Source organism: Argopecten irradians, chromosome 5 (genome assembly GCF_041381155.1).
Source record: "Argopecten irradians isolate NY chromosome 5, Ai_NY, whole genome shotgun sequence".
NCBI classification, from domain to species: Eukaryota; Metazoa; Mollusca; class Bivalvia; order Pectinida; family Pectinidae; genus Argopecten; species Argopecten irradians.
The window spans coordinates 43221891-43285211 of NC_091138.1; the positions used below are offsets into that span (position 1 = coordinate 43221891).

The following is a 63321-nucleotide window of genomic DNA, read 5'->3' on the forward strand; positions in this document are numbered from 1 at the left end:
GTTTACCCAGGCTCTACAACAAACATGTACATGTATCTAATAAGAATGGTACTTTTGTGTTTCAAACTCATAAACCTATATGATTTTTAAAAGCTGAAGTATATTTGTTTGTCTTAATAAACTTCCATAGAAACAATTCTAAAATCACATATTATATAAAGATACTGCCTCCATTCTCATAAAGCCGTGCAAACACAGAAGGCAACGATTCTGCCCTATGGCCATCTATCGATGGTCACCTTGAGGTATACTGTATAGCTGGACACTGTGGCTTACAGGTATGACAAGTTTTAATTATTGGACCATGACGCAATATACGGTCAAGATAACTTGCGGGGTTGGGATCATAAACATATTGTGTGTACCGGTAATTAAGAATCAAAACAAGCTGAATTGGATACTTGTAGGTAGACTATAGCTACGTCATAAAGTGTGAAGTGGATTTATTCTGCATTATCTTTTAAAGACGTTCAGTTTTTAATAAAGAATATGTAATTAAGCTATTTTTACGTACAATACTTTTAGAACTTAAAATAGCGAAGAAAAATATTATAAAAGTGTATATTTTATGAAGGACGATGTACAAGGGTGTCGCTAGAAAACCGATTGATAGGGACCAAATCTTTTTATTTAAAAGCTATATGTATTACCCGGTATATGATTGTATTACTAATAGCTTAAATTATAAAAGAAAAAGTGTCTCAAAAGCACAGTAGGACTGGTTTTTGCCGTAGCTGCAAGATTGTAGTAAGACTTTTAGACAGAAAATGGTGTCGTCTTAGTAGGCCGGGTACGTATATTCGTTCTAGTTTTTGCCGCAATTCAAAGTTGTTTTTGACTTGTATTTACTATTTCATGTAAATGATATATATATATATATATTTAATGCAATTTACCCATAAAACATTGACTTTTGAAAACGTAATATAGACAATTTAAGATATGAAATGGAAACTACTGATATAAAATTAAATAGACATATACTTAATGAATACAAATTAATCTTTATTACTTTTTTGCAGTGAAAAGGTTTTATTCATGTATACTAAAAAAATATCGTATTATATAGTTATATATACTGTACATTAAATTGTAATTTAAAAAAAAAAAAAAAAAAAAAAAACCACTAAAAAATTATAATTACGTATCATTTCAAATTGAAGAACGTATTCTTCCCCGATCCCTAACTATAACACATCACCTTGTCTGTATAGGTCTGAATGTACCTGGACACGATGTCCACCTGTAGTGGACACCGTGTTCACACGTAGTGCACTCCGTGTCTACCTGTAGTCTAAATCTTGTACACTCCGTGTCTACCTGTAGTCTAAATCTTGTGCACTCCGTGTCTACCTGTAGTCTAAACCTAGTGCACTCCGTGTCTACCTGTAGTCTAAACCTCGTGCACTCCGTGTGCACAAGGGTGTAACCTTTAGTCTACTACCAACTGTAGTTGTCAATTCGAACATGGCGACAATAAATATATTGGCTATAATGGTGACCTATCTATACATGCATACTTTTGTCTAGTTCAACCAAACGGGTGATACTGGCGTAGCATGCGAAGCCAACAAGAGTCTGGCTGAACGAGTTGTAGTATACATGTACTTTACCAATCTCTCCCAGGACTCATTGCGGTCCTTACATTCACCTCGTGATATTGTGGGGACCGCAATGCACCCTGGGAGAGATTGATACTTTACAGCTCTCTATGACTTCCGGGTAGGGAGCCTTCATTTCTGGGCCTTTGTTGAAATCCCGTTGCTTTACAAAATATCTTATAAGATATCTTATATGTTAAATAAGATATCTTTTTATATCATATGATATATCTCATATACTATATAAGATATCGTATATTTTAATCAAGATATCTTATATATATGCAGTAAATGACATGTTGGCTTGCCATAAACTACACATAATATACAATCTTTGTTTTACAACCTACATAGAACTTTCCTTTGTAACTTTCTATTGTAAATAAAATGTCAAAAAGTAATCAATTACATTTCGAAGACATTTTTGGACATTATAAAGCTTACAACTATCGGTGTTTTCACAATGTGTACATTTAAAGATACACTTTTATTTTTGTGTGTGCGTTTTCTAATGTTAGACGTATGCAATTACAGTAGATATAGTTTGTCTCCGTCGGCGATGTTGCAATTGTAATTATCATACAAGAATATCATTCATGTAGTCTTTTTTTTAATTTTTTTTTATTTATTTTTTTCCATGTTTTCCCAACTTTGATCGTATGATATACTAGTACCATGAAATTCAGTACTTTTTGCTCCATGTTTCTTGCTTTCGCATGACTTTCAATAGGTTCAATTATCTTAATATTGAGATATGTTCAAAGAATATTCTACCTTATTCTCAAGAAAGAATTTCTTACTATGCACCCACTTTATTATGTTCCAATGAAGCATGTAATGTAAGGAGATATACATGTATGAAGCATATATTGTTATAAGCTGAAGTATGCCTTAATCTTCATTTAATTAAAATATGTTATTTTAAGTGAAAAGAACTCCTTTTTTATGTGTTTATTTATCATTTTTACAACACAGCATCAAAATCAGGTCCAAATTGCTACGCTTATGACACATATAATGGTTAATTGTCACTTTTATGTAACGACCACAAGCAATGACCTTTGCATAGATTCTTTATAGAAAATGAAGATCGGATCTAATTTGGTTTCTCAGATTAATATATATTTGTGCAGCTTCATATCCAGTGACTGGGCAAGACCAGTCATTTACAGGATATTTCAAATATGTCTCTATCACAGGGATGGCTCTCCTTGTAACACATCCAGATTCACACTCACGCACGTCTTCTCGATTGATGGGTACAAGTTTGTCTTCTGCTTGGTACAACTCCGGTTGGGAATGCAAGAGTATAGGACGTCCTCCTTGGCTATTTTGTCTTTCTGTTTGGCCGCATTCTATGAGAGTTCCAGGAATATTGAATCTGATCGAGATCATCCTAAAATATGAATAGCATTCATAAAACAAAGTAATGAAAGTACTTATGTGAAGCGATTGTTACCGGTAAAGAAATGCAGCAAAATGATGTGAATCTATGTATTAATATATAATCAACTGAAGTGGGACTCAATATTCTTACCAAACGTACACAAGTTCTTTTAAATGCTTTTCACTGGGCGTATGAATATATCAGATATGGTAAAAATATAGTCCGTGGTCATTTTTCATTATATTAAAAAGCTGTTTCACAAGTCATGTCAGAAAATATAATCATTTTGGCCTATGCTCTGTGGAATATCAAATAACATTTTTCTCTTAGATATTGTTATAGATGTTACCGGAAAACGACTGCAATTACGACGATTCAGGTTCTATCACACAACGCTTGAATGACAGTTCCCCTAGTTTTCTGGGGATAGATACTTCCTTTTTTAATTACCTGAATGATTTCCATGAAGCAAAATCTAACCAATTCTGTGTCCAATTGATCTCCCGTAAACTCTCCGTCTTCTTTCAATAGGTGCAAAATATCAATGTAATACTGCATACAGTTTTTTCGAAGAAATCCCCACCATGCCTCTATCCTTTGGTTTGTGACGCTGGTACCAGAAATAAAGCTTCGTTCTCCGGCAAATCTGTCCGTGTCGTGTCTCCGTAAGAATGTTTGTGGTGTTTTAATATGGATGTTTTCAGTTCCCATGTCTGCCCTTATTTTCCTTGGACAGCCACCCATTTCCATAACAGCACGCATATAGTATCCCAGTATTACTTTTGGATTATTGTTTGTATGATATGCTTCTAACCATATAATATTTCTGGAGAAACCATCAATACACCCACTAATAGTGATGCCGAAAGGTTTAACCTTATCATACCCATCAACATGCCAAATTTCATTCGATCCATTGCTGCGATACTGACGACGAACTAGCCTGTGTTTTCTACGAGCTTCAACACCTTCGGGGTCTAAGAAATTGAGAAGTTCACGGACAGATTTTTGGGTTATAACTAGTCCGTGTTGTAAGCATTTGCTGTGCATCCACCGGTAGCCAACAAGCTGGCCAGAAGTTTCCAATTGTTCTTCGATAAATAAAGCAACCGTCCATATATCCGTTTGTCTGCTTCGTCTTCTCAGTTTTTGCTTCCTTAATAGTCTTCGTAAATGTCTCTGACTGATATATATTCCGTGATTCTGTTATTCCTTTTGGCTAAAGCCGAGATCGAAATATACACCAATATACTCATCCATCCTTTGCTGTTTTACTTACTGAGCTTATTACTAGCTTACCATTTGGCATATTGCCTGTACGTATGGTCATTATGCCAGATAGTTAATTTGCCCGGGTATATTATTATCTTTTTGCCCGAGCAGATTATTATTTTGCATGGGCAGATTATTATTTTGCCCGAGCAGATTATTATTTTTATTTTGCCCGAGCAGATTATTATTTTGCCCGAGCAGATTATTATTTTGCCGGGGCAGATTGCTATTTTTTTGTCTGATGTCCTAAATACGCTTCCGTAGCAACAAGAAGTCAAAGCGCTAGACGACGATATATCAGCTGATCTCAGTGACAATGATATGCTTCTGAAAAGGTTTTGTAAACAAATTGATAAGGCTGCGATGGAGTGTTTACCGCAAAAGACGCATAGACCTTATTTGAAACCATATTGGAAAGACGGTCATGTAAAATCAGCACACACGCTTATGCGAGAACAACGTATCATATGGATCGCACATGGTCAACCGCGCGGATTCTGCTATGCATCATACGCTAAATATAAAGAAGCAAAACGAAACTTTAGGAAAGAGATGAATAAGGCAAGAGAAGCTTACTTAAACAAGCAATATGAAGATCTTATGACGGCCGCAGAACTAGACGTCGGAACATTTTTCAAGGTAGTGGGCTCAAAGAATATCCGAAAAGAATCATGTAACGAGCTGCGTGTTAATGGCGAGATAGTACGAGATCCTGATACACTCAGAGATATCTGGTACCAACACTATAAGCATTTAAGTAGTCCTATAAGCAGGGCTCACTTTGATGAAGAGTTTAAAACCCATATTGAATCAGAAGTGGCAAATCTTCATGTGCAGTCATACAATCTTGGATACACCAATTACTAGTGAAGACATTTTGTTTGAACTGAAATCAATGAAAAGAGGAAAAGCGGCTGGACATGACAAGATATCTGTTGAATATCTTCAATGTTTGTCAGGCATTATTGTGGAATTATTGGCAAAAATATTTAACAACATTATACGAACCGAAGTCTGCCCGGATCATTTCAAGTTAGGAATAGTTATAACGTTATATAAAGGAAACAATAAAGACAGACTTGACGTCAACAGTTATAGGGATATAACCTTAATGTCGGTAATTCAAAAGCTTTTCGAGAAAATAATTTACAGACGTTTACTTATATTTTCGGAGATTAACAATTTTCCCTCTAAATTCCAACAAGGATTTCGCCGGGGATGTGGTAGTATTACGGCAGGATTCATTCTAAATGAAAGTATATCTAGCTATATGGAAACGTCATCTCCGGTATGTGTAGCATTTTTAGACAATCAAAAAGCCTTTAACAGTGTTTGGATAGCAGGCCTCTTCTACAAACTATACCAGCTCGGAGTCAACTCGAAAACATGGAGACTTTTGTATAACTCCTTTCAAAATATGAAAGCTATATGGTACTATATGGCGGGAAAATGTCGGAAACCTACTTCGTCAAACAAGGCGTCGGTCAAGGCCGCATCATATCTGCCTGGATGTTTCTCGTCATGATTGACAGCTTAGCGCATGAATTGGACGACTCTCGAAATGGAATAGTTGTGGAAAATATACATATTCCATGTATACTTCTTGCGGACGATACTTGTGTCATATCTGGAAGCAATACCACACTGCAACGACTCCTCGATATCGTATACAACTACTCACGGAAATGGAGGCTCAGCTACAATTCTACTAAAAGTGCAGCAGTAATATTTCGTACAGAGAGAAGAAGAGTCGATTTAGGAAAATATAAAGTATCACTTGGTGAAGAACAACTTCCTATGGAAAGATAAAAAATATACGCGGGCATTACTTTCAACGAAAACCTCAAAAGCGACCTCGCTATGCAGGAGTCGACTGCCAAGAATAGGAGGAAATTGAACAGCTTCATTTCGATAGGAATTCACAAAAATGGAATGAACCCTATCTCAAGTGTTTCAATATGGAAAAAGTGATTTTACCATCTCTCTTATTCGGATGTGAACTGTGGAGTAATTTTTCCAACACCACGTTAAACGATATGGAAATATTTCAGCGTCAAGCCGCGCGCAGAATACAAGAATTCGACACCCGCTCTCCGAAAGCTGTAACTATATCATCATTAGGCCTTAGCGAGATAAATGCAGAAATTCAGAAGTACAAGCTCTTCTTCTGGAATAAGCTTTATACAGGGGATGGCGTCTTTCTATGGAAGCAATTATTTGATGTCAGACTGAAAACATATACGACAAACAACATCAATTCCTTGGGATTTATACCGGATGTGCGCAATATAATGAAAAATTACAATATCGAGATTTTCTTTGGATTGAACAACCCTGACGACGATATTCCTTCAAAGGGACAATGGAAACAGTTCATAAAACGGATAGTACAAAATCGCGAGGAGGAGAAATGGAGAGAATCTTTGGCTGCTAAAGAAAGTCTACACATTTTTGCTAGCGTACATACTAAGCTGGATACACATCCACTGTGGAAGATCTCTAAATTAAGTGTGAAGGATACGTGGCAGATGAGTGACCTTATACACTTATCCTTTGTCTGGGAATGTGTTCCTGTTATTTGCAAATTATGTGGTAAAACGGTAACTGATATAGAAGTACATTTTCTGATAGAATGCCATAGTCTGTTTGCTAAGAGGGATCTAATCCTGGAAATCATTGTTAATTTTCTTCATGTTAATGACTATGTTACATTTACGAACATGAGTGAAACTGATCAAACAAAAATCATCCTTGGCAGGCGATCACAAGATATCGATTTGTCATACGAAAACTGGACAGAAATGATGAAATACATCTCAAAATTGATACCTAAAATGTATGCAAAAATTGTTGAATATTTATAAAAGACTGACGAATCTAAGAAACAACTAGAATATGAACAATAAGTAAACCAGACATAATGTAGCAACGTTGCTCGAACTTGTAAATATTAACGTTTAAGTATTTCACATGAACTGATTCTACACTGCATTTTTTTTCTTCTATGTTCCTTGCTGTTGTAATCTCATAAAAATGAGGAAATAAAGAATATCTATCTATCTATCTATCTATCTATCTATTATCTACATTTGTATATATACAACGAATACAAAATCAATTGGAAATAGGAACAAGTGTCAAAGACACTTATGTAAACCTATCACCATGTATTTTACAGCAATTTATAACTTTGGAACATGATAACACCATTCTTACATGATAACTCACTCACTCGCATTAAAAATTTGGTAATGAATAAAGAAAATATATAACAAATTTAAACTCGAATGAAATTTGTGGGGTGTATTAAATATCTTACATGTAACTATTCAACGGAAGCAAATCTGCCAGTTTTAATTATGTAGTGCTGTACGGCTAAAAATATCGATTTATTATCAGCTGTAGAAAAAGATGCATCTCCAAAAAGAAGAAGATCCAAAGTAACATTGAAATCTAATGAGTGAAGGTAGCGTCGTCTTATTTCATCAAACAGAACACATTCAATCTTTTAAAGGTATCTTAAAGAGGTTCTATGTTAGAGTAATATACATGTAGAATGAACATGTACTTGTGTCAAATTATTTCGCTGGCTATATTCGGTAATACTGTGAAATAACTTACTTTCGAGACTAATTATTTTGGCAATTTCTATTTTAGTCTGGTTCCCTGCTGCGAATGCACCGATAGCTCTGCGCTATTCTTAGACTAAGAATAGCGCAAAGCTATCGGAGCATTCGCAGCAGGGAACCAGACTATTTCTATTTCAAAACTTGTTCGCGGAGATTAAGCTTCGCGGATTTAAAATTGAATTGAAAACATTTTTTTGAATTTAATTGTGCAAGAATTGTGGAAGATATCAATTCGCGGGGATAAACTCACCTTGATCACGAAATTCGCGAAAATAAAATCGCACGAGAAAGAAAGTCTGTTTACAGTATCTGGATCGAATGGACAAGCTATGGCTGAAACGCAGATTAATCTGGTGGTCTTGGTTTCCTCAAGGTCTTTGATCGATTTCCCTACCGACGTCCTAATTGCTGAATTCGACAACTACGACATTGGATGAGCGCTCTCCAGTCATTCATTACTTGAATACAGTATACATTAAATAGTGGACAAGAAAATAGGGTTCGTATATCCAACGAGGTCCTACAGGGTTCAGTACTACAGCCTCTGTTATTTTCAATTCATGCACTTTAATTGTCTGGATTCAAATGTACGATTATACGGCGATTGAATGCTTTTCTTTATAGGGCTTTTCATACTGCAAACTATTGCAAAAATCGATATCCCTACATTTTTTATATAAGTATTGCATTTTCAAAGTTTTACTGGCTACATTATAATTAGCTTTGATTCCATCGATATGGTAAAAAAATATCAAGATATTGAAAATATATTAATTATGTATTTGCAAATGTTATCATTTATTTCAAATTATGCAAAATGCATTCACGAGTTCCACCGCCAAATTAAAATCCTACTCGAATGTGTTACTGTATTAAGAAACATATATACATAGAGATTGGAAACTCCTTCTTTGTCTTTGTTGACAGGCAGAGGGACCTTCGGTTTATAGGCATTTTGCCTTGGCTAACTACTTTTAAGTGTAGTCTTTTAAACATCATATTTTTGCAACAACACAAAGATTAAACATTATATCTTGTATCATGGTTTGACGAGATCAGTTTTCCGATAGATGCTATATAATATGATTTTTAAAATCACGAAAATAAACATTTTTACCTGTTTTTCGAAACTCAGGCATTCAAAACCATTCAAAAAGTGCGTTTTGTTTTATTAATAAATAAGTTAAATTATATCATTTTTTCTTTCCAAAATCGTATTCAAACCATCTGAAAATCACTGAACTTTTACAACGTATCAATGTTATTCTTTTATATTCAACTATTTAAGAATTTATCTTAAAAAAAACTAAACCTAAGAGGTACATGTACATCTACCGATCGTAAAATTGGAGGAGTTGCCAATCTCTATGTTTCTGCTATAATCAAGGACGTAAAAATTGTACATCTCACTTATAAATCCTTGCTGCAGTTAACTCGAAACTATAATAATAATTGCTAGCTTAAAGGATCACACTTAATATAATTAAAAATGAGTGTTATTAAAGACTAAAACAATCTAATACAAAAAAATATTTATTTATTTTAACAGGGGAGATTGGTTATTTTTACAGGGGAGATAACTCGCACTTCTCAAGCTGGTACGGAACTCTTCTAACATAGAAACAAGCAAAGATCATCTGCAAGAATGGCGGAAGTGAGTGTCTGCGAGTACTTTCTGAAACTAATTATTGTTTATATTATCTTTAATACACGTTTGTAATATATTTTCGTTGTTTAAACTCAACAATTTATAAGATATTAGATATTTCTTCATACGTATTGGTAATTTTGCACGCTATAAAAAGACTAAAAAGCATTTGTAAACACTTATGAGCATCGACAGGATCTGTTGATCACATGACAACAAAAGTCATGACCAGCTGACAGCTGAATGTCAATGGACCAGTCATAAGTCAGTAGATCATCGTCGACTGTACACAGTATCTCTATATCATTTTCTAACATTATTACGATATTGCATTGAGTAGGAAATTAAAATGACGTATTTGCATGTATTTTACAGGAAATAAAAGCGCATCTGAACAAGTTGATGAAAACGTGAGTTATAGTACAATAATCACATCAATCTGTTAAAAGTTATTATGTTTTAACACATCGTCGATGCTGCAGGGGTTACTTTCACTTATGTTGTGAATACAACGACAATGATAGTAACCCCTGGAGTATGGAGGGTGGTCCTAACCCTGCTTTGTACATTGTACAAACATGTATCCTTCTGATTAGCCCGAGATACTCTGGCCTTGACACCAGACATAGACATTATGACAGATATATGTCTGGTGTAGGGCCAGAGAGCAGCGCTATATCAAAAGGTGGAACTTGCCGACACCGTTAGGTATCGGGTCAGGTCATACCAAACGGTGTCCGCCAGTTCCACCTTTTGATATAGCACTGCGCTCTGGCCCTACACCAGACATCTTATGATCTATCTGTCATAATGTCTAAGTCTGGTGTGAGGGCCAGATCAGTATCTTGGGCTACTTCTGATAAACATACCTTTATTAAACATTGATTACAAAAAATTGTAATATAACTTTAAAATTGTATTTGCCGTTAGTGTAAAGGGATACAATGCTGACGTTAAAGGTTCATTGTATCACATGTTGAAAAACATTGTTTAATTCATTGAAAAGGGGACTTTTACAACAACACTTCTCCAGAATAGGGGAGGGACACTAATTGGGGGAGGGGCGCTAATTGGGGGGAAGGGGTGCTAATAACAGAGAATACAGTATATCATTGCTGTTTATAAATTGAAGTATTAACCAAAAATAGTAATGGAAATTTGATATTTTTGTTGCAGAGTTACAGGACTTTATGCTATATTAGTAACAGACAGAGATGGCGTTCCAGTTGTCAAGGGTAAGGGAGAAAGTATATATATAAAACAGTATGTATATAATTAAATAGAAGATTTAGACCATTTTGTGTCGCTGGCTAGATATAAGGATCAATTTAAACCACTGACTTATTTCTACTGTAGAAAAATGCATCGACTGCTCTTGTTGAAGCTTTAGTGATCGATGAATGTTACTCTAGCTGAATGGTGTGTAAAGAGTGGTTAGTTTTCACCAGTCTCATTTCAGCATCTAACTGCCTTTTTATAAAATCAATCAACTAGATAGCTTGATGCTGTAGCTTTGCACAAAATCTTCAAAATGCACTTGCTAGCGTATTATGAATTGATCGCTTGCAAAACTCTGGCATCTACAAATAAGGCTTACAGAGCAAATAGTGGAGAAATTAAACTATTCTGTTTTGTTTATAGTGTCGTCAGAGCAGGCACCAGAATTGGCCTTACGCCAAGACTTCCTGTGTACCTTCAGTGCAGGAACAGAGCAAGCCAACAAAATAGGGTTTAAGAAGAATAATGCTGTTGTCTGCATGTACCAAAACTATCAGGTATGAATTAGTCAAAGATGGATTACTTTAGCTAGCAAGTTTTAATTGGTTTTAGTAACTAAAGGATAGCTATGTATGTAGGGGAGGCAATCTCTAAAGATATATAATCAGCCAATTTTAAAAACATGTCAGTCTGTTTGTCACAACACAAATGTTTTGTAAAGTGCATGTTTTAAAAAAGAAATTACAATATATAAACAGATATGAATATATTCATGTACAATACATACTGGTAATTACGTATATAAGGTTTCAGACAAAGAGATTTACTTGTAAAATTTTGATATGTATGCCTTTCTCTTTATAGGTGGTACAAGTAGCTTGCCATCCATTGACTGTGACATATATTGCTGAGAGTGATACAAATACAGGTGAGAATAGTTAATTATCTTAAATTATTGCCAATATTTACTTATAAAAGTATTTGAAATCAATTTAGAAAATTAAAGTATTTGAAATTGATTTAGTAAGCTAAAGTATTTGAAATCAATATAGAAAATAAAAGTATTTGAAGTTAATTTAGAAAACTAAAGTATTTGAAATTGATTTAGAAAATTAAATGCTAGAATTTCAAAATTGCCAATTTGACTATGTGATATTACTGACTTTATGTTTACTAGTAATACACAAATGTATGTATATTCACAGGTTTGCTGTTGAGTTTAAAAGAAGATATGAAGGACATCTTAAATGACATTTCATCTGTAGTCATAACATCATAAACGGGAGTGTTACATATACCAACACAAAAAAGTAGATATATGTGTAAGTTATTATAAAGTAACTGTGAGGATCCGGTTTGGTCCAGTGTTTGAGTAACAACCAGAACATGTGCTTTGTTGTCAGTGATATTGATTGTGTAAGCAAAAATCATTAACATGCTGATCAACCGGAGTTTACTTCCCTTCCTTTCACGGTTAAATGAAAGAGGTTGTACAGAAAGTGGGATTCTGAATGTAAAATTTGTAGAATTTCCATGTGCAATCTTAATTAAGGTGAATATATTATGAAACAATGAAGAACATGTATCTGTTTAAATTGCATTGCAGTTAATGCATGTACATGTTCATATTTTAGCGAAAATTGAATTTTTAACAAGTTTCTGGGTTAATTGCATTTCTGTATGTAGTTAATACACATACTCGAAACTGTGTTTGTAATTTATAAAATGAGTGGTTACAGTATGCATGTTTATGCACTGCATTTATATTAATGAGAGAGAAGTAATACATGGCTTTATTTCATCCTCTTTGGACTTAATATATTTGTTGTCACACAGAGAGACTGTCTTGTTTTAGAACTTTTTATGTGTGATCTCATTTATGATTTTGAAATTGAGACATTTGATATAGACCAAAGTTATTTTCCTTTGTTTACAATGAAAGAGAAGTAACGCTGATAGATGAACCTTGCATGGATTTAAACATATGTGTATATTGGTAAAGAAAGGAAGAGAAGATTATTACTTTAAAAATATGCATATTAAAAACGTTGCAAAAATGAAGTGTGAGTGTGTTAGTATTATGGATGCTTTGTTACACTGTAGAATTCTAAAATACCTAAAAGTATGCATGTTTAAGGACCGTTTTCATTTATATACAGTTTGACTGGTTGGAACTACATTGGTAGTCATTCGTTTTTGAATTAATGACAGATCTGGTGATTTTATATTGTTATCAGGTGAGCCCAGACGTAGCATTCAAAGGCCCTATTAAAATCTGTAGGATTTATTCATGAAACGATTATTTTTACAAATGGTCCAAATAATCAAATTGCATAAACAAAAACGGCCTTGGTTTGAACAAACATTACTTTGCTCCATTAGCAGTAGTACTAGTAGGCACCATGCAAAAGTAGCTCTAAAGACGCCATGGTTTTTTATGGTAACAGCAAATGCTATACCTGTCTTACATGAATTGCCTCCCCTGCTTAAGTAAGTTGTGAGTGCTCCTGTGTAGCGGAAAAAAAATCATGGGAGAAAATTGAGAGCACATGGACCTGGCACAAATTTCTATCTATCATAATATATATAACTACAGTTGGTAGACATTCGTGCCAGGTCCCTGTGATAAAGAGGACTTGCATTATCAATTTAGTCAGTGTGATGTTCATGACAGGTATTTTTATTCAACTCTGAACAGGTTGAACCATAAAAACAGAATATTTGAATACTGTATATCTTCAGTTGTAAATGTGAATAATTTTTAGTACACACATAAATTTTTAAAGGAAACTTGTATGGAATAATGCTATTTCTGTTTGAATAATTGTTAATTCTAAAAGCTGGTACAGCAAGATAGAAATCAGAAAGTAGAATATTCATTCTTCATAGTTTGTGGTAGAAATGGTATACAAAAGTATCATATACTTTAAGGATGTGTGAAATATACTATACTCTGTATTTGAATTCATAGGGAACTTATTGTTGTATAAAATTTATGAAGTCAAAATAAATAAAGACATGTCAATAATAATGTATGCTTTGATCTCTTATTTATGAATCTCCATTGTTATAAACGTATATAAAATAGATAATTTTTCGACATGCTAATTGAATTTGATAATATTCTCTATTTATTGTATTTTAATAAATTCATAAATATTATAAATTTCATTTCAGTAACACATAATTTGTCATAACTAAGTATTCAAATACGCTATACATGTAAATGAAAATCGGTTTTAGTTGGAAACATAATTTAACGCGAATTTGTGCAAATTGTTTGAAATCATGGTACAGACGTGAATAGATACACAAATTATTTAATAAGTATATTCTGGTAAATGAAATTGTTCACGTTCTACTTTCCAAAGTATGATGATTAGGGTTTAGTTAATTTCTTTAATTTCTGATACGATTTTAATACATCAAGTGATTCAGAGAAAATAAATTTGAATTCCATACCAGAAAAAAACTAAGGTAGCCCATGGATCGAAAAAATGGTGAAAATATACAGCATCTTAATTTTCACTTCTCCATAACATCTCTCTATTCAGCTAGGAAAAGAAAGTGTGGCGTTTCTCTTTCTATTATCACAATAACTTAAGTGTTTCAAGGACGTGTACAATACTTATAAACAATTCGTAATTTATACTGTCAAAGTGAATCATATAGTGTAATGCAGGCGAAATTGAAATTAACTAAGCATTTCTCGACGACAGGGAAGTACATACATGTATATACATATGTATATACGTAATTAAGTAATAAAAAGTGGTCCGGATACTTTACTTTAAACGTGTTTCATATGAATTCTTCAAGATGAATTATTAATTTTCTGTAAGCTTTCCTTTCATGTTGATTGTTTCCAGAAATCAGCCTAGAATAATTCATAATATCCTGCACAATAGCCTATAATATGATTGAGTTCTGTATCAGAAACTCAAAAGTGACATTTTATTCGTGACTCGTTTTTGTAGCCAGCGTATTTCCACATTGGATCAATGAAATTTATTAATTTTTTCAAATTTTGTTTCCGAAAGCCAACATATCACGTTGACTCATTGTCAAAATAACACCGATCGTATTGAATCAATTATACGCAAAAGAATGTCCCAAGACAAGTTATATCTTAATGTATTAATACATGTTACTGGTTTGGTTGGTTTTACTCCCTGTCAACAGCAATGGTCATTTAAGGACATGCCAGGTGTGCTGGCGGAGGAAAACCGCAGTTCCCGGAGAAAAAGCACCGAGTCAGCGGCCAGTGCCTGCACCCTGCCAAATGCCCCACAAGGGATTCGAACACGCAACCAAATGGTGTAGAATTTATGGTAATGTGTATGGGGACATCTAAACCAGTCGGCTTATGTTAATGTCTGCATGTAATAGGTATCTTCAAATTCCCAAATGACGAACATTTTAAAACACCTGTGTACAATCATGGGTATGAAATTAAGACCATTTTTAAAATCCTTCTTATTGGATATTATTTTGATAACGCTATATGAAACTTAAGTTCCACGTTCGTCAAATAAATCATTAGTTCGATCAGTAAAAAGTATCTTTTTGTCAAGATACTACGGCAAAGTTTGCATTAAAAGAGAATATATAATCTATTAATCATTTACCGGAACATCTTATGAAAATCCCCGGTGTATTTTTTTAGATCATTAACGACAAATCTTGAGTCTCGAGCACCGGGCACTACAACCCACTTAACAAATACTTACAAAATTCATCTTTGTGTATTTAAAACACGATATAACATATATATGTATACATAGTTTCATAAGGGTATGGACCGTATAAAATGTGCAGCTGCAGTCAAATCGGTTAAATGAAGGAAGGTGGTACCAGGCATCTTAGAATACAAAACCGGATGTATAAGATAATACTAACTATTTTATTGTGATTCTGAATTAATACGAAAAAGTGAACATGCAGAGCATACAAAGGGTATTTTTGAAAGTGGTATTTCAGTGTTGGTTTTGCTCTCAAGACTTGGAACTGAACTAGAGGTTGAAGATTTCGGCAAACATGGACAGGTAAGAGTTGTAGAAAACAATCTCATGCATTCTGGTGGTTAGTACCTTCCTGGACACAGGGAGCTGATTATTTTAAAATTTGGACCAACCAGAGTGTCCTTAGAGATGGTTGTTAGATCGGTAGAGGCCTATTAATTTTGGGTCCAGACAACAACATAAGGATGCTACGATATTTATCTAAAACGGTCTATTGGCACTCTGATGGGTCATTGTATAAACTGTAACTAACTTATTTTCAGATCCCTGTGTTCTTGGACGGACGAGTCATGAGCCTGGTCAATATTTTACAGGGACTCGACACATTAACGCGACAAGAAATTGAAAAAAAATATATACCCCACTCCTTTATAGTTTGATATTTCAGAGACACTTTTTGGTCTGAATGCAAGGAATCTGAACAATAAGGTAACCGTCTTAGACAGGGTTTTGATCCTAGTTATACAGACACCCATAGTGACCAATTTTACACAGTCATATAGATGTGTATGTATTCTGTATAACTATAGAATCAGAACCCTGTGTACTGGTAGTAAAATAATATATTACAAAATAGGTTCTAGATCGTCATATACATATACGTACAAGGCACAGTTTTATTTGTCAGCCTTCAAATACCTCAATATGAACTGTAACGTCAATTTATACTTCAAAGGTGCTCCATCACCGACAGAGTGTTAAACGATACTCATCATTTGAACAATAATTGGTTGTTTACTCATGTAATTGTATTTCTGATTAACACGCAAAATCAAATAAAATAAATTGATTTGCTCCTGGTAGATTTTTAGGTCGGTGACCCGAGTTCAATTCCTAGACAGGGAACTAGACAGGGGTGTGAGTTTATCCCTGTTCTTTTACACGTCCATTATAATATTATCGAAACTGAAGACTAGTTTGAATAGCGATACATACACGCGAATAAAAAATAATGTTTTTCGATCATATTTACTTGAATATTTAGAATTTTGAATGCAGTCTTGTATATCTACAATATACATATTTACAGGCTCTTGGAGATGAACGGAAGACTCAATGATAACCAAGAAAATACCCGGATGTCCATACTTTTATCCAGATTCCTGGACCGAGAGTTCCACGTTGGGAAAGAGGTAGTCTCATTTAAAACGAGAAATCTGGTTGCTACGGAATGGTTGTCAAATGATGACGATGCTAATCTCCACGAGTTTCACACCGGCAGTCGCTCGGAGGGAGTTCATATCAAGAATTCCGATATTGACATAATGTACATCGACAGACTTGTGAAAGTGCTCTATCCTGATCAGTCTATCTCCCAAGCCGATCAGGATAAGACCATATTTCTGATCAGGGGGACGGAGAACTGCCGGCCTGGCTTTGTGGCTCTCGAGTTAGGTAATATAGGGAAAAAAGGTCGACCGGCGATACCGAACTCAATTGTCAAAGTTGATCGTAGATTATTCATATCAAGCGATAAGTTCAGATATGAATCCAGTAAGTTATTCACATCAAAAGGTATACATAGTATGCCTAACGGGCCAAGCAATACGGTGGAGATACTGACTGGGATCGACTCTGTCATCTGCTTCCCTTGTGATAGTTGGCCTCGAGAAGCCGAAGAGTGGCTGTCGCGCTCGCGTCTCCATGGATGGCCTAGTGAAAGACTGCTCAGGAAAATTAGACGAAAAGGCTGTCATCTTGTCCCAGTAGGGGATAAATGCTTCCAGAACACTCTGTTGCAGTGGCGGATCACCTTTGTGACAACAGAACGACGCCTGATCCATTCGCTAAGTCACATCCAATTCCAAATCTACGTACTGTTGAAGTATTTCCTGAAACAAATCCAAGGTACATTGAAGGATACAATCGGCGATGCAGACATCTTGTGTTCGTATTTCATGAAAAATCTCGTCTTTTTCGCAGTCGAAAATACCCACCCAATGTTCTGGCAGGAGAGAAATCTATTTTACTGTTTTTGGTTTTGTTTCAACATGCTTATCGATTGGGTACGGCTGGGCTTCTGTCCAAACTACTTCATCCCTACCAATAATATGTTTCAAAGGAAAGTCCATGGACAACACCAACGAATGTTATTGGATATTCTGAACAACTACCACGGAATGAAATGGCTGTGCCTTTCTGTGGGGCAATGCTTTCCTCCTATCGCAAATAGTCTTTTCAATGACAGAACACAAGCCGATCTTCTGGAGTCAAGTATTTCACAAGACATCGATTGCAATATGGATGTCACAGTCATGATGTGTTGCCGTAAATCTTCCCTTGCTCTTCGCAATCCTGTGAAAAGGATGACGAAAAATCTACATTTGCTTTCGAAATCGCAAAAGGAATGCGACGAAGTCAGTTCCTACTGTTACGCCATAGATACACTGTCTCAAATGGCGGGTCAGAGGGTTTTCACAGAAATCACCGACCTAGGACAAGGTAACAAGGCAAGGTACAGGAACATCAGAAAATGCAAAATATGGATGGCTCCATGGTCATCACTCGGAACAAACATGCTGTATCAAGCTACTTTTAAATTCTTGCTGGGAGACTTCAGGAAATCACTGGAGATGTGCACTGAAGTGATAAAGCTTACGTCTTGTTTCAAATGCAATGTAATACATAGGTCACCAGAGGAGAGAGCAAAGTATCTTAAGAAGTACTCGGGACAAGGGCACGATATGCTTTCGAGGTGTAAAAAGGAATTCATCGACATCTTAATGTTTTCGAAAAAAGAACCATGGCTTTGTCTTCCTCAGCTTCGTCCAGAATTATCGAAGTGTAGGCATCATTTACACGTCTCGCCCCTTCCTTACGCCCTTTTTCTCACATTTCTGTGCTTCCATGAACTCGGGGACACTAGTTCAAGAGATGCCGCACTAAACGACTTCATAGTGGTCAAGTATGACAAAGAACAAGGCGGACACCTGAAAAAGATGGTTCACACACTGCTAGGAATCTGTCACCAGATCGCGGGAAACGGTTACATGGCGGGCAAGGCATTTCATGATTCAAAATTTGCTCCAATCGCAAGCAACTATCCCTAGAGTACATGCTATTTTATATCTCATCATTCTGTTACAAAATCGTAGGAAGCACACACGTTGTCGTCAGGGTCACTAGATGCAGTTTAACCTGTCAAAACCGGCCCTTGTGAAATCCAGACACCTCTAGGTCCTATCTGCCATATTCCTTCTTAATTTAATAATAAACCTGCATAATCAATAACCTGTATTTACCGACAAAAGCAAGTTGGTTGTGTTGACATGTAGTTTAGTTTTACACTGTTATAAGTAATATAAAACGAATTTCTTGATATTCAGAGTATGAAATCTTATCTTAACAAAAAAAAAAAAAAAAAAAAAAACATTTCCAAACGGCGACCCTAAAATTGCATATACATGTACGTTCCAACCGAGAAATGGATAGACGCCAGCCTCTTTAAATAGCTAAAAGCTATATATACAGAAAATTCCTAACAGAATCGAAGAAAGAATTGAAATTGCTAGTAAACTCAGTAGTATTTTCTTGGATGAAACATTTACTCTGGCATGAAACTCGAATAGTCTATGACGTATACGTAGCGTATCCGTCATTAGACCTGGAGCCAACCGCAAAGGAGATGACGTGCATTATGAAATTAATACACGAAATTTTACTACCCAAATTCGTAATCGAAAATTTTTGTTGGCGCTTACAATAAAGTAGAACGTACATACATTGTATGCAAGACCATTTATTTTTATTTGAGTAATCAAATGTTAATTTTCACAAAAACTAACGAGAGTTTAGAAATACATTGATGAATAACAGTCTCGCGATGAGAAACTTGTTTTCCATAACTTTAAAATGCAACTTAAAAGAAAATGTACGATGAAAAGTAGTCCGAATTCGAAATCCGACGGAATAAAATAGAGCTCGGGGATATCGATGACTACCGAGAGACGCTGTACATGCATGTATGGGTGTGTAATGAAATTGTAAAACAAATAATATGTTCAAGATGCTCCACCGCTGACAAATGGTATTTTTTCTCGATAAAAAACATGAGCAGACGAATTAATATTCTTCTTCAATTAAAAAAGTTACTTACTTTAGACCATTACCACCATTGAAAAATGTAAGCTTCTAATTTTACTTCAAGATGAAAATATTAAAAATAATTAATTGCATCCCGGAAAAAATCCGTGGCACAATGAACTATATGAAATCAATTACCGATTGAGCATGGGCCAAAAGCAAAATAAATTATATTATTTTTTTGTGTTAGACATTTTTTATGTGCACGATTAAACACCAATTATTGTTGAAATGATGAGTACTGTATCCTCTATGATCTATCGGCGGTGGAACATCGATCAACTGCTATATACATGTAGTTTGATTTATAATGTAGTTTATTACATGATTTTTCTATTCTGAAACATATGTATGAACAGTAATAGGATAAATATTAACAATATACAATATGTGACAACTAGGCCAAAAATATCTTTTTAGGGTTCACTGACCGACCCTAATTTTTTCTGTACCTAAAAGAATACTCCTATTATAATAAATAGTTTTACTCACGGCCAATCTGAGCTGTTCATACCTTCTTTCTTAGTCAACTCTCCATTTATTCATTGTTAAAGATGCTCCACCGCTGACAAATGGTATTTTTTCACTATTAAAAACAGGATCAGACGATTTAGTATTCTTTACACCATTACCACCATTGAAAAGTTTGAGCTTTTAATTTTACTTCAAGTTAAAAATATGAAAAATTATTAATTGCATCCCGAAAAAATGCCGTGACACTATATCCTATATGGAATGAAGTACTGATTGCGCATGCACCACAGGCGAAATAAATTATTTTATATTATTATTTTTTGTGTCAATAAGGCATATATATACACGATTAAACACCAATTATTGTTCAAATGATTAACATCATTTATGCTCTGTCGGCGGTGGAGCATCTTTAAATAAAGAGTCAAGAGTGAAAGACACTAATGTTTAATCATTTTATTGATAAATAGCCATATTTTAGTAAACAGCTCACTATTGCATCTGAACTTGACAAAAAAAACCCTACCTACCGATCCTATTTTTTTTTTTGGCAAATGTAACCCTAAACAGACATTTTTTGGCCTAAGAAATATATATATACTATAAATACTTCATCTGTTAGCGAGTCTGAGGTTAAGTGGATTTATTAACCCTTAAGTGAATATCTCCTCAATTACCTATACAGACATTGTGAAGACTGCACTATTGTTTAAAACGGAAGTATCACATCCAAATGTCTGTACGAGCGTTTTCAACATTGACGCAATGGTGTTAGAATAAATGTGTCCAGGGCAAGAACATGTATGTCAACGTTATTCATTTAAACAATCTTTATACAAATGTAGCCCTTCATCTCTGCATGCTACAGGCCCAATGTCTTTAAGCTTTCTGTTTTTTGAGAAGAAGTTATTTAAAGAGAATGCTGATGATAGACAAATTAATGATGGACGCCGGGTGCCACACACCACATGTCATAAGCTCTTCCGTCCAGCAAAGAAATAAAACTAATTCAATATTATTGGCAAAATGTTTTATTTTGGAGATATTCAAGACTAACAAAATTCACACTAATTGATTGCATAGTAATTATCCCAATTAAGATGAAAATGACAACACAGATGTAAACAATGATACAAAATGATGTAAACATGATTTTAATGCCCCTTATTTAAACGAATCTTATCTTGAGGTACAGAAGTACAGGGATTGGACATTAATTAGTACATTAATTAGTATACTGTATTATTTAGCATAATCTTATTTATTAAACTATCGAAATCCAAATTTAAAAGTAAGAACTATGTATCTAATAATGCCTTTACCTAAATCTCTATTTAATGGAGAATTAACTTAACACTTTAAAAATGAATTTCATGTAATATCCCAATTTCAAGATTGTAAAATGCTGTCATTTGAACATGATGGTTAGTCCCATCTTTCCGTGTTTGTGTCATGTAATGTCAAATATTTTCATCAAAATATGACACCAAAGTCACCAGAAGGTGGGACTAATTCTGCTTAAACAACATTACTTTAATAATACATTTTTTTAGAAGAAAACACATGAATAATCTTCATTTCATATCTTGCACACACGTAGATTGATTTTAACATTTTGATCTGTTTTTAAAAAAGAGGTCTTTTAGTGAAATATTCAATTTTTTCACAAAGAGATAATTATATAAAAGCTTTCTTTACATACAAACTTAGTTTTTCTTACACAGTAAACAATTTTCATAATTTTTTCCATATATAACTAGACTAAGTTTATATAATTACCGGTATGTGTATGTAAACTACGTATGTATTACTCATCCTATTATGACAACAATTTGGTTTTGAACACAGGCTTTAAAAAATATCCAAAATTTGGTTCATACATTGAACTTCAAAAAACAATTAAGGTCAACATGGGAAATGGGCTGGTAAGAGAAAACTAATACAGGTGTGAATACTCTAAAAGTAACCACAAGTTGATAATAATTCAACGTCAAATTCGCCATGAAGCATATCTATCAAATTTGCCTTTGTCTAGTTATCATTTATAACTGCCAACTGAATGCAGTTCATTGCTTTATTGTAGCTGCAGAAGTGTTATATTAATTTTTGGTAATTTCTCCCATAATCTGAATTCAAATTATGCTAATAAAATGAGATAAATATAAAAACAGTTTTGATACAACAATACCCAAGTAATAAACTTTAAAGGCCCACTACCTTTCAAAAACAGCATTTATTATTTAATTTTTAAAATGGAAATGTAAAAAGAGATCGATAATTTTGTAGAGTTGCAAAAATTATAAGCTCACCCTTAATACTATACTCTAAATCACCTTATGAACAATTAAATTAAAATAGATTAAATGGTTTTTTTTCATGATGCGGGTCGTCTCATGTTTCCTGCCATCGCCTTAATTACCGCATGTCAGTTGAATATCATTGCACCAGACGGCAAAACAGCGAAATGACTCTTCACCGTTTAGTATAGATTACAGAGGAGATCTTGCATTTATTTGATTTTGTAACTTCCTCTTAGGCCATCAATACACATTTTCTGATGTCATTGTTTTTAAGAAAATTAAAATTTTGTTTCAGAAAGGAAGTAGACCTTAATTTTTTTTTTTTACAGTTTTATAAAACAGAATAAATCTACCAGCAGGAATAACAAATTTGGCCCCTGTGAAACATTACTTAACAATACATTTATGCTAACATAACTAAATCGTTCGGTGGATATAGAATTCAATATCATAATGTGAACTAGCTGCAATCTTGTAGCTCAAAAGACTTTTAGACAGATAATAGTGTCGTCTTTAGAGCTACAATATGGTGCCTATTACTGCTAATGGAGCGACGAAATGATCGTGCAAACTATTATTAAAACGTCTCTATGTATTTTATCTTACTTGTTTTACATTGCTTACCAATTAGGCACTAAAACTGAACCGTATAAAATATCAAATTCACAGCGAAACATTATTTTTTTCCAATTATAAATATGATGGACTTTTCGAAGGAAAATTATACGGTAAGTCTACAAATTATGAATTTGAAGTCTCATGAGTGGTCAAGTAGATATTAAGAATGGTCGTTATGTTTCTTTTGGACAAAAAAATAATACATTGTATATAAATGCATGTATACGCTTAAAATAATTGGAAACCTACAGCAAAGTACACTGTATAGAAAATTGTGCCCAAGTGATTTTCTGAGGCAGTGCTCCACTACGACACATAGGCACCATTTCATACCCGGCCGAAAGGTATAGTAGGCCGGGTATGTATATTCGTTCTATATGTGAACGACCTGACAAAAATATTTTAACACAGTTAAAGGACAGAAATTATATAAGGAAACACATACATGTATTTCCTTTTTTTTTTTCTTGTCACACTTTTTTTATGAAAACATTATCATCAAAGATAAAAGAATATTGATACTTCACATCAGTCTATGGAATAAAAAATACAGAGTGTATTCACTACAAAATTGTCATGACAATTTTTGTCTTTGTGACATGCCGGATTCTAGAGTTTCAAACTAAGGGGAGATCATCCAGTATTAGAACTCTACTAAGAAAATCTAATCAACAACTTTAGGTGGCCAGTCTAAATTAATATAGTAAATTATAGCCTGACTCTATATAAATGTAAAAGTATTTTCAACTGTTTTCACAAGAAACTGCTTGAAAATCATTTACAAATATACAAATCCTCAGAAACTATTAAACTTAATTTTTGCACAACATCATAAACACCAGTGCGCCAGACCCAAATATTCTTTCGACGCACATATTTGATTGTTATAAGGCATAAAACAACTACGTATATTATCAACAATTCTAACCGGAACAAAAAATTCTCTAACTCCATCAACTATACATGTACGACTGCTAACTAAAAAGCAACAAAATGATATAATCCTAATACAAGGACAGGTTGACTTTGGCAGTAAAGCTATTATTTTTTTAAAATTTATTTCATAAGAGATATGTATATATAACAAAGAACCACTAGCACATAAATACAGGCATTATTAAAAGAAAGTCTACAACAGTACTATGAGGAAATAGGAATATGATTGTGTTTTGATTTGGAATTCATCACATTGTATCACTGGAAATTTTCATTTATACAATAACTTTGGTAAATATACATGTCCCACAAAAACAAGTAAATTTTCACAATTATACAAAAGACCCACAGAGCCTGCATCACTCACATGAATAATCTAATAACCATGACAAAATTCTCTCATAACTTAAAGCCAAATCTGTCTATAAAGACCACCCCAGTAGCACAGAAAAAGAAAGTTTATGTTAGCAAAATGGTCTTGTATACAAAGAACAAAATATATTTAAATTGACCTTTTTGAAATCAAGTGGCTTTATAATTAAACATGTGATCTTTATGATAGAGGTGGTCACTAGTTTTACTGCACATGTATACTGTACTATAAAAACTCTCTGTATGTATTTAGAATCTGCTTCTAAACATTAAATAATGATGTCAACACACTGCAGTGCTGTAATACAGAGGACTCCACATAATCTAATAACGGTTATTTGAATATTTCGGTTATTTGCATAAAATTATGCGGTCCCGATTTTTTCCTTCTTTATCTGTATAAGCTTAATATCAAACTAAGTGTACATTTGGTTGGAATAATATATGTAAGAATTTAAGTAAAAATTTAAATGAAAAAAACCAAAAAAAAAACAACACAAAAATGCTATATAGTATAATATGAAGAATATTATGTATAAATCCATAATTGAAAGTCGGAGTGGAATTAGATAATGTAACTTCCTCCGCCACATGCGGTACCAATTATGAAGTGGTGCTCTACTTCCAGTTTAATCAAAGTTTCTTAACTTCACCATAATCCCCTTGACTTAAAATTCTCCACAGGAAAGTATTAATCCACTGATGGTCTTATCAGACTGATAGCACATTTTTTAAAACACTGCTTTTCTAGTTCAAATTCACACAAAGATGTTAGTCTGAGAGCAATCAAATTCTGAGTATTTTTCTAGAGGTGGGATACGTACAAGTTCATGTTTCCAAAATTCAGTTTTTACAATATAGATTACGTGTTAACCCTGTTTTGATTGAGATTCAACATTTTAAATCATTTCAAACAGAAATTGTTCATTAGGCAAAACTACAATAAAAAAGATTGACTCATAATGGAATGGCGCAGGTCAACATAATTAATTAATTTTCAAATAGAAGGTAAAATTAATAAAGATCTATCAGGTAAGTTCTTTTTTGCTTCTTTTGTAGACAAAATACACACTCAGCAGTAAACATATCAGATTCTGAAATAATGTCCAATGTTCAGTTGCCAGGAAAACATTAGATGTGATTTTATTGTGATTTATTAAAAATCTATCGCATTGACAGTACCAGAGTTATGAGAATAATAAAATAAATAACAAAATTATGCTGAATTTTTCTTATTTTGGCTTGATGATTATTAAATATTTTTTTAATGCATAAAGACAACTATGATAGATTTTCCCTGAATTTAGCAAATAACATACCAAATATTTTAGACTAGTTTTATTATTTAAATAACGTTCAATTTAATGTTTAAGTTATAAATGAAAAATAGTACTAATGTATTAAATTCTGAGTTAAACAACCATCCATCAATTATTAAAAAAATAGACAAATTGTTCGAAAATACCAAGAGATCAATCGGAAAAAAGTTATTACATTTTAAGCTATATAAATATTGAACCCCTTAATTAATTAAAGAAAAAAGATGAACAGTTCCAAAGTACCGCGTAAGAAAAAACTACGGTTGTGCAAATATATGCTTTGTGTTGATACCTAAATGAGCACACAATCTAATTGAAATTAGATTTTTAATTCCGCTCCACTATGATGCGCTATGATACGCTCCAATATAAAATCTAACAACACCACATCTGGAGTCACTTCAGCGTGACCCTTTGTCTAGAATCTGAATATTTCGGGATTTACTAGTAGAAGAGAGTCAACCACATCGAAGACTTCATAGGCGACACACTGATTGGCCAATGATAGGGGTCATGATGAGGTGACCCCGAACAAGGAGTTGTTAGATCTTGTATTGGAGCATATCGTAAAACATCATAGTAGTGGAATAACAAAGTCTAATTTTAATTAGATTTGATGTGCTCACAAAATAATTATGCTTGCAGTACACTGATACAAGGGACAGTACTCTTCTGAAGAATCTCAATTATTATTTAAAAATTCACACAATAAATGCAATAGTTTTGAACAATTTAAACATTATGTATCAAACTGCATGTAATTCATCAAAAACATACATTAACATTAAAAATACATAACATTACTTTGGAAGAATTATAAGTAAACATATACATAAATCGGATAGAAAACGTAATAATATTAATAACTCATATTTTCAATACATGTATGTCTGCATGCAGGCAGAAACTACCCAAATATCATTTTGATTAATTGCAACACTCTTATGAATTTTACATTCAAACATCTATATTATTTTTTCTTGGCAAAATAACATACAATTTTCATATTTCCAAAATCACTTTAACGATAAGTAATTATAAAAAATCCCTATAAAACCCCCAAAACAATTAATTAAATATGATAAAAAATTAACAGAACCTATTTATGAAACTTAACAGAATTGTATAATGAACTCACAAATTTTACATTTTAATAAATTTCCAAAATGAACACCAGGTAGATCTGAAAAGATGACATCAGTTTACCTCCATCAATCCTGAATACACATTTGAACTCTTTGTACATATTCCACATATACGTACAGATATGACAATTATGGAGTTTGTCGGGTAAATGACTTTGAATGATTTACACCCAGGTTAAAGCTAATCATAAAATATTGACAATCAAGTACATTGGGTACATACACATATAAAACAATGATGCCCAGCATCAGTTCAGTAAACAAAATTCACCACCAATAAGAGATTTTATATGTCTCCATAAAAAAAACATATTTCTAAAAGCACCAAGATAGAAGGTAGCAAAAATCCTTAGCTTAAACAGCAAAAGGCAGCAGGCTAGGGCATGCAAATAATCTTATATTTTTTTTTTGTGCAAGAATTATTAGAAACATTTTAATCAACTTAACAATATATTTTGTAACGCAAAAAATTGTTTCAAAAATGTTTTATGTACATATACACCATATTCTTGTCACTTAAAGTTATTTGAAGTCAGTCTGTTTATTAGGTCTTACTTGGCTTTGAAAACCTATTAAATTTGTGTACTGTTTTTATACTTAAATCATTGAAAGTCTTAATTCAATTCTGATCTGATTATTATTGCATCATAAATGATTGCACATTAAAAACTGAACAATATGAATAATGGCTGTATTTTTCATAACTTCTCAGATCTCAATTTATGAGGGCATAAATCTTCTTTTTATTAGCATAAATCAATGAAGAATACCTGCCTCGATTTCTCGAAACAAAAGTGCAGACTTAAGTCAAAACTTAAGTTTTTTCTCCTTATGTAACTTATATGAAAACTTATGACTTAAGTCAGTTTTGGACTTAAGTTTGTTTCGAGAAATCGGGGCCAGATCTATTACAATTTATTTAATACAATTGTATATCTAAGTTGTGAAAAGAAAATGGTCCCTCAATTGACAATGTTTCATTTGAAGCATTAGATTAAAACATTGTTTAATTTTTTTTTTATAGATTCCAACTCAAATACTTTTTGTCTTTAAGAAAATATGATTTTTCCATTATCTTAAATTATCTCCCTTGAATTGTAAGACTGGAAATGAAATATTTTCTTGGACTTTTGCAACACAAATAAATATTTGTATTAGTAACAAAACATATCACAGCAGTATGCTTGAAATCTAAATTTGTTTGTCACGTCAGCTAACCAAGAGACCAGTATTTTCATCAATGGCCCGGATTTCAGATTTAGGATCAGGTGACCTTGAACTCCAAGAGGTCGTGTCACAAAGGTCAAGTTGAGGGCAGTGATCATCAGCATTAACAGAGCAAGAAGATTGTATCGACCAGAATTTCTCCGTCAAATGATCAATCCACGACTCTAAAGCTGCCCCTGTCTTTTTGCTATTTAAAATAGCTTCATTTAAAAACGCATCCGATGCATTAATTTTCAGGACATTCCTGAATTCTGAGAAGTCCTTTGATGCGTAGAATTCTTTAGGACCGCCATGAGATAATTCAGCTTCTACTGGATTTATTGGTTGACCGTTCATCATAGTGAGCGGGACAACAAGAAATTTTGTCTCGGCCAGAACTGTCCAGCGGTGCATCAGTTTGACTGTCCACACCCCTGGCCGGAGAGGGACGGACAGTTGTGGTTTGTGGTTGCCTATATATTCCACACTTGTTGAGGGCACTGTCACTTCGTAGGAAGCAGCCACAACATTTGCAGAATCAATCCAAGCGATGGAGACAGTCACCTCTGAACCTTGACCCCAAACATGTCGCAGTGCAAGGTCACTATAGGGCCCTAATAACTGGGCATAATTTCTGAATATTAATTCTTTTAAGTCAAAGTCTGTTCCAACCTGTGAAAAGCAATAAAACAAATACATGTATCGAAAGAAGATAACATTTAAAATCATATCAAACTTATTTAAAAAAATAAATGTTATGATAACAAGGCCATTCCAGGCACAAGAACAAGGTGGTTTTAGTAATAATTTTCTTCCAGGACTACATACTAAAGTTATACACACTCAGGTATATATAGAAATAATTTTATCACATATTCTGCCTGATATTCAGGGATTTCGCCCGTGTAATATTTTTGCATATGTCATTAGTGTAATATGACCTGGAGCGATTTTCATTGGCTGGAAATTCATTGTGACGTCAGACAGAAACAATAAAATGACGTCAGGAAAAATGACGTGACGTCAGGATTACGAGGACAGTGGAACAAAATAGTGGCCTTTGGTGGATTTTCGGAATACATTTTGACGTGAAATTCTTTGTCATGTTGGTATTTGTAGATATGTGACAAGAAGTATCTTAAATATGTGTTCATTTAATATGAAATTTTATGAAACTTGTCTTGAAGTTTTAATTTTTGCTCGCCAAGGCTCGCAAAAATAACAACTTCCTAGATTCGTTTCATAAAATCTTATATGAAATTATCACTCATGTAAAATCCTATATGTATACTGTATAAAGTTCCATAAAATGTATATATGTAACATAAGTACATGTTTACCGTACACATATAGTTTCTATCACATGTGTATTGAACATTACTTAGGATTTTTTTTAACATTTTACCTTTTTTTTCGCTCTGCTACATGTACTGTATGTGGACTTCCATTTGATTTCAATATGAACTAGGGAAGCTGTCCTGGATATTTAACATGTGAGAATATAAGAGATTCCCTTTTGCTTGATAAATTCTCAAACCTTTGTGTCTATGGAGAATGTTGATCATTCCATGTTTTTGTCTATAACTTTATAAACCCAAAAGATATTGAGAAATTTTATTTCATTATCACACTAATTAAATGATTTAATAGAAAATCTCTAATTTAACCTTACCTCCAGACTAACGAGCCTTCCAATTGGTCCTATGGGTTTTATCACAGAGTAAGTTTTCTGCCAATGTACATGCGTTTCCAAGGTAACAACATTTTTAGTATTTTCATCCACAGCCTCATAGAGAACGAGAATGCCACTAAAATGTTCACGGATGTACAGGAGGTGAACTTCTAACAACTTTTGCGGGCGAATGTAACATTGAGCTTGGAGTTTCAGGTCCTTGGCTGCTCGTCTTAGAAATGACATGTAGAAAGAATGATGTTCGTCCTTCTTCTTGGTATCAACATCCAAGTAATGGTAATCATTCTGCCAGTAATGGTCGCTCATTTCTGTAACAGACAGCATCAGACAATAAACAACTTTCATTATGAAATGAACTACTAAAACATTAACCATTCACCCCTGAAAATGCATTTATTCACTTCCAGTTCAAAGGCTAGAATAGTCCATTTTAGAATTTCAGGGTAAAGAATTAAATAATCTTGCACATTATGTAAGAGCTTATCCATCTTTACAAACAACGATTACCTTAAACAACCCTTAATAAGGATATTTGGATAACTGGATCGTCCAGCCATGTCATACGGCTATGTCATAAATATCGTGTGGCACGTGTAATAACACTATTGTGACGTCACAGGTAGTTTTGACATCATAATCTTTATATGACGTCGCATGATTGTCTCAGTAGACGGAAACGTCACATCCGAGCCGGATTTCTACTGTTTTATATAGAGACGAAATCTAAAGTTTTACTTATATTTCTAGCAATAAAAGTTTTTTTTTTCATCTGATAAATAGAATCTTACACTCGTGACTATATGATATGCAATTTATCAAACTCTTTAAATAATCTGATATGCAACTCGCCCAAAGGCTCGTGACATATCAAATAATTGAACTCATTTGATAAATTTCATATCACATAGCCAATCATGTAAGATCCTCTATGAGTTAAACATTATACATGTAAATGTATACTGTGGTAGTCAAACCTAAACCTTTAAACACAATCGAAGGGACAAGACAAAATGCTCTCTATAGACAAGTAAAATTACGTTGAAATTGGCCATTTAGGAACCTAAGGAAATGGTTTATTGATACAAAAGTGATCACTAAGGCAAGTTTTAATGTACCTTGATAATTGTTTGTTCTACTTATTTAAGGTTTAACTTTCTGTCATGTTTTGGAGGTGAAAAAAAGTCAAGAGACAACTTAAATATGGAAAGACGGAATTAGACCATGTGGGTTTCAAACTTGTTTCAAACTTGTAGCCAATGGCCAGATGTAGATTTAATACTAGTGGTTTAAATGCTTGGTATTTATGTTTTAAGAAGTTTATTTCTACCTTCGTTTGTCCGCCCAAACAGATAGATATCTAAACTGTTGATGACATCTTGGTTGACTATGGCTTCAAACTTCCTTGAAAAGAAGGTAGGTCTGTGCTCATAGGCCTGAAATTAATTAGAAAATGTTGATTAAATGTGACAATTTATTGCTCCAAACAATCACTTTTATCTCGCTTCTAATAAAAACATACTGTTTGACATCTTCAAAATCGAAGGAATTTCAAAATATTGGTATTAATTAAGTTACAATTTAAAATTGACGCATTAACTCATTCATCCCTAAAGACGCATTTGGACTCTTCTAAATCAAGGACTAGAAGAGTTCATTATAAAATTTCAGGGGTGAATGAGTTCATGTTGTAATCAACAACAAAATCATTACACATAAAAAGTAACATCTCAATGAAAGTAAGATATTTTCTATGAAGTAATGGATTAAGGCGTTATGAGGCACATCAGTGGATTTAAAGTCTCATCCACATCTATTGCTATTGTATTAATAAATGCCCCCATCCCCACATCTCATGGTGACTTGAACAAATACAAATGTATCACATTGAACAAGTTAAAGATGCTCCACCACCGACAGAGCATAAATGACATTCATCATTTGAACAATAATTAATGTTAAATCGTGTATACATAAGTCTTATTAACACAAAAAATAATATTAAATAATTTATTTTGCCTTTGGGTCATGAGCAATCAGTACTTTATTCCATATAGGATATAATGCCACGGAATTTTTTCGGGATGCAATTAACTATGCTTTATATTTTTAACTTCAAGTACAATTAGAAGCTCAAACTTTTCAATGGCAGTAATGGTGTAAAGCAAGTAACTTTTGTAACTGAATAAAAATATTAAATCGTCTGCTGCTGTTTTTGATAATGAAAAAATACCATTTGTCAGCGGTGGAGCATCTTTAAATATTGAAGATTAAATTTTCTATCCACAATCTAAAACAACTTACTAGAAGTCTGTCAAAGTCGCTAGACTTGAGATCGTTTGGTGAACATCCACACCAGTCGACGATATGTTTGTACTGGCACTTACATCCCTGTCGCCGACGCCAGTTTGTCATGTGTAGATTGTTGTCGACACATTTATCACAGAATGGACTGTTGTGGATCAGTGTGTGAAAGAACGACTGTAACAACAAAAAGACAATTAAGTTGTGGATGTATGTGACTGTTAAAGTATATACGTCTGTAAATACAAAACAACACTATTATAATGAAATAATGATAAAAATAACGGACTCTATTTTCAAACTTAGCTGTTCTATGGCTTGGTAAAAGAATGTTCCCATTGTGGAATTTCTTATTTGAATGGGATGTAAACTACTGCCTAGGTAGGCAGAACACTGATAATTCATAATCTTATACATCATGACACATTCATTGTATTCAACCCTGTGGGTGAAAGGCAACCGTTTCAATTTGACAAATAATTTGTAGTGTCCTTTTCTAGGTTCTGAATTTTTAAAACAAATTTCTTTAGAACTAAGAAAACACAGTTCACTACTTATGAATATTCATCCCTAAAATGTAATGATTACCTGGTTCAACTTAAGAATTTGACTAATAACATGCCAGATTTGAGTGGTACAGGAAAGCCAGAACACCTGGAGAAAAATCTGCACCCAAGAGAAATAAAACAAACCTCTACAGGTAGTAGTGTATATTTGAAGACTTGTTTGAGACCAGCTACAAGTTCAGTTTTTGACTGTGAGGCATACGAAGCAAATTCTCGATGGAGGGCCACCCAGTCACTCCCACCATCCAGGCGAAAACCAGACGGAAATGTTCGTTTAGCAACCCTCCACAAGTGGTTTTCACACTCCAAAAAGGTGTTCTCCAAACCCTGCTTCTGTATAAACCTATAGACGGTGTATTTAAAAAAATAAGTTCCATGTATCTAATTTTAGCATCGGAATACTGTATAGCTGGTTTTTTATTTTTTTTTATTTGCATGTCATAATTTTCAAGATTTGAACTAACAAGGAAATTTAATATTAGCAGTTTTAACATTTCATGATCTGGCTATATGGGTACATGTATATATATATTCAAACATTTCTCAACACTAGCTTCGCAGATCAAATTTTCACAGTCATAGTATAAAGTAATGTCCTACGAAATCATGAAAATATCTTCCATGCCATAATAACCATCTATACAGCATATATATATCTATATATCTCATATATATCTATACATTATGTATGGTATCAATTTATTTACATTAAAATGGTAAAGAAATCCATGATGTTTCTTAACTTTTAAAAACAGACACCAAATCTATGATGTTTCTTAACTTTTAAAAACAGACACCAAAATGACAGAAACACATATATTCGTTTGAAAATGGAGGCCAATAATGTAGATTTGATTTTGAAATAATATGCTAATTGATGCCAACACTAATATTTCCCAGCTGATGGTCTTACCGCATTGTGTCCCTGCCGTGGGATTTTAGGAACGTATAACCCTTGTATTTAGTCAGGAACAGCTCCAATGTCCTCAATCGTCTGGAATATATTTGTAACAATTAATTACCCCTTGTAATTGCATATATATGCATCCTTGTATCTAGCAGAAAATGTTGTTATGTATCAGTTAAAAAAATTATTTATGAAAACCCGTTCACATAATTGACCCAATAAGCATACTTCATCCCTTTGAGCGCCCCTCCCCCTTTTTGAGCCTCAATTTCACTGACCTCTAAATGCAATCTGATTAAAATACAGATCCTTATAACCATTCCGTTCAATAGAGGATCTGAGAACATCCCATAAAGGGTCATGTTCCGATGACCTTTCTACCAGGTGCACTTCAGATCACATACATTTTCTACACATTGCTACGTCAATTGATAACACATTAGTCATTTAGCTTTGTTATGCTCTAAGGGCGAAATGACTATGTACTAGAGAATAATTCGGACAGTTTTTTTCAAACTTTTTCGTCCCCAGTCAAGATTCTTGCAGTGCTAATTTGATTGGCGATTTCCAAAGGTCATCTGGACGTGACCCCTACTGGGATGTTGTCAGATTCTCTTATATAAAACATAATGATAACAAGGATCTGTATTTTAATGGTTCTCTATCTGATATCTCTTGCAAATTGATTGATGGCTTACCTTGTGCAGTAATTTGATAAACGGCAAAACTTGGTCCAATTAAGCGCTCCCTTATATCTATTCCATTATTTAAGCACCCTGGACACTTATTGGGTCAAATATGGTAGCAATGGACAATTGGTGATCATAAGTTTGTGACATTGTGTACATTGGAAATTTACATATTAACTGTCATTACTAGCACAATCACCATATCTGACCAAATAAACTCCCTCCTCCCTTCTTGTGAAAACAGGGGAGATAACTCACTTTATCGGGTAGTCACTCTCGCTGAGATTAATGTAATAGTCCCAGTTCCACTCCTTCATGGACAGCAGTTCCTGTAGAAATTGGAGGTGGGCCTGAAGAAGACTGGCTCCTCCCCAAATCGTTGCGAACCGTGTCCTTGCAAGATGGATGTTTGGAAACTGCTTCTCAAGGGGAAGTAACTCACGGAATAAGAATTCTTGTCTCTGGAATAAATTCAGATTATGCGATATACAGTAAAACCTGTCTTAGTGACCACCTCTGTATAAAGACGACCTGTTAATAACTAAGACTGCTTTCTTTGGGTCCCAAATGGCTAAATTTTACTAATGTGTAAGAGGGTTGGCTATAAGGACCATTTTTTTGTGTGGTCTTTATACAGTAATACACAGTTATAATCAACCTATTGGGATGAAATTACTCTGTTATAATTAGCTTAGTTTATTATAAACAATGGAAGTAGGCCTGACGAAGACTGGCTCCTCCCCAACTTTTTGCGAACCGTGTCTGTGCAAGATTACAAACATCTGATTGGAACATTGACAGGGAAGATAGTCCTTAAGCCGGTATGCACAGGGCCTCGTTACTAGTGTAATGTATGTAAATAGACGTGACCTATCTTATATATATCATCAATAGTAACAAGGCCCTGTGCTGTATGCTATAAACATGTCTTATTGTTGATAGGTTTGATTTTTACATCATAAATTTTTGTACACAATCTATATATATTTTTCTAATAAGGATTTTATATGAGATATAGAAATTGTGTAATATATAATATATTAACTATATATATCTATATATATTTTTCTAATAATGATTTTATATGAGATATAGAAATTGTGTAATATATAATATATTACCTTGTCTACATGTATATAGTAGTAATGATCACGATGATATACAGCTTTAATGAGTCGCCGGACCTGACGAACTGCCCGGCCATTCACGGTTAAAACAAACACAATTTTCACCATCTCATCTTGTAGTTCTAGTTGTGCATCTTCAGATACTAGCGATGCTTCAGTAAGAATTTTTGCTATAATTGGAAAAGAAAAAGAAGAAAAATTCATTTCAATTTAAAGACATGATAAACATCATGTGACTTGAATTTTCATCACCAATATATTTTCTGTAAGAGCGTTTTTCTTTTTTGTATGTGACTTATCATCTTTATAACATAACTTTCACAATAGGATAGCTATTTTTTTAGATCTTAGATATTGAAAAGGATTTACAGGGGGTATATGATGAAATTAGATCAGAGTAATGGAAATGATTTATGTAACCACCACAATGTCCAATGAAAATGCAAAATTATCATCTCAGAGCACAGAGCTATTACAACTCTCTACAAGAAGGCCAACTTATACATCTTCACTTATAAATGTATAAGGATTATTAAATTGCCACAATGTTTCATTGAAATCCCTCCAATAGTTTAGGAAGAGTACCGTATTTCACCGCAAATAAGACCCCCCTCCCAGAGAAGAAATAAAGGTCAAAAGTGGTGGGGGGGTCTTATTTGCGGACAACCCGCCTGATAACATCGATCTATGAGGTCGCCATCTTGGATTTTTTAATGTCCTGTCACTGTTGTAACAGTCGTATGACAGATGGGTAATAGCAAGATGTTCAAGTATTTATAATAATTATAAGACATTCACTAATTAATCAAAACGAAGAAACAGCATCATAAGCAATGTCATTTTAATCCAGAAGTTTTAATAATCGTATAGTTATATTAAAATATTCAAAGTCGGTTATTGTTTACGATCACAACTACATCTCCGTCTAAGTAAACACGTGAATCAATCGGATGGACGATCGCCGTTCAGGCTCAGGTCTATTTGAAATTCGCTGCAAACGTTTACATACCAAATTAGTTCGTAAACAGAAGAATTTACGTTCATTTGTCTCAGCCAAATGAGCAAACGATCATGATTTAACTTCAACGTGCCGACATGCATTGATGCAGTTGTTTGTAGTGGTTTCAATGTTTTGTAACAAAGGAGCATAAGTCTAACAAAGGTAGAGGTATCTTGTTCCGACATAGATTACCTGTAGACTCATCTCCTGTACATCTTATAAGGTTTATTGCTACCAAGTTTTGTTAAAATCCCTAGAGTTCAGGAGGAGTAGTTGGTCAAAGTCGTTACATTTAACTTTTAGTATTTTAAAATTTGAAATTGTGGTGCAGTAACACTGCACCACAGTAACTGTTTTACAGTTTTACAGTAACTGGTCTAAATCAGCCAATACTTACTAGTAAGACCAGTACTGTAGATACTGTTGGTGAGATACCCGCCACATTTCTGTTCCCGGTCACCTGGACAATGACTACTACATCTTCCCTCGTCCTCCATTGGGTGTGTCCCGTAGTGGTTCCCACACCAACACTCCTTACTGTACTGTAAGCCAGCGTACGCATACCCTGGAATGGCAGAAAGAGCTTAACAGTGTATACAGTATTCGCCTTAATTATCGCCTCTCCCCCAATAAGTGCCCCTTCCCTTTTCTGAAGAAGAGCTGAAGTTGTATATACCCCCCTTCCCCTACACACATCTCAAGGATTTAACAATGTTTTACATGTGATGCCTCTAACATCAGTATTGTATCCCATATTACATAAACTTGTGAGTCTATTACAGGTAAATTACAACATAATAATGTGTCTCAATGGATAAAAGGCATATGCATGTTTACTGTAACAGATTAATGTACCATGAGTACAGAAAGATTTAAAATATGGCTGACTTTTCTCGTCCACAACTAACATTTTTGTTCATTAATAAGCCCCCCCCCCCTTTGTTACAATAATTAATGTGCCCTGGGCACTAATTACGGTGAACACAGTAAGTTGCACCCTATAGTACAAGTCACAAAGACAGCAGAATGAAAGGTCTTCCTGTGTATTAGTCAAGTACATGTACAAGTCACAGAGACCTTCTTCAATTTTTCAGATTTTTTACATGCATATAAATGGTAAATATAAGTCACATCTGAGTATAAACCACAGAAACCTTTTCCCATTTTTTACCCTTTTCTTGTACATGTATACATGTTTAAAGTTATACCTGAGTATATTCTCTTAAAAAAAACCCCAAAAAACAACATTTTCCTGGGTATCTTTTTTTGCTGCTTTTTCCAGCTTTTGTACATATAATATTTCTATGTATGAGTCGCATCTGAATATAAGCTGCAGAGACTCTCTCCCCCTCAACCCATTGTTTTAGTGTTTGTACCTGTATGTACTTTTAGTGTATTAAAACAATGGTAAGCAGGAAATAAGAGTTAATAATTTGACAAAAATAAAGAGGCCTGGGATCTGCTTTTATCTTTTCAAATTTAACAATGTTATTTTTTTTACAATGATTCAGGTAAAATCATCAGTCATGACTCAAAGTATCAAAACACTGTTTTGTATTACATAATTAACAATATATATTAGTAAGACTTAGCTAAAACATTTTTAGCATGACTTACCTAATAGTAGACAAAAATTTGTACATTTGGTTGGTGAATTATCCTCAGGAAACTCCTTGATGAAGCGTAAGTCTCGATTTTGCATGTTGTCACTGTAACAGCCAAGGTAATGACCTTTACTGTGTGTACCTACAAATTGATTTAAAATATGATAACAGGTAATCAAAATTTTAAAGAGATTTTCATTACAATGCATGACATTCGAAATGCATCCAAGTTCTCACCCATGGCTAATGAATAATTTAGAAATTGCCAGAAACATTTCAAATTATGAAATTTTCTTTAGCTATTCAGATTTGTTTACAAAAAGTTTGTAAAATATTGTCCTTTCTGAGGATCAGTGGTAGAAAACTAAAACAAATTGAAGACAAATTTCGCTTGTACATTTTTAGAGCCATAATATCATATGTATTACAGTAACACGTACAGGGACCTGGCACAATTTTTAACCAACAGTATATATATACATATATTATATGTGATATTTATATAAAGGGGCAGATCGCCTCAAAAATTTGACAATATTTTATCCACACTGTTAGAATTACTTCTTTGCCCTATACTAACTACTTTAAGTAATTCGCATCCTACAGACATATGTCTATACGAATCCAGTGTTATATGGAAAACAACTGTTGATATTACTTCCTTCACCCACATATTAAAATAAACGTATATATATATATACTGTTAAAAATTACGCGCCAGATCCCTGTGTTTTAACAAAAGACCTACCTTTGAATGGACAGCTATTAGGAAGACTGCTGGGGTAAAGTTTGCCTTCCTGTGCGAGGCAGAAGACATCAGCAATCTCCTGCTTACATCCGGGTGTTTTTGATCGGTTGATGGCAGACATTGCTTCCTTTCCAGAAATGACACATTTCGGTTTATATAATGGTGGTACATTGATAGAATTGTTGTTATTGTCTTTAAAACTATGATTTAATGGCTGTGTAAACAGGTGGTGTAGGTTTCTGGAATCAGGCGGGTCTTTTCCATTCTGTTGATAAAGAAAAAGAAGATTATGTAAAGAGATGAAAATAGACACGATCATAATTAATTAGAGAGTATTTATATAGATACATAGACACAGTAGTCTTCAACTAGTTTATTCTAACAAAGCACTAACTATCAGGTTTTGATTAATGTTTCATCTAGTGGTGTTCTAATTAACCAAGTTCATCAAGCATTATTGGTTTGGGGTGTTTGACCAATTAATTGAGTAAGAAATCTTTAATTGAGTTTCGTTGGAATTGTCCACCGTCATGATAAACGAAAGTTTAAAGGTTCACATGAGTATGATTTTATTTGTGAAAACATAAGCAATCTTAGAACAAGGCAACATGTGATCTTGTAGAAAGTTTTTACAATAACACTTGTTTCTACACCAAAAAAATATAATCGACACAAAACTGATGATTGATCATAAAACCGATTCCCAACACTTGTTTCATCACATGTACATTGTATTTGTTTCTTTACTTCTAGTAGTACTAGTGGACCAATTACATTTATGATTTTTATACTTTTAACTAAAAAAAAAGTCTTTAAAATTAGTTTAATCTTTAATCTATGTTTTCTGATCTTTTATAGTTCTATATATACATTGCTACTTAGTTCATCCTTTTAAATGTAACATGTCTATTGTTATAATTTGTTCTTTCACCCCTAAAATGTCATAATGAACTGTACCGGCCTTTGAATGAGAAGGGTTCAAGTGTGCTTCCAGGGGTGAATACCTACTGTAAGACCATCTTGTATTTCACTAACTATTTCACTTCAAATTTAACGAACAATAGCATTAGCCTTAAGATATATTAATATAGGAATAAATTTGCTGTCACACTAAAGTTTCCCCTGGTAGTGAAACAAATCAATGTTTAATGCGACTCAATTTTCTATTTCTGTTTATCAATTGGATCAGCTTTCCACAACAAAGGAATATGGTCATTATGTGTTCTTTTTACTAAAAGCTAATTAGGCAGTTAAACGAAAATACCATCAACGCTTGAGGATCGTAGACACAATCAGCCATTTAAAGATAAACAAAACGAAAAACAATGAAAGACTGAAGGCAAAATATACAAGGGCCCAATGGGCCTGACTTGCTCATCTGCTACTTGTTGATTTGACATAGTGAATATCAAAGGCCCAATAGCAAAATAGTGGGATTTTCCCATGTTTTATTGAAGTATGTGTAACTTTAAATGAAGGTCGAGGTCATCCGTTTTAACAAACTTGGAAGCCCTTCATACTAGCATGCCACACGCCAAATATTGGGCCTCTAGACTTATTTGTTAATGAAAATATTATATTTTTAGCCAATTTAGATTTGAATTAAAGTCAATACCATTCATTTTAACAAATTTGGAAGCCTTTTTCCCAAAATGATACAGGTGCAATACCATATCTCTAGGCTTCTTTGTTTTTGAAAAAAGGTCCTTATAAGGATAACAATACAAGACTTTTAAGATCCTGCTATGCAGACACAATGCAAATATTATATGCACTGGTACTAGTCTCCAACAGAAACATAAGCATTCAATATTCACATGTAAGACATATATTAGAGGCAGGGGTTTCAATATCAGATGGTACCCGGTACTTTTTGCCCGTTAAACCTGGCTGTGGTACCGCCTGATTTGGTCTAAATTACATTATATAGCATACAGATGGTATAGAAAAGTACCCCCTGAAATTGCAATTGTACCGCCTCTCCTAAAAGATAATGAAACCCCTGTTAGAGGCCAGCATTATAATAAGTATGACTTTAACTGTTGCTATCATACCAAATCAAACAAAAAATATATTCTTAGTGCAATAAAATCTTTCAAAATCATCAAAAAATGGAGACATCAACAAGATATTGTCTCTTGATGAAAGAGTCTATCATGAACCCTTGATAATCTGGATACCTTTGATCCCAGCCTTAATTTTAAAGCATCTGGATCATTTCACGAGTTTTCCAGAATGCTAAATTCTGTGTCCTTAGCGAATATGTACAGTTACAGGTAATCCATCCTCTGACATTTCCATCCAGACTGAGAGTTTTCCGGACCATCAGTGTCCGGATTATTTGGGTCCACTGTATATCAGTAAGATAGGTTTATCATAAACATCACTATAGTCATGTATTACCTGAGGGTAGATCATTCTCAATTCATTTTACCGCATCTAATTACAAAGGACAACATTTTGACTATACACTTTCAGGCAATTTGTGATTGTCAAATGAAGCTTGGGATATATCTTATAGACTAGTATATCTCAGGATTAGTCACATGATATATATGCCTTTGGCTTCATTGAATCAATGTGCAATTTCATGCTGGAAAAATTGTTTCAGATGTATATGAATAAGGTAGCTTATATTCAATTACAAATTTGTAATATGCATTTATAACTAAGAGAGTCCTAAGGAAAACTACATATGAAAATTGAGAATGACCCTTCGGTACTTTCAGTTCTGAAAATAGCGGTAACAAGAATAGTTAACGGAGGGATGGGTGGATCATTGACCATGGACGAAAGGCAATTTCAATACCCATCATCTGATAATGGTGATCAGGGTGCTTAGGGAATCAGAAATGACTGCGTAATTCCAAACAGATTTTCTTCTATAATTCCTCCTTATTTGTAATTGTGGGATCGGGTGGTGTAATGGTTAAGCCGCTTGCCTTTCACCTAGCTGGCCGGGGTTTGATCCCCAGCACGGATGTGAAAAGGTTAGGGGTCGCCTGCCCGATCATGTGGGTTTTCTCCAGACACTCTGGTTTCCTCCCACACTACGACTCCTCGCGCGCTTACATCCGGGCCATCGAGAGTGATTTGCATAAGTTATAGAACTTGTTGTTTTGTAACCAATGTAAAAGTAATAAAATTTATATTTTATATCTGATAAAGGTGGTATCTATGCAACTTTACATTCACTTTTAGGTGATGTCATCATAGTCGCTATGGCATGTTATACTGCGTAGACCATTATAAATGCACAGATGCCACAACACTAGTAATTAACAGACTACTAACCATATTTTAGTACCTTAAAATTGGTATACAACTACTGGAATAGTTTTACAATAACAACGTCTGGTACTTTCACTCGCAAAATCAATCAAGCATTAAATTGGTCTTCAATTTAAGACAGTTTTTGTTGAGAAAATGGTTTTTATTCCCAGATCATATTTCAAAGACTGGAGCTGTTTACTTCGAGTTTCCTTTTCGCCCTTCATAGTAGTTTCAGAAAACAAAAATAAAACAAAATCCATGGACATCAGATGTCTGATAGAATACTATAATGTTCAAAAGAGGTGGCTTTAACAGCTTATACATGCACCAACAATGTTCGGTAATGATGAGGATTTCTTTACATTAAATGAGTTAGGCAATGAGGAAACAGCCATGTCATAACTGACAAATCACGTTAGTAATCAGGGGGAGGTAACTCAAGATATGTCTTGCTCCGTGTTCTAGTATAAAAATATGCAGTGACTTATTCTTCTCCCTTATAAATGATTAATCTTTGGTGTAAGTATCATACACAAGAAGGTGTTTTTTTCCCACATGTTGATACAGAACAACCAGGTGGACCATTTTGAGCGCCTGACCTGTATAGTTGGTTAAGAGTTCAGCGAATCATAAAGTCAAACCCTTCAAATACGACATCCAGGCTCCTTGTATCGCTGTATGACAGTATATTTATTAGCCCCTTCAGAAGGTTTAATTGGTGACACATCATATATATGATCATAACCAAAGATGAAGATTACAACATATACCATCCTAGATACTCCAGGGGTTCCGATTACTTACGATCTCTACATTCAGCAGATAGGGTGTTAGAATTGTACCTGCTGCCCTTATTGCATGATCGTAAAAGGCGACTAAATTTAGGATCTTATCTTTTCTCTTCTTCCTAACTGACTTTATCTTTCCTTTTGGCCTTCTGTTGAGCGCTCGCCCCTGTAAGGAAGGCTATGGTTTCTGTCCCCAGGTCGAGACACACCAAAGTCTATAAAAGTGGTAGTTTCTGCTCCTCTCAGCACTCAGCATACATGGAGTGGGACGACTCTACACCCCTGAATTACTCATAGCAAAACTGAAGGCAGCTCAGGGAAGAAAATCTGAACCAATCACAGGCCTGCAAAGATTCCTTTGAAGACTACAGAGTGTGTGACTTCAAAGCTACACAGTCAACCACAGTGTACAGTCTGTTATACATAGCCCAAGAGTCTCTGGTCCAGACACCAGACTTACTATGAAATAGTCCAGGGGTGTAGAGATCGCAAATGATCGGAACCCCTGGAGTACTGATGATTTACATAAACATGTACACGTATATTTCGGTATTAATAGAACAGATTCCTAACTGGGGAAACGTTGAACACTGATTTAAAAGTTACCGAACCCATTCGACTTAAAGATCTTCTGTAGTATGTCATCATTGTTTACTCGGTTAATTTTTGTTTGTTCATAATTCACTCACATCTCTTTCTGTAATCACTAACAGGTCCAGAGCATTATACTCGCGAGTGGCGGTTCGTTATTTTGACATATTTACACTCTACACAATGGCCTGAATCAGCATCTGCAACCACTTGCATCATCAGCAACAAAAATGAGAATCAAATGACTCTTACCTTATTTCCTATTTTGCCTTCACGGAAGTCAAAGCTAAACATATAAAACATTGTGAACTGCAGAAACACTATTGATACGGCACAAATAGATAACTTTTTGTATTTAAAACATCGCCGGCAAATGTGTCGACCCATCTTCTCAGCTTCTAAATGCTGTTTGAAGTTTAAAAGGAAGTTGCCCGAGGGTATCCGATGTACACATTAGGGCGCGTTCGATTATAACTGAATTCCATCACCAGTTATCTCCCCTACACCACAACGTGGCATCCTATTCCAGTCATATCGAAATAAAGGATTGAATTATGTAGTTTTACGTCTGATATGATGTTTTTTTTTTCATGCTATCAGAAAAATCATATTTTAATCATTAAAATCCCAATATCCGTATCTTTCTTTTTTGTTGCCATGATTTACTAGTAGAAGAATTTTGAACAAAAAATATGTTGTAAATCATGCAGATAGGACTAAATCGAAGTCAATATGTGCGATAATGATTTGATAAAAAATCAAATAATTATTGAACATCGCTAGATGGGTCCCATTTAGCCATACAAGCCGAAGTAAGCCGACAGTCGATAATAGAAATAAAAATCGATAAAATTATGTTTTCTGTAATATAAGGATGAATGCTGTCTCAATCATGTTGATTTTTGTCTTGAACTTCTAACGAAAGAACAAAATGCAAAACAATTGTAAATTTGCCGATGCCAACTAAATTCCTTTAGATCCCATCTAGATCTAATGGTGAAATTAAAATTGAAAATTTCATATTTGGTTTCGTTTTCTATGATGCATAAATGGTGTAATAGTATAAAGTGTAAAAATCGTCTTTAAAAATAATCCATCAATATTTCTGCATTACCGAATCCTTTATTGTCTAAAGCTGAAATTTCCATAAAACGCATGACACCTTACGAAATGATTAAACCTCGTGTTTTAAATGCAAAATGTAATAATACTAATTAGGCATACATTTCCGTAAATAGGCAACTTTGGTGGAATCCGTTAAAAGAAAAATATGGATTCAAGCAGAAATTTAACTAATAAATCATTATTTTTGGAGATTTTTTTGCTCGCTTTATTTCAATCATATTTTTTTTTTAACATTTCATTTTTTATTGATTATCATAACATACATAGTACAATTACATTGGACAAAACTAAACCTTACATTACAAATGATTGCACGTGCATCCCTTTTCAAATAAGGAATACCATCCACTCCATCGTGTAAGGAACTTAGTATATTCACTTTTTGATTTATATAGAAACTTTTCAATCTCATAGTATAGGCATATATGAGATTTCAGAACTTTAAAACAAACCGAGCTTTTCTTAGTTCTACAGTGATATACATATTGTTTAAAAAGTCGTAGCATCATGTTTATCATATTGCTATGGCGACCATGTAAGCCAAGCAGTAATTGATAATGAAGATACACTGACATTAAAAGTAGTGTTTTCACAAAGTCATTTCTCAAATTCCATATGAAGCTTGGTTATTATTGAACATTCGTAAAACAAGTGTAAATATGTTTCTTATTCATCAAATTTATCAATAGTAATAAGAGAGTTGAACCATAATGGTTCCTTCAAAATATACATGTCATTGGGAGGGAATTTTTTCTTTATCTCTGAAATACGGTGGCTGATTTGTGCCATTTCGTCTTTTCGTCTTTCGTCTTTTCGCCCCGAAAAGACGAGAATTAAGAAACCTTAATTTTCGTCTTTTCCCGAAAAGACGAAATTTAACAACTTTAAATTTCGTCTTTTCGCCGCGAAAAGACGAAAAGACGAAAAGTCAAACACGAAAAGACGAAAGTGATACACGCTAATTAGCGACTTTGATTCTCGTCTTTTCGCCTTCAAAATTCTCGTCTTTTCGTCTTTTCGCCCCGAAAAGACGAAAATTAACAAACCTTAATTTTCGTCTTTTCGTCTTTTCGCCTCGAAAAGACGAAATTTAACAAACCTTAATTTTCGTCTTTTCGTCTTTTCGCCCCGAAAAGACGAAAATTAACAAACCTTAAATTTCGTCTTTTCGCCCCGAAAAGACGAAAATTAACAAACCTTAATTTTCGTCTTTTCGTCTTTTCGCCCCGAAAAGACGAAATTTAACAAACCTTAATTTTCGTCTTTTCGTCTTTTCGCCCCGAAAAGACGAAAATTAACAAAACTTAATTTCGTCTTTTCGTCTTTTCGCCCCGAAAAGACGAAAATTGACAAACCTTAATTTTCGTCTTTTCGTCTTTTCGCCTTCCGGTCTGGTGTGGAAGTCATTTTGAAATCTTTTTATCTTAATATTGACTTAATTGTTCAATATAGAAGCATCAAAGTAGTTTATGATAACAATCGATTTATTAAATTGATAGTATTACAAGTATCTTCATCAATAACTAAGATTAGAAGTTTTAAAACAGAAGTCAACATGTTTGTTTACAGCAGTTACGTAGATTTCTCACACGTGGCATATGCCACGTGCCACTAACAGATTCATCATTCCACAAATCCTTTAGCGTGATTGATACATTTTTTTAAAATTCATTAATATCTTATTTTTTGTGTTCTAATCGCCCTCTTTAGCAATTACGCTTATCAAAACATTGCCGTGTATATGTAAGGACCATAATGAACTTAAGATGCTAAACATAGCACTTACAGGAGTTGTCTCCCCTACACAACTTGGAAAAAAAAGTTGTCGGCGGGGTATTATTTGAAAGCGTTTGAACCACGGATAAACTTGTTAACAAAATAATTTATGAAAGACAACTCGTGAAGACTTTGAGTTTAAAGGAAGGACTTGTACCAAGAAATTGCTCAAATACAGTTAATTATAACAGTCAATCAGTAGGTACAATGTACTGTGTATTATTTGAAAAGACATTTTGACTACATGTATACATGACATGGTCTTCATCATAATTGTACATTAGAAATTACATTATAATCTCCGTCGTATATGATAGATGACAAAGTATATCTGTAATTTGTATTTTTTTCGGGGCGAAAAGGCGAAAAGACGAAAAGACGAAAATTAAGGTTTGTTAATTTTCGTCTTTTCGGGGCGAAAAGACGAAAAGACGAAATTTAAGGTTTGTTAATTTTCGTCTTTTCGGGGCGAAAAGACGAAAAGACGAGATTTTTGAAGGCGAAAAGACGAAAATTAAAGGCGCTAATTAGCGTGCTTCACTTTCGTCTTTTCGTCTTTTCGTCTTTTCGCCGCGAAAAGACGAAATTTAAATTTGTTATTTGTTAATTTTCGTCTTTTCGGGGCGAAAAGACGAAAAGACGAGAATTAAGATATTTAATTTTCGTCTTTTCGGGGCGAAAAGACGAAATGGCATAAATCAGCCACCGTACTGAAAGTATAAGATAAACTTCTTTCCAGAATAAATAACAAGTTCTTTTTGACATCAATTTAAAAAATTCGTCCCCCATGTTAGACAAATGGAGTTCAATTTCGTGATCATGATCTTCCAGTAGAAGACATGCCCAATTACAGTCTTGAATTTTTCATAAATCTTCTTATCCAGCTTAATTTTAAAGACTTAAGAAAAGACTCTAAATGAAGCATCTCCAAATCACCATTCTCTCTGTACTGAATAATTTGTTTTCTAGACATTTGATCCTGTTGACGAACCCCCGTCCTCGATACTCCAGGGGTTCCGATCACTTACGATCTCTACACCCCTGGACTATCTCATAGCGAAATTGAAGGCAGCTCAGCGTAAAACATTTGACCAATCACAGACCAGCAAAGATTTCCTTTGAAGACTACAGAGAGAGCGACGCCAACTTCAAAGCCACAGAGTCAACCACAGTATACCGTTATACGGCTCTTACCTGTTCTGTTCTGTTGCCTCCAGTTTTACTATGAGATAGTCCAGGGGTGTAGAGATCGTAAATGATCGGAACCCCTGGAGTATCGAGGATGACGAACCCCATAAATAATCAAAGATGATTTTATTAAGTCTGGCTAATATTGGCTACATGGAGAAGGTAAGCTTATAAATAATTGCACCAATTTGGAAATAGCCAATGTCTTGACCAACACTATTCTGCAAATTAATGTTAAATATCTTTTGGACCAATTATTAAAGATGCCCCACCGCTGAAAAATGGTATTTTTTCACTATTAAAAACAGGACCAGACGATTTAGTCTTTTTCATCAGTTACAAAAGTTACTTACTTTACACCATTACCATCATTGAAAAGTTTGAGCTTCAAATTTTACTTCAAGTTAAAAATATAAAAAATAATGAATTGCATCCCGAAAAAATTTCGTGCCGCTATATCCTATATGGAATGAAGTACTGATTTCGCAGGCACCAAAGGCAAAATAAATTATTTTATATTTTTTTTTGAGTTAATTAGACATATATATACACAATTAAACACCAATTATTGTTCAAATGATGAATATAATTTATGCTCTGTCGGCGGTGGAGCATCTTTAAGAAAGGCTTCCATCCCATCAATTTTTGGAAGATAACCGAGTCTCATCATATCCTCAAGATCTTCGCTGAATACAATTCCAAGTACCTTTACTGACCATTTGTCCAATTAAACTTCATATCGCAACAACTATCGCCTGACCACTTCACATTCGATTTTTCAATATTTGGCTTCAATCCAGAAAATTTGGCTTATTGATCTAGTATTGATAGAGCAGCTCTAAGAGAACTGTCGTCACCATTTAATAATAATGTTGTATCATCAGCAAACTGACTTATTTTTAATTCCTTTCTATTCAGTATCTTGATACCTACAACTTCCGGGCAATTTCTTGTCATAATTGCTAGCACTTCCGCACAGTGTAAAAAAAGTTAGGGGAAACTGGATCACCCTGTCTACACCTTATTCCAATTTGGAAAAATTCTGAGAAAATACCATTCTGTATTACACAAATCTTAAAATCATAATTTAAATTTTGAATCCACTTCAATAACAGGTCCAAAGTTGAAAAAAATCAAAGTTTTGTAAATAAATCTCCAAGATAAAGAATCGAACGCCTTCTCAAAATCTATAAATAGGGCCAATCCTGGTATAATGTTTTTATTCTGTATAACTCATAACATCGTATAATAATCTGGTATTTTCTCCTATAAATCTGTTTTTCATAAATCCTGTTTGGTTTTCATGTATGAGATTAGTAAAAAATATTTTTAATTCTGTTAGCATTACATCCAGAGAGTATTTTATACGAAGTATTAAGCAGTGATATGGGCCTCCAGTTTCGTAAAAATTCCCCTTGTTTTATTACCCTTAGGAAGAAGAGTCACAACACCTTAATTATCTCTGGGTCCAGGGCAAAGACGAACAATGAAAAGCATACTTTATGGAGCAATGCACAAATTTCCCTAGATCCTTTCAAAAAAAAAAAAAAAAAAAAAAAAAAAAAAAACTCTGCAGGAAAACCATCGGGCCCAGGACTTTTGTCAAATACTCATTTTTTCAGTGATTAAAGAATTTCGTCTATTGAAATGCCATATTCCAATTCCTCTTTCATTTTCTCGTTCAGTTTTGGTATTTTATCATTATTCAATAAACTATTCAAATTTATATCTTCTAAACTATCACCTCTGTCCCTGTAAAGTTCAGAATAGAAGTTTTTATTTCGTGAAGCAGTTTCTTCTGGTCACTTTATCTCTATACATTAGTGTTACCTTTAGTTTTAAAATAGTTTTATTAACATAATGTCTCTTTTCCAAGTTAGTAAAATATTTGCTAGGTTTTCTCCATCCACTATCTACTTACATGTAGCTTTTGCTCGAATCGTCAATCCCTTCATATAATCTTTTCTATATATCTCCTGCTCAATTTTTTTTTCCTGACGCATTTCTGAAAAAGATTTCTGATTCTGGATTTTCTTCAGTAAGTATTTGAAGGAAATGAATGTGCTCTTCTAGAAAAGCTTGGTTTTTTGTTTTATTTTGTTTTACCTCTGAAGAGTATTTTATTGTCATTCCTCTGATTTCCAACAAGAGTATCTCTAACAGAAGCTAGATGATAATTGTAAAGTGAATATCAAGAAAGTCTGACATTTCAACAAGTTTACAAATATCATAGGAAAATGCAGCATATTGACATATAACTGCTTTAATTATTTCACAAACTTTTTCTTTGTATTTCCAATCTCTACGAAGGGTTGTACTGAAATTCCAGAAGCCTTTGCCTCTTTCAAATTTTGTAAATCTTAGTTTTAATTCAATCATTGAATGATCAGTTCTATAGCCCGAACTAATATCTGAATTTTCATATACTGACAACAACATTTGAGATAAAAGAAAAAAAATCTAGCCTTCCTTTCTTAACTGGAGATATCTTGAACCATGTATATCTCCTTAATTTTTAACATATGAAATATTGCAAGTTGACAAAAAAGTTCAAACTGGGTTACGTCCCCTTGTAGAGCTCTTCATTCTTTTGGCGCCAGATTGAACGAAGAAGATGTAAACAAACCTCGGAAATCTTTTTAGCAGGACATTGATTGATACTAACCATGTCGCAGCCATTTTCATCGATGTTTTCTCGTAGATTCTCGTAAGTGTGTCGAATATAATGTTATGCAGCGGCGTAGAACAATAATTACAGTCGTGGGACATAGTATTCGTCACTTGTTTTTTCACTATAGGCCTATATTCTATGTTTTTTCACATTTTCTCTTTGAATTTACCTGATCTCACTTATTAATAGATTTTCACCAAATTTGGCATACCTTTACAGAATTGTCTACACTTTCAGCTCATAATATTTTCAAAATTTTCCGATGCTTCATCTGTTCATTTTCAAAGTATCATCATTTTGGTCCACTGCTTAATCTTTATGACGCCATTTCCATCTTTGTTCTTACCAAGATGGCAACGAAAAAGTTTTGCTTTCTAATAAAACGCTGTTTTCTCAAAAAGTTGGTAACGCATAATTATACAAATATTATGAGCTGAGAATATAGACAATTTTCGATAAGTAAGCCAAATTTGGTTCAATTCCATCAATAGATGAACATGAGATCAGGAAAATTAAAAGAAAAAAGGTAAAAATACATAGAGTATATAGTGAAAAAACAACAGTGACAAATACTTATGTCAGTGCCATGACTGGACATTGGTACCTTGCCCAGGTCCACTCCATCCCAGTTCTGCTCAACAAACTGCTGTTCTGACCAACAATGATCATCTCTGTTCTGTCAGAAATCTTCCGTCAGTCGTTAATTCAGAACTACATCAGCTGGAGCGGCTCTGGTTAATATGCCGATTCCGGGATACAACATTCAGTCAGTTTAGTCATGTGACTTTCATCACCACGTGACTTAATTTAGGGCACATTTGAAACAAAATGGCGGCATATGTAATGATTGTACATGGGTGGAAAATTACATATCATGACAGAACATTTAACATTAATTATCAGAACATATTGTATTAAATATAATCTCAATATGCACGAAAATTGAATTTAGATGCTTCATAAGGAAATGACATGTAAATTACGGCATCAAATATGGAGCTGTCGTCTAGCAGTTGAAAATCAACGGTTTCTGACGTCTCAATCACAATTATTTCATAACTCACCTGGATGCATTTTCTGAAAATTCAATAACAAATAAGAAACACAAAACATAACAGTTCAACTAAGTTCCGTTATCGAACAAGTATTACCGACTATGACCTTTACCCAGACATAAGTATTCTCTGTCAATAAGTGACTTATAGACAGAGAAAACCAATGTCTGGGTAAAGTGTCATGCCATGACGGAAAAAAGTACCCTAAATTTTTCGCGGTCACATGAACAAATCTATCTCCTACCCAGAAGAGTTCCTTGTATCCCGGAATCGGCGTATTAACTAACTTAATCAACCACCTCTGTATAAAGACCACCTGCTCATGAGGACCATGCATTTTGTTAGAATCTCTAATGTTACCACTTCTCGATTTTTCGGTGGTTTTTAGCCTATAAGCTTTGACAGGTTTGATTGTACTTTAAATGTTCCCTAATTATATCATGTCAAAATATGGTTAGAAAAAAACGTGTTAATTTTTCTACATTCTATATTTATTTATTGCCTAGCCTATACATGTGTATCTATAATTCCTTAAAGGGACAATTCAGTCTAAGAGAACATTAAAATGTGTACATATATCGAAAAAAAACAGTTCTAATGGAAATTAGATCAGTTGGTTTTACTGTGATATGCCTGAAAAGCCCATGGATGTGACATGTGTGTAGATGTTCAAACTCGCTCGCTGTCCGCCATTACACATTGTGGTCGAACTTCTTGTATGCCGCACCCTGTCCCTTGCTCGTAGAGTAATGCAACTTTTGTCTAGAACTGCTCAAATCGCTCTGACAGTGGTGTGCTTACCTTATTAGGTGAATTGTCTTGCCTAAAGATCATTTTTTTCACCTTCGCAATGGTTATGTAGTTTATTTGTTAAACGTGCGTGACTTTGGCTCGGGTATGGGTACAGCGTCCATATTGTACCTGCTTAATCGTATTGATCAACGATTTGATATTTCAACGATATTAATTAAAATATTACACAATGACGTGGAATTTGTCAATATTTTATATTATATGTTTCATAAGAAATGTAGAACAATACATTTATGCCTTATTTTGCTTCTTGTTATGTAAAGGAATTAGCCAGAGTGAATTGTCCCTTTAAGAGTCCAGTCTGTGATGTTAATTTTCTTAACTGCTGATCATTTGGACTAGTAAAATTTTACTAGTCCGACTATTTAATCACTAGTCCAAATTGAAGATACAGCCATTTTGCTTCAGAACTTCATGCAGTCATAAGTATGCAGTTTACAATTTTCGACCTGTCAAATTACAGTCTGAATGAGTTTGTGAATGCCAATTCTCACAAAATGATGCATCCGGACTGAAGTAATCGGATACACTATGCACTCAAAATGTATTGAAAAATGCAATTGACCACCGCTCTGGTAAATATAATATAGTGTATTTACCAATTACCAATTTTAATTGGATTGGGAGCCACTAGTCCAATCGAACTAGAACATTACAATTGGCACTAGCTGACTGAAATTACTTGTCGTGGGCATCGTACTAGTGCTTAAAGTCGTAGACTGAGAGTAAAATAAGAAAAATGACAGGAAAATCCCACCAATTTTCTTTTAACTGATAATCAAATCCGTTAAGTCATCATGAAAAGGAAATTCAATCAATTATTTTATCCAATAATCAGATGAAATTAATCATCTGATCCAAACTGATCGATTGTTAATGGGAGTATACTACAAATATGTACTTATTTTTTATACTATTTATGAATGATATTTACCTGACCTCCAGTCCGAACCTAAAGAACCTGTAGATATATTTGTATAAGGAAAATTTAATCTATTATATAGTTACTTCAAATTGTCAACAACTGAAAAACTTAAGCACTACAAAATTTTTGGGAAAGTTAGTATTATTTTACTTAATATTATTTTGATTGATTTCCTTAATATTTGTCATTAACAGCTATAATATTATTATATGTGCCTCCATGTGTATTTACAATAAAATTAATGCTTTCTCTACTTTCCTTTATAGAATTTTCATAAAAATTCATCTGAATCTAGTTATAATTTATAATTGCATGCCTGTACATAAATAACTTAATTGGTCTTCATCTTAATTTGCATTGTAGCATGCAATATGCACTGTCTGACATGTATACGTAAAATTCATTTTGTTGTGTTGCAGAAAACGACAGGTAACAAACCGTGATTTCAATTTTATGAAAGATTGGAATGCAGGTACATCTGATTCCAAAAATACAGAAAACCAGGATTCACATGTAACCCAGGTAACACTTTATAACATTTCACATAGCTGAAAATATAATGAAATCATACATTATCTTTTCTATAAAATATCAATTAATAAGTATAGTGTGAATTAAAAATATTTTATACTGTCTTCTCTTGATGTTTTGTTTTTATTCATTACATTTAATGATTTCTCTTTAGATGACATTTGATAATTTAAATTATTTATTGTAATTGATAAATTATTTAATTTTCATATAGGTCACACCGCGAGCCCAGTATATAATATCCCAATCCAAACCGAGTCCTGTGGGTGGTGGACATTTCATATCAGAACTCTCCGATCTGATCAGTAGCAGTCCCATCCCAGTTATACTCCATTCTCCTGCTGCAAGAGGTAAGTTACTCTAAGAGGTAAGTAAGTTACTCTTAGAGGTAAGTTACTCTAAGAGGTAAGGTCCTCTAAGAGGTAAGGTCCTCTAAGACATAAGCTTCTATAAGACGTAAGACGTAAGCTTCTCTAAGAGGTAAGCTTCTGAGAACTCTTAAGACGTAAGCTTCTTTAGGATGTAAGGTTCTCTAAGAGGTAAGCTTCTGAGAACTCTTAAGATGTAAGCTTCTCTAGGATGTAAGCTTCTCTAAGAGGTAAGCTTCTTTAAGAGCTAAGCTTCTAAGAACTCTTAAGACGTAAGCTTCTCTAGGATGTAAGCTTCTCTAAGAGGTAAGCTTCTTTAAGAGCTAAGCTTCTAAGAACTCTTAAGACGTAAGCTTCTCTAGGATGTAAGCTTCTCTAAGAGGAGTGTTTCTCTAAGAAGTAAATTTCTCTTAGTCGTAAGATTCTCTAACACTGATAAATAATCTATCAACATTTTTTTAGAGATGCAATTAATTATTTTGAATATTTTTATTATGAAGTAAAATTAGAAGCTCAAACTTTTTAATGGTGGTAATGGTGTAAAAGTACTGTTTGTCAGTGGTGGAGAATCTGTAAGAAAATATGCATTATTCAAGCATGGCAATAATTTAACAGAACAATTTTATCTTATCAGCCATTCCTGCGGAACCTTTTGAGAATGAAGATGATGGAGCAGATGAAGATGATGGAGCAGATGAAGATGAGGACAAGGAGTTACGAGGGGATGGAGATGCTAGTATGGCTGACAGTACTATGGCTGTTAAGGATGACGAAGAGGCGGAAACGGATAGTTTTGTGGTAGAAGCTTTAGTGCAACATGTTCAAGACATGGATGTTTTACCGCAATTTAGGTCTGAATCGAGACATATGACTAGTCAGTCTGACAATAGGGCACCTAGTGAGGAACAATATGAGTACAGGGAGCATGATGTGAGGAGGCAGGAAGATTTGTCTGAAGGACAGACAGAGGAACAACACGAGGAGGAGGAACACAACATGGAGGAGGAGGAAGAGGAGGACGACAGCGATAACAAGGACACTGAGGAGGGTCTGGAAGGGGGAGAACAGTCTGAAGAGAATTCATCAAATGTCAGATCAACTAAGAAAAATGTTTCACCAAGAAAACTTGGAATAAAGTCTAGAAGTAAAGATGATGATTATGAGGCTAGGGATAGGGAAGAAAGGGGAAGAACAAATGCTAGTTCTAGAAATTTGGCTAGTGGAAATCTTGATTCCAGGCAGAGGTTAAGATCTAGTGGAAGTAATTCTGGTGAGAGCATGGAAGTACAAGCTACAAGTAGTGATAATGGAGAAGAGTCGAATCAAAGTAGCAGAGACAAGAAAACTTCTAGACATGTATCTCCTAATAGCAATAGGAAAAATCTACTTGATCAAAGGCGCTCATCCCTTAGCAGGAAGGATAAGGAGAAACAGATGTTGTCATCGCCAGGGCAGACATCTAGAAATGTTGGTAACCAAGATCAAAGATACTCTTACCCGAGCAAGAAGACCAATGATGATCTAAGGCACTCAACTTTGAGCAGGAAAAGTGTAGTGCATGAAGAATTACCATCTCCTAGTAGAAGAATTATGAGAAATCAAAGTATTAGGGCTCATGAAGAGGTGCCATCTCCTAGTAGAAGAAGTGTGAGAAATCAAAGTATTGGGGCTCATGAAGAGGTGCCATCTCCTAGTAGAGGAAGTGTGAGAAATCAAAGTATTGGGGCTCATGAAGAGGTGCCATCTCCTAGTAGAAGAAGTGTGAGAAATCAAAGTATTGGGGCTCATGAAGAGGTGCCATCTCCTAGTAGAAGAAGTGTGAGAAATCAAAGTATACGGGCTCATGAAGAGGTGCCATCTCCTAGTAGAAGAAGTATGAAAAATCGAAGTATTGGAGCTCAAAAAGAAAACCCCAAACATCAGACAGTTGAAATTGATGAAGGCAATAAAAATGTTCATAATAAGGAAAGAGTGAATGAAAAAGTGACAAGAAAATCTGTTTCTAATTTGTCAGAGAAAAAATCCAATAAATCAATATCTAATGACAGAGAAAGCCAGAATCACAATGAACAGAACAGAAATTCTGGAATAATGAAATATTTCCGAAAGGGGCCATCTGCTGGGAAAGATGTCTCCGATGTGGATATGTCTGAAAGACATGATTTGGAAGATGAATCTCCGGGGGAAAATGTTTCACATTCTGAGAGCAGGTCTGGGCCCCCTCAAGGTGGTACTGGTGATGATGAGGAAAGTATGGGAGGTGACGACGATGATAACGAAGATGATAATGATGATGATAATGATGATGAAGATATGGATGAGGAAGTCACAAGGAATAATACACGACGAGATGACATTACACAGGAACAACCAACACCGTCAGTAAGTAGCTATAGGTAGTAAATTTGCAAGGTTTTTGCCAGGCCTTTGTAGGGTCGGGTAAAAGGACCCATTCCCAATTAAAAAATAGCACTGTATTTTTGTAAATTCAGTCAACATTTTCCAATTGCAGTAAAATTAAATTGAAACCCCCTTATGATGTGAAAAGCTTCGACAATGGTATTTTTGTTCAGAACTTTTCAAAATTGAAAAAAAAAATGATTTAAGTTATGCTTTTTATGTTTTTATAAATTTTGAAAAACACTGATGATATTTTCCCAATTTTTGTTTAAGATCCTTTCCCAAAATAGCTGGCAAACACCCTGATTTGACCCCAGATATGTAAAAAGTTAAATAATTTAATAATATAAAAAAATTATATTACACTTATATATTAGTATGGTTAAATATAGTATGTGTTGTTGTGTAGAGATATTTCTATGTATGTTGATTACTTTGATAATCCTGAAAAATTCATTTCTAATTATTAACCCTACTATTGAGGCACAGGGACCTGGCATGAAAACTTTTAACCAACAGTATACATATATATATATTATAGTAGCAAGGGTATGAACTCGGCGGTCAAGAAAAACAGACCTATTTTTTTAAAACCTTGATTATTTTAATGAATGGGCTCTATACATCATTGAGGTATAACTTACCTTAAAGAGAAATAAATTATCTTTCCATTGAGTGCTTGATGAACAAAATTGGCCAAGTATTGATGAAGTTATGGCTTGATGAATTGGGAAATTGATTTCAGATAATGATCCAAACAACTATAAATGAAACACCAGTTGTTAAAAACAAAAAGTCTATGAAAAACCTGAAAAGAAAACTTGCATCAAAATCTGACGATGATAAGGAGAATGATGATGAAGAGAAGGAGAAGGATGATGAAATCAACAATGGTAGTCAACCGTCGGCAGCTCGGTCACCACAAAAACAGAAAAAAATCACTTTTTCATCTGGAACTAAAAATCAGGAAAAGAAAGAAAGACAAAGATATGGTAATGTCCTCATGAGCTTGTTATTCAATCTTTCACTTCTTCGAATTCATAGCAAACTTCATTCTCCATTATGAGATCAGTTTAATATTGTACAGTTCTGTCAAATTTTCACTGGATTAGTACTTCGTCTGTTACACAAAACCAACTAATGACTGTGCGTGATTGAATTTTCCAGATTTCGTGGGCAAGTACAAATTGTGAAAATAAATCGCTGCGAAAAAGTGCCATGCAAAGTATAGCTGATATGTTTTGTAGAAACCATTAATTGACTGCCAATTTCAATTTCAAATTGCTAGGAAAAATAGTTAGGCATGATAAATGTGAAATTAGATTACCATGACAACAAGGTGGTTCAAAGTTTATATGCATATTAGATGAGGACATTTCTTATAAAGGACTAGGAGGATTTGTTGTTAACAAAATAAATTACTGATGTAAACGGACATCGACAGGTCCTTTTAAATTTAACATGACTTGTCTTTTGAAATATAGAAATGGTTGGATATTATATTTATATTTAAAATATTATCGCACCTCAGATAGAAATGACCCCAAATGATTGGCGGAGAGCCGTCACGTGGTGACCCCCTATCACTTTAAAGGGGGTCAGTAAATTTTATTATGGTGCAATATGGCGGTTCTCGCCCTCGCTTCAAAATTTAAACACATTATCTTCAACTAAATATACCACTTCATTACTGTAAAACTATATATTAATGATTAATTTTTGTGTTAAAATAACTTAAATCGTTTTAATACTTCAAATTACATGAAATACATTTTTTTAAATACGAGTTGCTTCCCCTACGCCAGTTTGAAAGTTGATGACGCGGCGAAAGTCAAACGTAACAATTCAAGCGTTTTCTAGACTGTGATTATAAACAAATGAAGGTGTTTGTACCTACAAATCAATCTTCACTCTACAATCAATTTATCGGCATAACCTTTCAGTGATTATCTCAGCGAAAATGCACAGATGATCAAGGAGATTGTGCTTAAAATGTTAGATGGATGTTTGTGTCACTCTTGTTTGTGATGCTTTCAATATAAAGACGGTCTGGTGTCGTATTGAGGTTAGGCCTACTGTAGGAATGTCGAAATTATTGTTGATTTATGAATTATTCATTATTCTTCTGCAGGTTCCTTATACAGTATATTTGAAAATTCTTGAAAGAAATACACAGATAAATATGTAACCTAGGCCAATTATTTTAAAAGTGGCGATTGTTTGTTATCATTCGCGCCAGTATGATTTAAGTTTGATTTCAGATTCTTGACCAAACCGATAAGAAACAAAGAATTAATGAATCAAATAAATGGTCCTCGATGCGATAAATTCGTTATATAGTCAGTTACTGACCCCCTATAAAGGCATAGAGGGACAGTAAGAAGTATAGGAGGCTCGAGTTACGCCCTCGCCCCCTATAAATCTTACTGACCCCCTATGCCTTTATAGGGGGGTCAGTAACTGACTATATAACTAATAATATGGCTCATTGCGTATTTTGTGGGGGGAAAATCTATAGGTGCAAAAAATTATTCCCGTACAGGAGCAGTATTAATCTTGAAATAATATTGTTAGATATGGAACTTTAAAATTAAGTTGCTGCGAAAGTTTACTGTGTACAAAATGTATTTGTTTAGTTTTGTGAGGAAATTTCACTGTTTCCTCTATGATACCTACTCATGGGGAGAAAAGTTCACACATTTGCCAATTTCTGATAGTTTGTTTGTTTGATTAATTAACGTCCTATTAACAGCTATGGTCATGTAAGGACGGCCTCCCATGTATGCGGTGTGTTGCGTGTTTGTTGCGCAAGGTGCATGTTTTGGGAGACTGTGGTATATTCATGTTGTGTCTTCTTGTATAGTGGAACTGTTGCCCTTTTTATAGTGCTATATCACTGAAGCATGCCGCCGAAGACACCAAGCAACACACCCTACCGGTCACATTATACTGACAACGGGCAAACCAGTGGTACCATTCGAATTCCCTGTATGCTGAGCGCTAAGCAGGAGCAGAAACTACCACTTTTAAGACTATGGTGTGTCTCGGCCAGGGGACAGAACCCAGAGCCTTCCTCACAGGGGCAAACGCTCATCTCAAGGCCAAAAGTGAGGCGGTGTCAATTTCTGATAGTTATTAACTGTACAGGTTATCTCGAGTCATTCTTTCTATTTTATTCATAGGTGTTTTAAGTTTGTGGAAATCAACTTCGTTGTGAATACAGCAAAATTCAATCCCCAGCAAATAAAACCAACTACCTGTATACTTGTTGACAGGAAAAATTCTTTGAATATCACATTAAGCTGTTGCATGGTATTGAGTTTTATTTGTCTTGATGAATAACAGCAGAAATACAAGTGAATGTTTTATTTTTGTAGTACACAAGATTGGTTTATACCAGACAGATGGCAATAATCGGACAAAGAAATCTATAATAGATCTCGATGTTATCTTCAATGACGTGGAAAAGAAACTCCAAAAGAAGATGTCAAGGTATGCACTGTAGACATACTAATTTTAGTGGTAGTTTTATTTTAGCGGTTTTCACAGGTCTTTTGAAGCGCTTATAATTCATGTACAGAGCTAAATTTTGTATCTGGTATCTAACTACAGAATTGTGTTAATATATATCCGTACTTATAAATTACAATCTTCAGTTTTCCACTTTTCCACGAAAATAAGACTTTGTGTTGAAAAAAGCACATGTACAGTATTAGAAACCAGCAAATATTTTTCAATTTTATTTGATATTAAAGATATTCATCACATATCACAAATCATCATGTCATATTAGGTTTGTGACGTGGGCCATTTTTTTGGTATAGATGGAAATGTCCCTTTTGAGTCAGATTTGCTTGATAATACAGGGACCTGGCACAAATTTTCTTAACCAACTGTATACAGATACATATACATTATTATTATATATGTATAATGTTAAAAAATTTTGTGCCAGGTCCCTTTGCTTGATAATATAATTACTCTTTAGGTGAAACAGGTTTTCTGTAAAGAGATTAATGAAATATTTCACTCCTTTTGTGGTGAGACAGGGGAATTTCAACACAGGTGAATTGATTCTTAAGTTGTCAAACATGAGGCTTTGTCGTGTGCTTGATAAATTGATAATCTTATCCAGAGGGTTGAGATCTCTTGTCTCACGCGAAAGAGGGTGAAGATTCTTTTTCTCTTGCGCTATGAGAGCACGTCCAAAGATCTCGTGTAGCTTGTCCATACGCTAGGTTCAGATAGAAACATCTCACACCAGTAAAATTGCAGATATCCCTGTCGGTAGTCAAGGAAAGATATATCTTGTTTAATGAATATTTTACTTCGTTATCCAGAGGTAAAGACACCCTTTCACCATTTGAAAGAAAGGAGTGCCAGTTATTGAACTTTGTGCGCCAATCGATCCCCAATCAAGTAAGTTTTGGCAATATATTGTTGCTATTCTTATATATATATAATTTGATCTGTTGATTTTTATGTTAGAAGTGAAAAGCACTTTCAATGGATCACTGTTGAAATGTTTTTTTAAACTGAAAATTTATCTTTGTGGGAAAAATTGTTTGATGAATTAAGTATCTCAATAAATATGATTTATGTACATTTGTCTATGTATATCTTATATTGTGTCCGGATATATATCAAGCTAACCATCACTTTGCCATTGAAACGTCTATATCGAGGATGTGGATGTGGCGCAGTGGTTTTAAGCAACAGATATGTTTGGCTAAAAGTCCAAATAGGGCATGAGTCATAAAAAAAAAATTCTTGGTCACTTGTGTTTCTGAAATAATATGTATCTATTCTTTTGTACTGGTATATTTTCAATAAAAAGTTTGATGTATTTTATAAGCTCCAAAATCATTAATATCAGAGGAGGAGTTATCCCTCCTTATAACTATCATCATATACCAATGTAATTGTCATGATATAGAAATGTAATTGTTTTATTTGTTTAGATCGAAGATGTTGAAAATGTTCGCCAAGAGAAAAGTGCTGTTACACAGGTAGGTTTCAGTCAGTGTGGTTCTATTTCAACTCAAAATTATCGATGGAATCACTTAATGATTCTACATTGAAACTTGTTTGGGTCTTTCTCATTATCCATATAAATTATATTAAAAGATGAAAAATAATTTACCCGAGAATACTGAATGAAGCACTAACCCTTACAGGACATCATACACCATGTTCTATCGGCATTAAAAGGTCTCATTTGCAAAAAGAAATCTCCCTCTTATACCGCTGACAAATGGTATTTTTTCTCTATCAATAACAAGAGCAGATGATTTAATATTTTTCTTCAGTTACAAAAGTTACTTACTTTAAACTATTAAAAAGTTACAGCTTTTAATTTTACTTCAAGATGAAAATATCAAAAATAATGAATTCTGTCCCAAAAAAATTTGGTGTCACTATGATCTTTATGGAATGAAGTACTGATAGTGAATGCACCAAAAGCAAATTGAATTATTTTAATTATATTATTTTTTGTGTTAATCACACCTACACATATATAAATGATTAAACACCAATTATTGTTCAAATGATAAATATTATGTTCTTTCGGTGATGGACCATCTTCAAGAGTTTTGAAATTGTCTTGAATAAACCCCCTCCATATTGGTTGCTTCTGTTTGCTTTTAATTTTTACACATTAATGTATGCGGTCATTGTGTAACCAGCTTTTGGTAATGTTGAGTGTTCACACAACTGTATATTGGTTTTACAGATAAATTCTTATTTTCCAGATGAGAAAAACTATAAAGACTTTGAGGACTGAACTGTCAGAGTTACAACAGAATAAAATCAGGTTTGTTTCTTACTGAGTGTATAACAATCTAACATATTACATGTATAATGTATTTATATTAGTTTCTGTGTAAACTTTCACTAGCAGTGGAAATAATGATAAAAAAAACCCAAAAAAAACCTTGTTCTCTCTAATTTATGTAACTCAAAGGCTCTATTTAATTCCAAGTGTTTTGTTGATCCCAACCAAAATGCAATATTCTGCTTGGTGTAGTGAAAAAAATAGGACATGCTGAGTTTTATTGCTTGTATTGCATGATCTTCAATTAGAGCCATGGATGAAAAAAATCGAAGACGATTTGTGGCCAGATGATAATTTTTAACAAATGCAGTATAATTTTCAGAAAAGTTGAGTAAATCACCTTATTAGTATTAAGGACATATGTATTGGACAAACTTTCCAATCTTTTATTTCTGAGTCACAGGAACTAGCCTACCATCTGTGATTATTTGCACTTCCATTGAACATGGAAATCATTATTGTATGCCATAAAACTACTGTTTTTTGTTGTTACAGGCTCACTGAGAAACTTGGGAATGACAAGGGAAATGAGAAGAAGTATCGACAGAAAATGCTGAATGATTGGATCACAAACTTTGAAAAGCTGATGATTGCTTCTCGTGAGATTAAATCAAAACCGAGCAAGGTGACAGGATTTTACACTAGGTTTTAATTGAAGGGCTGTATTACATCAGCTGTTTCAAATTAGTCATCTCTAGGAATAAAATATTTATGCTCGCACTAGAAAATGAAGGTGGGGAAGATGGGGGCGGTTGTGGGTGTGGAGCAGGAATAGGGGCGGAGATGGATGTGTGTGTACCATGAGAGGGTGGGGAATGTGGAGGGGTGTGGGTGGGTGTGTAGGGCAGGGATAGGGGTGGAGATAGATGTGTGTGTACCATGAGAGGGTGGGGAATGTGGAGGGGTGTGGGTGGGTGTGTAGGGCAGGGATAGGGGTGGAGATAGATGTGTGTGTACCATGAGAGGGTGGGGAATGTGGAGGGGTGTGGGTGGGTGTGTAGGGCAGGGATAGGGGTGGAGATAGATGTGTGTGTACCATGAGAGGGTTGGGGAATGTGGAGGGGTGTGGGTGGGTGTGTAGGGCAGGGGATAGGGGGTGGAGATAGATGTGTGTGTA

The 63321-nt window shown here is 34.1% G+C and overlaps 5 protein-coding genes across 6 annotated transcripts in view; 4 read left to right on the forward strand and 1 right to left on the reverse strand.

The window, feature by feature from the left end:
- Positions 1–5709: 5709 nt before the first annotated feature.
- LOC138324436 (uncharacterized) lies at positions 5710–6069 on the forward strand. The gene has a single exon (XM_069269502.1). It carries the CDS (start codon positions 5710–5712, stop codon positions 6067–6069), a length of 360 nt encoding a protein of 119 aa, XP_069125603.1.
- A 3416-nt stretch (positions 6070–9485) lies between these two features.
- Positions 9486–12222, forward strand: LOC138323950 (ragulator complex protein LAMTOR3-B-like). The gene is made up of 6 exons (XM_069268906.1): positions 9486–9543; positions 9913–9947; positions 10714–10772; positions 11179–11312; positions 11620–11683; positions 11961–12222. The coding sequence occupies exons 1-6, from the start codon at positions 9535–9537 to the stop codon at positions 12032–12034; spliced, it is 375 nt and encodes a 124-aa protein (XP_069125007.1). The 5' UTR covers positions 9486–9534; the 3' UTR covers positions 12035–12222.
- A 3303-nt stretch (positions 12223–15525) lies between these two features.
- LOC138323952 (cyclic GMP-AMP synthase-like receptor 2) lies at positions 15526–21131 on the forward strand. The gene is made up of 2 exons (XM_069268908.1): positions 15526–15800; positions 16807–21131. Exons 1-2 carry the CDS (start codon positions 15793–15795, stop codon positions 18824–18826), a joined length of 2028 nt encoding a protein of 675 aa, XP_069125009.1. The 5' UTR covers positions 15526–15792; the 3' UTR covers positions 18827–21131.
- Positions 21132–21348: 217 nt separating this feature from the next.
- On the reverse strand, positions 21349–43914 carry LOC138323951 (xylosyltransferase 1-like). The gene is made up of 12 exons (XM_069268907.1): positions 43769–43914; positions 38865–39129; positions 38130–38258; positions 36910–37077; positions 35507–35682; positions 34644–34846; positions 33703–33783; positions 32916–33132; positions 32224–32400; positions 31250–31355; positions 29902–30230; positions 21349–28901 (listed from the first exon to the last, which is right to left on the reverse strand). The coding sequence occupies exons 1-12, from the start codon at positions 43901–43903 to the stop codon at positions 28233–28235; spliced, it is 2655 nt and encodes an 884-aa protein (XP_069125008.1). The 5' UTR covers positions 43904–43914; the 3' UTR covers positions 21349–28232.
- Positions 43915–50200: 6286 nt separating this feature from the next.
- The window catches only part of LOC138323953 (uncharacterized protein DDB_G0283697-like), a 31941-nt gene continuing 18820 nt past the window's right edge, over positions 50201–63321 (forward strand). For both annotated transcript variants that reach the window (XM_069268910.1, XM_069268909.1), the window contains exons 1-10: positions 50201–50312; positions 53489–53591; positions 53815–53950; positions 54603–56350; positions 57114–57360; positions 59746–59860; positions 60709–60787; positions 61330–61377; positions 62122–62183; positions 62700–62829. In XM_069268910.1, the coding sequence (XP_069125011.1) occupies positions 50272–50312; positions 53489–53591; positions 53815–53950; positions 54603–56350; positions 57114–57360; positions 59746–59860; positions 60709–60787; positions 61330–61377; positions 62122–62183; positions 62700–62829 (2709 nt within the window). In that variant the 5' untranslated portion in view covers positions 50201–50271. The remainder of the gene's footprint in view (positions 50313–53488; positions 53592–53814; positions 53951–54602; positions 56351–57113; positions 57361–59745; positions 59861–60708; positions 60788–61329; positions 61378–62121; positions 62184–62699; positions 62830–63321) is intronic.

Bases quoted from the DNA above. Each gene is read 5' to 3' on its own strand.
- LOC138324436 (XM_069269502.1), top strand. From the start codon at position 5,710: ATGTCGGAAACCTACTTCGTCAAACAAGGCGTCGGTCAAGGCCGCATC.
- LOC138323950 (XM_069268906.1), top strand. The intron at 10,773-11,178 runs GTAAGGGAGAAA...TTTTGTTTATAG, and splicing joins TGGCGTTCCAGTTGTCAAGG to TGTCGTCAGAGCAGGCACCA. The intron at 11,313-11,619 runs GTATGAATTAGT...TTCTCTTTATAG, and splicing joins GCATGTACCAAAACTATCAG to GTGGTACAAGTAGCTTGCCA.
- LOC138323951 (XM_069268907.1), bottom strand. From the start codon at position 43,903: ATGGGTCGACACATTTGCCGGCGATGTTTTAAATACAAAAAGTTATCT. The intron at 33,784-34,643 runs GTGAGTTATCTC...AATATATTCCAG, and splicing joins GAGAGTGACTACCCGATAAA to ACGATTGAGGACATTGGAGC. The intron at 31,356-32,223 runs GTAAGTTGTTTT...AATTAATTTCAG, and splicing joins GCGACTTTGACAGACTTCTA to GCCTATGAGCACAGACCTAC.